At 32.7% G+C, this 72,089-nt stretch overlaps 1 protein-coding gene across 1 annotated transcript; it reads right to left on the bottom strand.

The window, feature by feature from the left end:
• Positions 1-495: 495 nt before the first annotated feature.
• LOC133326826 (neuropeptide CCHamide-2 receptor) lies at positions 496-46,453 on the bottom strand. Its single transcript, XM_061535430.1, has 7 exons — positions 46,026-46,453; positions 42,475-42,694; positions 42,170-42,342; positions 38,787-38,980; positions 38,152-38,272; positions 35,813-36,232; positions 496-565 (listed from the first exon to the last, which is right to left on the bottom strand). The coding sequence occupies exons 1-7, from the start codon at positions 46,451-46,453 to the stop codon at positions 496-498; spliced, it is 1,626 nt and encodes a 541-aa protein (XP_061391414.1).
• Positions 46,454-72,089: the final 25,636 nt, after the last annotated feature.

Genomic DNA, 72,089 nt, shown 5'->3' on the forward strand with positions numbered 1-72,089 from the left:
GAAAATGAAAAACAAGTGAAAAGTTTTAAACTTATTTGTGTATTGCTAACAACAAATGAGATTTTAATGTTTTTTTTTTTTCACCAAACCGAGCGACCGACCACACAGCCATTCGTTGCAACTTTGTCTGGTGTTTCTGGTGGTTTTCTCTTTTTGGGGGCAAATGAGTAAAAAAAATGCTGTTTTGGAATTAAATTTTCTTTCCAGTGACCTTTTTTAATGAATATGTTTAAAATTAAATCACTCTTTTTTTAATTTTTAAAGCGAGCACATGTTTATTGAATTTTGTCTTAACTTATTTCAGGATAATCCATCAATGTTACTAAGAACAAAATAAAAACAAACAGTTTGTTTGATGTCCTGTTGCCTTTGTTGATTTATTAGCCTGCGTCATTATTTTTGGCCAATAAACTTGGCCACTGTTGGCCCTCTGCTGAGCTATTTTCTTCTGTTGGATTTTGTTTTTTTTTTTGCATTTATCAATTTAGAAAATAATTAAAATGAATTAACACCACCACCGAACAGAAGTTCATTACCCGGACTTGTGATCTCTGCATCTATTGCCCTGGCGGGACAAGTGATGTTATATTAATTTATTAAAGTCATTAAATTTAATTTTCTTTTAGATTTTGTTCTTATTTTTTTTTGGCCAACAAAAAGAGAGAAATGTTATTTTTATGGTTGCCTAGAGACTTTCTTCAAAATCTCCGTTTGAATCGGTGTATAATAACACAAAAAATCCTAAGCCGTTTGTCTTAGCTGACAATGAATTTTGTTCTTGTTGTTGTTTTTGGTATTTCATTGTGTCTGTGTAGGTGTTTTATTTTTGTTTTCTTTTTTTGTTAAGAGATTACACGATTATTATTATTATTACATTGACCATGACATTTTTATGATGTCTACCTTTAGGGGATATTGTGGTCGTAAGAGATAATGTTATTTTAATACCCTACAGAAACCCTTCTAGGCATAGAATCAAATACTTCAACTTTTTTAAAGAAAAATTATTCATTTGTCAAATATTCAACAGTACCATAATAGTTGATAACAAATATTTTTGTATATGTCCGTTCATAAGCTTGATTTAAAAAAAAAATATTTTTTCAAAGTTTCATCAGGTTCCGGGCCATTTGGGGATTGAACAACACAAGGTGAAGGGTATAAAAACATCGTCCAAGACGAGTTTAACGACATTTTCCATGTTTAAAAATATTGATTGAAGGACTGTCAGATCCTCGATTTAAAATGAAAAATAAAACATTTATTTATAGCGATTAATTGAAAATATTTTCGGAGTATCTCTAAAGCTGTAATGTTGGATATTTAAATATTTTCCTAGGTCTTTGCAGGTCTTCTATGAAGAGGAGACTTGAAGATATTTTATAGATAAAGATAAAAAACTTTCGTCATGACTTCTACAGAAAGTAGAGGTCCTCCATTGATTTCAAACATATATTCCACTAATTTTTAGAACTGAGATTCTGGAATTTTAAATGTTTTGGAATGTCTCCTATAGATATAGGAACTTTTGCAGGTTTTCTATTGATAGGAGAGGTCTGCAGGTCTTCTATGTTTCGAAGACTCCGTCTCCGTCTTTATAACTTCTCAGGAAAGTAGGCCGTGCTCAAAAGAAGGACTTCATAGACCTCCGTTAAAGAGAATCAAGGTTTTCACTTCAACCGAGACCCTTCTATGGAGAAAATACATTTATAAGCCTTACATGATCGTTATTTATTTTATATTTCCCTGAATAGAAGACCACCTACAGATTTTCTATGGTTAGAAGACATTTTGATTATGGATGGCCTATCCTTTATCTTTTTTTCTATATATTGAAGTCATGTAGGGTATGGAATAAAGCTGAAATAAATTGTTCGCCTTGTGCGTATAACTATTGGCGTTAATCATACGTCACCTGATATCATTGGTCTTAATACTTCGTCTATCGATACATGAACGTTTTTAAAAAAATACATGTAGAAGATTTTTTATAGAAGATCTTCTATGGAAAGAAAACAGATCTTTATTGATTTTCCTAACAGAAGACCTTCTATAGACCATACTTTTCTCCCTTTCTGACATCGGCACGCATTTCATGCGCTTTAACTTTTAGATTAGCTTTTCCAAATCCATACTACAAGTCTTCTGTGGAAAGACCTACATTCTATTACCTACCTACCTGCCTTCTATTAAGTTTCTACAAGTCTTCTATAGGCAGAATACTTTCATGGGTCGTAACCGGCCTTTATACTTCGTCTACATCTACAGATAGACCTTATATTGGTATTACACAAACATATACGATTTTTCGTTCTAGGAGATGATTTACTTTATTTAAAACATTCTGCACCACATATTGACCTCCTAAAAACGAAACACCCTCAGGTTTATTTAAAAGGTAGAATATATTTCTTTAAGTCGTACGAGGTCGGGAATAATGTTGAAATAATAATTTTCGACTTCTACGTATAACTACTGTCATTAATAATACGTCATATAGTATCATTGTCGACGTATAACTACTGTCATTAATCATACGTCATATAGTATCATTGTTGACGTATGACGTACTGGCGAATAATTTGTTCACCTTGTGAGTATAACTAATGGCGTTCATCATACGTCACCCAGAATCAGTGGCCTCAATACAACATCAACTATCGATATATGAACTTCTATATGTCTTCGATGGAAACAACATCTCCTATACGTCATTTATATATCTTTGGCAATGTATGTTCTCCTATATATAAGATCTATTATAGACGTCACATTTTTCATTCTCAAACTCAATAAAAAATCTTATTATCCCATCTATGCCTGCACGGGCAGCTTCTCAGTGGAATTACTTTTTCCTGGAAACATTTGTCTGGACTTGAACAATTTCATATTTCGTGGAAAAGCTGTATTAAAGTTCAGCCTCCTCACATATGGAAAATAATATAAAAGAAAAAATAGAACTTTTCCTAGAAAGCTATGTGGCCAAGGAGGGTATTCATCGACAAAAAAATGTTCGAGGGACTTAATTTCCAAAAATAAAATACTAACTTCGTTTGAAGTACCCAATTTAAAAATGAATATAAGACAGCTGTTTCTTCTTAGTAGCTAATAAACAATGGCAGGTAATGATTATGAAATAGGCATATTCTTCTTTCAGTTTAAACATTTTTATTTAATTCATGTCCTTGTTTTTTATGTCCTTTGGTGGCCATAACCCACCCCTCGTAGCCAATGTAATTCAATATCTTCTGTGACAATTTATAAATTTATGGCCTAAAGGCAACACTTTTTACAACATAAATTTCAATGACAACGCTCGTAATGGCGGTGCTGTAATAAAACATAACCTCTTTCTTTGGTGGTAATGAAAACGGATACTTATTGCTTGGCTAATGATCCTCTCGGCCACTTAAGTTTCGCCACTGATGAACTAAATTCTAAGACCAATGGCCAACAGAGAAAAAGTGTTGCTGCTCATCATCATCATCATCAGTTTTAGTTATTTAAAATATGGGGGAGTGTAATTTTAGATGAAAGACCATTCATTTAGTTTAGGGAGAAAAGGCGGGGAGGGAAGAAATATTGTAATTTTTCCAATTTTGTTCTTCCAAAACCCCTAATTGGCCCAAAATGTCTTAAGAGCCCGCTCCTTGAGGAAAGAAAGAAATAACCATTGGTCTAACTGAAACTTGTAATTGGTGGTAAGACGAGTAACCACTTTCCGTAACCTTCCTCGCCCACCCCTTATTTTCACTTTCTTATCAGTGGCAATTTGTGTTGTTGTCTTTCATTTCCCTTTAACATTTTTGTTCCGATGCCAATTACACCTTGAAGTTTTGGGTTTTTCTCTCGGTGTTTTGTGAATTTTAATGAATGCCACAACAATTTGGTTTGCAGTTGGTTCTGTTGTTATTTTTTGGGGGGGTGGAACAAATAACTTTATTTTTTGCTGCTAGTAACAAAAATTCCTTGAGCTGAGAATGAGCATTTAAATGGCTTTTTAACATGAACTCACGAACTTTTTTCAGAAAAAAATAATCCAAATAAAAATGGAAAACAAATTCCTCGCTATTCAAATCGATTCCAGTAATCGTGTGCAATTGGATAAGGGGAGGACAGTGTGGCTCTCGTGTATCTCGTCTATTGATATGGCGAATGATAGGTTTGCCAAAAATGAGTTTAAAATTGTTTTACACAACTATCCTGAATTTGTTTATAATGGAAAATCAATGAAAATATTTTAAAATAATTAAATTTCAGGTGGGATGAATGAGGAGGAAAATAAAAACGTTTGGTTAGAAAATGGAATTTTAAATAATTTGGCAGCTATAAGACAATCCAAAGATCTTTTAAAGGAAGAAGTTTTTTTTAAATGTAAATATTTTTTTAGAGAAGAGTACTTCACCAATGATACTAGGTGACGTATGATTAACGTCAGTAGTTATATGCACAAGGCGAACGACTTATTTCAGCTTTATTCCAGACCCTATACGACTTCAATATATAGAAAATGCGATAAAGTATAGGCCTTATAAAAGAAAAATGTCATAGAAGATTCATTTAGAGTAGACTCACAGAAGACTTGCCGGGGGGGAAATTACCAAAGAAATACATCCTACCTATCAAAAAATCCTGATAGAGGGTGTTTCGTCTATAGGAAGCCCATATGAAATGACCATCTGCCGTAGATCGGTATAAAGATGTTCTTAATATAGGTAATCTTTTTCAAGATCGACTCGAGAACCTCTTTCAGTGGAGTCGAACTTTTTATACCCTAAGCCACAAGCGACCAAGTCTATTGGGATCTGCAATAAATCAGAAAAAAATTGTTTGCATATGCGTATGACGGTAATCATACGCCACCTAGGTTGCTTGGCCATGAACTTATCACGACACTTTTCTCGGGTATCATTGAGGTTTTGTTTACTTTGAGGTTTTTCTATGTGTCTTCTCTAAACAAATCTCCCTCGACATTCTATTTTCCATATATTAAAGACCTCGTTCTATCGATTGTATGTAAATATCCGTCTTTTATATACAAAATACCTCTTTTCTCTATATCCTATCGGTTCTATGGACAAAACACCCTCTATCAGGCTGGAATAAAGCAGAAATAAATTTATCGCCTAATGCGTATAACTAATGACGCTAATCATACGTCACATATGTTGCTTGTATCATGTCATTTTTCTTTGAGGTTTTTTAATGAGACTTCTCTCAAAAATCTCCTTCGACGTTCTATTTTCGATATATTAAAGACCTCGTTCTATCGATTGTAGGTAAATATCAATCTTATAACAATCTTTAGATATATAAAAATCGAACAACATTTTGTAATGATCCAGCTTATAGTCTTCCACAAACAGAAGACCTTCTATATGTCTACGTATTTTATAGAAGGCCTTCTTTCGATCTTTTATCGATTATTGGTCTGGATTTTTTTTTGTACATTTTCAATTAATCTTCTATTTTTTAATATAGAAAATACTTTTTTATACAAACTTATGTTAAACACAACTTTTTATAGAAAAAAATTACTTTAAACAGGAAAAAATTCAATCTCTGGACCAGAAATAAATCAATCATAATTTCAACCCGAGTGCGTATAAGTACCGACACAAAGCATACGCAACCAGTTTTGAATGATAGTGAAATAATATACAAGTTGCTGGCTATTATGCCATTTTATAATGTCTCAGATTGGTCTATTGTTTTTAGAGACGTTAGTTTCTACTTGTCCAAAGTCTTTAAAAACGAAATAAATAATTTCGAAGTGTTGTGGTGTCTGCAATAATCATACGCCCCATACGGTCCATGGTTATGAATTTATCTACATTTTCTACCATTTTTTATCTCTCACTGTTTTCGTTTTGCGAATAAATGGTCGCCCTTGGCTTTCAAATGACAGAAATGGAAACTATTCTATATATTTTCTTCTGGTTCTACATTATATAGCGTTGGCTTCCTCATTCGCTTTTATCCCCTCGAACAAGTCTTAAATCCCATTTTGCGTTATTTAAAGCCCTCCTTACACCACATGCAATTCATTCGCGTGAAAATATTCACATGAATTGATAAAGGCATTCAAATATTTCGTCGTATTACAAAACAATCGCGTAAATATTACTGTCAAAAGGGCCATACGACCAAAAAAAGAATGAAAGAAAACATATGTAACATGATGGGCGTTCACGTGTGAGTGTGTGTGAAAAGAAAACCACAATAAAAGGAAACTACAGAAACTAAGCAACTGCCTTTTAAAGAACCGTTAAGATAAACAAGCTGTACACGCAAAAAAAGAAAAAAATGTTTTCAAAAAATGTAGCACCAGAATTTGGGAAGCTATGAAAATAAACTTTACACAACATTCCTTGTTTTGGTAAGAGGGTGTGAAGGTGTGTGTGTGCTTTTCACCCACATATGGCTACACAAAGGCAGGCTATCGATTTCACATTTGTAAATTCGTTGAAAAATTGTAAAAATACCATATACGGATTTTTTCGTAGCCTCTGATGGAGTATTTAAGATGGGATGATGGTAAGAAATTGAGTATGGATTTTTTTCCTAAACATACTTCCCTTGAGATTTAAGTTTCTTTAATAATGTAATTCTTTTTGAGCTATTTCTTCAAATAAATATTTCTGTAATTTTTCGACATTTCAAAAATGGATTTTTATGGACAAAAAACTGAAACGTGTTGTCTTTTCGGTCGCTCAATACAGAATGGCGTCCTTTCTTTATTTCATCATCCATTGTTCTTAAATCTAGTATACATAAGCGGTTATTTAAATGATCGTAAGTATTTGGTATTCTCTACAAACTAGTTCGGTTATTATTCACAATAGCTGGGTTCCTTATTCTATTCTACTACAACTCGGCCAACCTGACAATAGTGACCGCCCCGGTCACTTGGGGTTAAATTACTTATACTAGGGATTAATATATTTGATATGAGTATGTTAAAACTTAAACTACTTAGGCTAATATATATATACACTATGTACAATGTGGGTCAGAGCAGCTCTGGGTGCTTTCATCCGGTTCATCCGTCTTCCACAATCTTATGTTACAAGCTTCGATCACTCCATCATAAGGAATTTGGGTGATCTGACAATTTTCGATGTCTTTGACTACGTATCTATCATTTGGTAGCACCTTGGTTATGACATAAGGACCCTTAAATTTTGGCAAAAGCTTTTTGTTAACTCCTATGGTTGTGTCTACATTCTTTATTACTACGAAATCTCCTATTTTGAATGAGCTGACTCTATAACCCTTTTCCATGGACTTTTGCTCGTTATACTTTTGTGTCTTTGTAATAACAGCCTCTGCTTTCTCTCTTATTTCCTCAATACCCCCCAGACATGAAATTACTTCATGATCATTGAAATCTGTTGCGTATGATATGTGTCCATACTTATACGCACCCGGTAAAATTCATGTTTGATTTATTTCATATGTACAGATTGGATTTTTTATTGTTTTTTTTTTTATAAAAATGTGTTTTCTAAATATTTTTTATGAAAAATTATTTTAAATATTAAAAACATCAATCTCTGGACCAAAAATAAATCATATACGAGTTTAACCGGGCGCGTATAAGTACCGACACATATCATACGCCACCAGGTTTCAATGAACATGAAATAATTTCATGTCTGCTGCATATTCGGTCATTTTCTAAAGACTCAGTTCTTTTTTCATAAAAAAATCATATTTAAATATACGGAGAATTGGTTCTTATAGTTTTTAGGGGGTATTTCAAGTTCTAAAGTCTTTAAATATGAATCTTGTGGAGTCTGGAAAAAATAAAAGAAAACATAATTCTATTGGTCATGAACTTATCCTAGAGATCTAAAGATCTTACCATTTTTCTCATGACCCACTTAGTTATTGTATTCTGCCAGTTTATACGGTCTTAATTTTTGTTCAATAAAATGCTTATTTAAATACACTCAGAATTCGAATTTTATGGTAATTATTTAAAGTTTTATCTACTACTTCTCAAAATTCTTAAAATTTTATTTGAGAAAAAATTATTAGGCAACTAATGATCCGATTTCTGGATCAGAAATAAATCGATGATAATTTTAACCCATGGGCGTATAAGTACCAACACAAATCATACGCAACCAGGTTTCAATGATCGTGTAATAATTTCCATGTTGCTGCATATTCTACCATATTATAATGCATCCGTTTTTTTTATTCATAAAAATGAATTCATTTATATAGTAAGTTTTTTGAAGGGTTAATTTCAACACAGAGGTCTGGTAGGTTCTGGAATAAATCAGAAATAAATTGTTCGCCTAGTGCGTATAACTACTGTCGTCAATCATACGCCACCTATGTTCATTGGTCATAAACACATCTTACAATTTTTATCATGTCTCACTAAAAAAAATCATATCTTGCGATTTTTTCATAGCTTATTTAATAATTGTTTGTAAAGATACCCTTTTTTCAGATTTTAGTGTCTCGATCTTCCTTAATTATGTCAATAATCCTCAAACGTTTTTCTAATGAAAGTCAATGTCATATGTTATCCATTCTCTATAGCTCTCTCGTCTTCTACCTTTCATTCTACACATGGTCTTTGATATTTTGGCTTTCTAGCTGTTAGCCTGCCATGGCTTTTATCCTTCTTGTTTTCGAGTCAATTTCCATTACGATTTATTCACTTGTTAAACAAATTTGACAAAAGAGATATTTTGCTACCACGCTTTTCCCCCATTTGCGTTAAACTCAAGCAGACACGTACGCTACACAAACATTCGGCTAGAAGAGCTCTTCTAGGTTAGTTAAGGTTTTTCGGATTTCCCTGGTGAGTGAGTGCGGAACTGGTTTAGGGAAAAAATTCGTTCATTTTGTGTTTTTTTGTTTTCGAAAAATTGACATAGGACAAATAGTGAAAAACCAATCACCTTTGCAAATACACGCAGTTTACACTCACACACGAACACATGAGCTCTCGCTCTCTCACTATGGCATATTCAATTTTGGTAGCTTGCTGTGTGTTTTAGAGGATTTCCAAGTCAATATACCGGTACCGAAAAATGAATGAATAAATGTCATTGACAAATTCTCTGGGATTAACGGAAAACGTACGAACTTTTCTTTTACACAAACACACACTCACACACATACATTGACATGCACGCATTTTGCGCCATAGTCTATTGTCATGTAGGAAGAGAGTTATTTAATATGTTGTTTACAGTAGATCTGTATGTAAATTATATATATTTACTTTGTCTACTCTCAGACAAAGTAGAAGGTGCGACGGAGGTTGGTTGGATGTTATTTTGTTGTGGGAAAGAAAACATGAATTTATTTCCAATTTAAATTAGGCTTCATTCATATATCATTCCCTTCCCCCCTCCAAGATGCTCTCTCATTTTGTCAAGGAAAAAAGAAAACAGTGGAAAAAACAAATATGACAAATTTGGAAAATACCTTCACATGAAGAGGGTTACAAATACGCAGACATATGCAGTGCAATTAGGAGGTTTTCTTCAAACATAAAGGGAATTCGAATAGAAGAACAAATTTAGGGATAATATTTTGACTACCTTTTTATAGAAGAATTTTTTTTTATTTTGAAAATGATGATATTTTATGTTAAATAATATACGTATTCTGTATGAAATATTTAATTTATAGGAAACGATCATTGAAACCTGGTGGCGTATTATATGTGTCGTTACTTATACGCACATGGTTAAGCTTATTTTTAAATTTCAGAGACTCGAGTTTCTCATATTTAAATTCCTACCTACATGTCATACCATTTATCTAATATATTAGGTGTTTCTTATACATAAGAATATTGCTTTAAATTTCTAAATTTTAACAGTCCTCAATAAATCTCTAATTGTAATTGGGATTAAGATTACCGTGTGTGTATTCGTAATGACACTAATCATACACCACCTAGATACATTGGTTGGAAATAATATCATTAATACTACATATTCAACCATTTTCTCATTCATCTCTGCAAAATTGTTTCCTATACCTAAAATCTATAGAATGCATATTTTTTTAACGATATAAACAAATTTCTTTAACTATGAAAAATACAATCTCTGGACAGGAAATAAATCAAAATTAAATTTCTCCCGGGTGCGTATAACTACCGACACATATCATACGCAACCTGGTTTCAATGATCATGAAATAATTTCATGTTTGCTACATATTAAGCCATTTGTTCATGTTTCAATTGTGGGAGAATTCGTTCCGAATGTATTTATCTCTATTTCTGAAAAGACTTTATATGCAAGAAAAAAATTCAATTTCCAGGTATTGTGGGTTCTGGAATAATGCTGAAAAAATTGTTCGCCTAGTGTGACTTCTGACGTGAGGTGCGTATAAGTAATGGCGCTAATCATACACCACTAATGTTCCATGGAATAATAATATAAGAAGAAAATGCAATTCACAGAATCATAAGAGGTATTCTAATAGACATTATCTACTACACCAAAAGAGGCGTCATCATATACAACATAATTTGGCATTTTCAGTATATTCTTCTTAAATAAGAGAAAGAATAAACTAGGAGGTCATCTTATAACAGACCAATAGGCCTTTTTACAAAAGACCAGAAGCTTTTCTTACAGAATACCAGAACATGTTTTATGGAAGGCTAGAATTACTTTCTATAAATGCAAATAAAGTGTTTTCTGGTCTTCTGTAAGACCATAAGGACTTCTTATGTATGACAATAATTTCTCATAGAAGACCAGTATGTTTTTCTATAGAGGACTAGCAAGTGCTTTCGAAGAACATGAAACAAATTTCTCAAAGAAGACCAGGAAGTCATCTCTTTGGGGGCCAAGATTTATTTACATATAATAGACATTTTCGGTAATTTTCTCATGTCTCAGTTGTTCGATCCAATAGATTTTTAAGGGTTTATTTCTAATACTCAAAAGACTTAAAATACAAAAATATTAGGTTCTAAGCCTTGTGGCTTCTGTAATACAACTGAAATAAATTGTTCACCGAGTGCGTATGAGTATTGAAATTAATCATACGCGCCCTAGGTCCATTGGTCTTGAACTTTTCTAAAGTTCCTATCATCTTCTCATGCCTAACTGAATAAATGTTTCCTACAGAAATAAAATAAAGACATCAGTGAAATGTGAAACAGTTTTTCGTCCAAAGAAATACTATTTTTGTAATATTTTTTTAAGTATTATCTCTAGTTTTCAATGGTCTTTAAATTCGTAACAACAAATGTAGAATTCTTTTAGTGTCTGGAATAGTGAAGAAATAAAATTCTTACTTGGTGCGTATAATTACTGACGTTAATCATACACCACCGAGGTTTATTTGTCCTGAAATTATTTACAGATCATATAGACCACCTTTCCTATATTACATTTTGAATGTTTCGTTTATACGTCTCAAAAATCTTTAAAAATGTTCACTTGGTGCGTATAACTACTGACGTTAATCATACGCCACCTAGGTTCCGTGCTCATGAACTTATCAACAGATCCTGTAATTTTCGCGAGCCTATCTGAAAAATAATTTTCAAAAACCAAAAAAATCTCTCATAGGGACTGCAATAAAGCATCTCCGGTTGCGTATGAGTAATGATATTAATCATACGCCACATAGGCTCATTAAATGATTTCAAGTTTACTAAATGTCCTACAATTTTTATGGAAACAATTATGTATATAATATTTTATGTAATTTCTTACAATATTTATTTGTAAATTTTCCTTTTTTCCAAAATTTCCCCCACTGTTCCCCTATTGTAAACATTTAAAAAGAGGCAAAAGAATTTAGAAACATCTTGTAAGTAAATTATGCCTAACTGCCAGATGTGTGTGTGTGTTTGAACAGAGATATGTCTTTTCGATATTATGTTCTTATTTGTCAGGCAAAGTGTGTTGCCCTCCGCCCACACCCTCTCTCTCAAAAATATAATATGTCAGGTGAAGAGGCTTAGTTATTTACCTATTTCTTGACTCGACTTAAAAATTATTTAAATAAGACAACAACTTTTGCAGAGCATTGATTTATAGAATATTTACCCGACATAGCAAAGAACAAAAAGGTATGAATATTTGCTGCCCTCTTCATATGATAAGGATCCCCTCAAGAAGAAATGACAAAAATCCCCAAACGAATCAGGTGAATTTATATTCATAATAAATATTAAATTAAATAGAAAATCTGAACAAAACTTAATTATACAAATTTATGTGAAGTATAAGTTTTTAATATTTTTCTCTCTCGATTAAATTTATTTTTATTGGCTAAGGACGTTTAGAAGAAATTATTGTTATTACTGTCCTTATGTCCAATAATCTGATTAGTAAAAATTTTGTTTCATCTACACACACACACACAAACCACAAAGCAACAACACGAGCCGGAACAACAACATGGAAATAAAAATAAATTACAAATTAGATTTCGGTTACACATCATTGAAATTAGGCTGCTCAGCATGTACGAGGACATCATAAAAAAGGCAGCAAGGATCACAAATCATTGCACACAATAAAAAGAACAACAGCAGCAGCATCGGTAGAGACCTGTTTGTCTTAGATCCTGGCCAGAGATAGTTTTGTTCTTCCTAGCCAATATTCCTAAAGGTAGTACTGATGCTGTTGTTGTTCTTGTTATTTCAGATTTCTTCTGCCTGACTTGAATATTAAATAGAATTATCCTTTTGACATGGCCACAAATCCTTGGAGTGATAATGAGATTAACTTCTTTTGTAAACAAAACAAGCCAAAGATAACTTTTGTTTGAGATTTATTTTGATTTTAATTTGATTTATTCTGATTTTTTTGTTTTGGACAAAACATGAAGTTGTAGGAAGTATTTTTGTTCCGGGGAAGAGAGAGATAGAGAGAGAGAAAAGGAAGTAATTACCATGGTAATGGTGTGAGGATTTGTAAAGCAGGAAGAGTGAGATTAATAATTAATTAAGTATTGTATTCTATGAAGAAGGTGTAATTTTCAAGAGGAATTTGGTTGCATATGGCTTGGGATAGTAACCTTGGGAATACCAGAAATCTTCTCACGCGGCAATGAGATGGAAAACTAAGAAGGTATTCGCTTTCACTGAAAGTATTTACAAAGAATTTCAATAGTTGTTCCTTTAGAAGAGGGAATGAGAAGGAAAATACATTCTGCGGACCAAAAATTAAGCAAAAATATTTATTTCCGGGTGCGTAGAAGTACCAACAATAATCATTCGCACCATATATATGAAATGCGTATAACTCTCCATATATATCATTGAACATGAAAAATAATTACTAGTGCAAGAGGCAACTCACAGAATTAAATTAGAAACCAAAAGGTCTTAAGGACTTTTTAAACCATTGGAACGGATTTTTAAAAAAATCCAATATAAGTCTCGAAGATACAGTCCTAAAGCAAAAAAGCAATTGATCACCAGGTGCGTATAAGTAATGGCACTAATCATACGACACCTAGATTCTTTGACCATGAAGCTCACAGAATCGCAAGAAGTTTAGAAATGGAATATGCAACTCACAGAATCCCAAGAGGGCTAATTATTAGAAACCAAAGGGAATTATCTTCTCGTAGAAGAACAAAAGGAATTTCCAGAAATTTGCATAAGACCACAAGATCTTCTCAGGCATACCCCACATGGATTTATTTACAGAATCCCAAAATAGTTTCTATTAGAAACCAAAACAGGCATTATATCAAAAAAGAAATTGATCACCGGGTCCGTAGAAGTAATGACACTAATCATTATCATGAATCTCACAGAATAGAAGAGGAATATGAAACATACAGGATCTCAAAAAGGGCTTATCATTATACACCAAAGCGAATTATCTTCTTGTAGAAGAACAAAAGGAATTTCTTGAAATAAGCAAAAGGCCGTAACTTCTTCTCATGGATGCCCATGTATATCTGTCTCTTAGAATATCAAGAGCCATTATTCTCAGTGGAACATCCGAATTTCTTCCCAGATTCAATGAGGTATTTTTTAATGTTATTTAAAGGCGAAATAATAAAACCTCTAAGTCTCACAGGGATTACAATAAGCAAAAATAAATTGATCACCAGGTGCGTATAAGTAATGGCACTAATCATTCGCCACTTGAGAACATTGACCATAGAGTAAATAGAAGAGGATGTTACACTTATAGAATCTCAAAATGTCTTCGTATTAGAAAATAAAAGGAGTTATCTATACCTATACAAGAATAAAAGGACATTTTAGAGAAAATCGGAAAGTCGTGAAGTTTTTTCATGAAGGAGCCAGAAGGTATTGTTTTTAGAATACAGGTGGCCTTGTTCTGAAATAAGCAGTACAGGACATTCTTTCAAGTCAGGATGTCTCTTTCAAGGTTCTTTGTATGCGAAAAAATCAAAACTCTATGTCTCACAGAGACTGCAATAAAGCCAAAAATAAATTGATCACTGGGTGTGTATAAGTTACGACACTAATCATACGCCACCTAGGTTCATTGGGCATGGAATAATTAACATGGGACAATGCAACTCGCTGATTCGCAGGAAGGCTTTTCATTAGATAGATATCTATAGCAAATATCTTATTATGGAAGAAAAAGGGGCATTTCTGAAGAAAATCAAAAGGTTAACTATTCTCGTGAAAGGCAGGATGTATTATTTTTAAATTACCAGAAGACTATGTCTAATAGAAGGTCTTCCCAGGAGATCTTGTTCAACATTCATTAAATTCGAACAAATTAAATCTCTAGTTAGGTATCCCTAGGGTTTGCAATAAAGCAACAATACTTTGATCACACGTGCGTATAAGTCATGACACTAATAATTTTATTGTGAATTGAATAATTAGAAGAGGAAGATACAGCTCACAGAAACCTAAGAGAGTTTCTTATTAGGAATTAACCTCCTTTAGAAGAACAGAAGGAATTTCTTGAGAAAAGCAAGGCAGGCGATCTTGCTCCTAGACAACAGAGTTCTGGTGGTATTTTTCATTGGCGTGCAGAGTGTCTTCTAGAAAACTAGTTCATCGTCTCAAAGAAGGCAAGTTGTTTCTCATTAAAGAAGATAAAGAACAAATTATTAGGTCTTCTTATAAAAGACCAGTAGATCTTTTCACAGAAGAATCAGAAGATCACATAAAATGGCCTTTTTTATAAGGCTAGAGATTCTTTTTCTCTAGAACACCAGTTGGTCTTCACATAGAGTACCGATGATCTTTGAAAACCGTGCTTATAGAAGACCTCATACAATACCAAGAGCATGTCGTTGAGCACCAGGATGTATTTTTATAGGGTCTCTACATATAAGAGATCTGAAGGTATTTTCATAGAAAATGATATCCTATTGAATTCCATAAAATGCCTATTAATTATTTTGAAAAAAATTAAGAAGATACTCGTTTGGTAGAGAGTACACGTTCCCTTTGTCCCTCTTATTCAGGATCAAAGCAAATCACTCTCGTTACTTTCCTTTTTATGGATGAGTGTTTCCTTTATGACAATAGAATGGCATTCTTGTCCATTGCTATAAAAATCATTTTTGCCTTCTGTATCCAAAGATTTCTGATATTTGGTCTGATGTACTTCATTTTTATTTCTCATGATAAAGATATGTAATTTTAACAGAGATTGTATTCATAATTGGTCTCATTAGCATGAAAAATTGGACTCTTCACTGGAAATTAAGACCATTCAACAATAATAACAACAACAGCAACTATTTTTATGGGTCTTAAAAGCCTTTCGGTAGGAATTAACAGAGTAATGTATGTATATATGTTTGTAATGTACAAAGAAAGCTATAGACAGACACATGTAGGTCATGCATTTTCACTTCGTATATGTGCGTGTGCATGTGTGTCTGCATCCTCTGTAAATCCTCTTTAAAGCGATTTATGGTTAACCTGCATTGCCAGTACATAAATTAAAATCGACAAAAAAGAAATAGCAGTAATCACTTTAATCTATGTCCGGATGATATTTCAACCAGGCTATGTAGAGGCTGGCGGTAGTGACCTGCACTGCAATAAAGTCGAATGCGAGTCATCGAAATCACGGGATTTCCACTTGAATGCTTAACATGTGGTGGGAATGCTCTATGAACGAACGAAATCGAAATGGAATGAATTCACAGCGGAATTAAATCGGAATTCAATAAAGAATTTTAAAGTGAATTGTAAACAATGACAGCCACTTTTGGAGGGAGAAGAAAATGTTTTGATTAAATATGTGAAAAAAAAAACATTTTTATGGCCCTGTGAAATCTCATGGTTCACATTTTCACTACTTTTTTTTTTAAATAAATGAAACACCAATAAACATGTTCGCCTATAATCCTTGACATTTGCTGTTTGGTTTCCCATCTCCCCATAAAATGCATCCCATTTCATTTCTGCCACTAAATCGAAAATGACAGTTAAGTCCAATTGAACAACAATTCGGCTGTTTGGAAGTCAATCAGAGTTTTACTACCTTCCACATTTTGTTCGAATTTGCGTAAAAACCAAAAAATCGTTACGATTCGTTTGATGTTAACGACATGACGATGACTATCAGGCGAATGATGATAGAGGGGATAAGCAGTAGTTGTTGACCGCAGTGATTTGTGGTTAGGGTGAATCGGAAACATTTTACTGAGAGAGAAAGAAATTAGTGATCTTTGAAAACGTTCTTGGTCCATAAATAGCATGTTGCCATAAATTGAGATTTTTTTAGAAAATATATAGACCATTACTCAATCATTGGACTTTACAAAAACAAATTTCTAAAGATCAAAGGGACTGCAATGAAGCAAAAAGAAGTTGATCACCGGGTGCGTATAAGTAATGACACCAATCATACGTCAGCTAGTTTCATGGACCATAGTATAGTTGGGAGATGAATATACAGCTCAGAGAATCTCAAAAAGGCTTCACAATAGGAAGTGAGAACAGTAGGAATTTCTAGAGAAAAACAAGTCCTCTTAGAATACCATGCAAATCTCATTGAACGAAGTGATTTTTAGTTAGGGTACATCGAAAGTATTTTTATCAGTGAACTGTAAGACCGTTTGTTCATCTAAATTCATCGTGGCATCGGCTGAGATTTATTTTTTTCATTTGATTCATTAATAAATCAAAAAGAAAGTCTTTACCGGGTGCGTATAAGTAATGACGCAAATCATACGCCACCTAGTTTCATTGGCCATAGAAGTAGAAGAAGAAAAGTCAACTCACAGAATCTCAGGAAGGTTTCACAATTTAAAGCAAAAGGAAGGTGTCTCATAAGAAACCAACATGAATTGCTTTCTGATAGAAAAGCTGTAGGAGATTGTAGTGGAAAGCAAGCCAGGAGGCGTTGGTTGCTTTTAGAATGCCAGGAGATTTTATAGATCGCAGTTAGGGTGGATGGAAACATTTTTATCTTATTATCAGAATTATGGCTAATGACGAAATATACACTATGCTGCGTCTAAAAATTTATATGCGATATTTTGACCGTCCTCATGTTTCTCTGGACCAAATCCGTTTAAGTCAATTTGCATTATTCAAATACTGAATGTTGTCTAATTTTTTTAGGGTATCCCCCATATACCGGCATATCCCAATATTCGGTATTTTGGGCACATTTTTCAAATAAATTGCCTGTAAATTGTTATTTTGAGTTTTCACAGGCCATCAAATCTTTGTGCCAGAAACTATTAATATTGGTCTAAGTTTCAGGATCTTTGACACATTTTTCAACGGCATTGTCGCAAATTTCATATTTTTATATTCGCTCTCATTCACCTAGTTGTAAGACAGGGATGGCTATAGTTTCAGAATTCGCTAGTGATCTTCGTCATTTTCATTAGTTTTTTGTTATGGATATTCTCGCAAGAAGCCATTTTTAATAAGTTCTTTACAATTTATTTTTCAAAGCACCGGGTGCGTATAAGTAATGTCACTAATCATACGCCACATAGTTTCATTGGTCATTAATGATTTAAAAGGGAAAGAAGAAAACCACAGGCTCTTAAGAAGACTACGTATTACAAAAACTAAACAAAATGGTAATATTTTAAAATCTCTTCCATTCCACCCTTTTATTTACATTTAAATATAGCTTTTTAATCCTTTACTTATTTCGCATAGTTAATTTCAACAATTCGTTATTTACTGTGAAAGGCTAATAACTTTCGGGGGGCAATTTTTAAGCTTTTGTTTTCCCAAAAAAAAAAATCAATCGATGTGATTTTAAAATGAAATTGTTGTTGTTGTTGATGATGACTTTTCCCATTTTGACTCTCTGCGGCCATTAAAATATTCAAATATCAACAGGATTTTTTTAATGCCACTTGAAAATCCACGATAATCCCATTAAATGAGGCAACATTGTTGCCACTTTTATTATGGCATATTTATTATGCCACTGATGATGATGATGGCAATGATATCAAATATAAATAAAAATACAACAATAACAACAGCAGCACTAATTAAATCATTGCAAAAATTACACAGAAAAATTCTTTGTTTAATTTAAAAAATTATATACAATTAAATTCTGAGATTTTTTTCACTCAGATTTGAAAATATTTTACAAAGCAAAGCAGAGCTGAATTATTTCTCATTTTAATTAAAATAGAAATTTAGAGAATTTTTCTGTGACTGCTGATGTTTCTTTTTTCTTGTTTTGCTGTTGTCATCATCATCATCATGAAAAATACGCTTCATATTATTGTGTGTGTGTTGCAGACAGGACATATTATATATGTCACCATGTGTGTGTGCGTGATGTTTGCATCACACCCTGTTTATTATCTACCAGGATATTTCATATCAAGGAAATTAAAGCATATCGTATTTATTTTCTTTCTTTTGTCTCTGTTCGCGTGTGTGTGTGTGCGTCTCGTTATAATAAAGTCCTCATCCAGGAACAAAGGAAGTGAGAATCATAATAAAAATGTTCCAAAAGGGCCCAATAAACTGCCTCATTTTATATTATCATCAACTGAGATTTGTGTGGGCGTGTGATGGAGTGTGAGTGTGTATATGTGTCTGCGTGATTATTTACTTACCTTAATAGTATAGACCTGTACACATACAGGTACAGGATAAGAATCACACAAAATCCCAGTCATATCTCCTCGATGAGTATGTGGTCTGTGCTGTTGGCTTTTTACGAGATGAATGAATGACGAACGTTTGTTAGTGGGGATTTACTAAGGTGGCGGACAGAGTAGAATGTGTGTCTGTGGGCTTTTGTGTGTGACAGTATTTGTTAAACACACATATAGGTGTTTGTTTTATTGAGTTGTGTGTGTTTGTCAAGGCGTTAGAATTATCATCAATGTCATTAGTTGAACAGCTCCATTTGTTTATGTTTTCGATTTTTTATTCCTTTTTTATTTATTATCATAGGGGACAATTTGTCCTCGATGTGTCAAACATTAGTTTTGCGGAACAGATTGTTTTTTGTTGTTGTTGGGGTCGCTGTTGGGGAATGGGATTTACACATAACACGTAGAGAGAATAGTCTATGGAATGCTATAATTAAGAGTTAGTATATGGATTTTTGTTATTAAGAGGAGTTTTAATGACACTTCTTAATTTCTGACTTCATTTTTTTTTTTTTGGGAAAGGGCTTTTCAATATAGAGGGATTTTTTGCAAATTCACTGCTTCCTGATAAATTTACTTTATGTAGAATTTATATGGAAATTAATATAACCTCTTCTAGGGATACTATCATATTATTTAAGGTTATTGAGCTTCTTTGGGATAAGTGATATCCCAAATGTCAATGTGGAAAATATTTATGTCCGGCCGGGCCGAACATGCTGTACCTAGCATAACGTACAGCATTAAAAATTAATTAATCATTCCAGACGTAATTCAGTGTTCTATGTCAAATTTCGTGAAAATCGTAGGATATATAGGGACTTTGGAGCTCCATTAACATACAATCGGGCGAAAATATGTATATGGGAGCTATATATAAATCTGAACTGATTTTCATAAAACTTAACGCACATCACACTAGACTTAAGTAAGTAATCTATGCCATATTTCGTGCAAATCTAATGGTATATAGGGACTTTGGTATACCATTTACATTAGGTCGGACGAAAATGTATATTTTGATATGACTCAAAATCTGCACCGATGTCCTCTTATTTCAATAGGATTCGTCTTTGGGCTAAATAAATGAGTTGTACCAAATTTCATAAAAATCGGATTATAAATGCGACCTGTACAATTTAATATTAACAGACGGATTTGGTACCATATATGACTATAAAAGACCAAATTACAGGGCATTCGGTTGAAAAACGCATTCAAGAACCCCAAAATACCAAACATTCGGGGTTACCGTTATATGGGGGCTACCTGAAGAAGTCGAACTATATTTGAAATTTTTAATGGAGATATTTGGTACCCAATAAGAAGGAAAAGAGCCAAATTACAGGGAATTCCGCTGAAAAACGGCACTCAAAAACACCAAAATACCGAAAATTGGGGGGTACCCTTATATGAGACTACCAGAAAAAGTGGACCTATATTTATAATCCTTAGCAGAGAAATTTTGTACTCTATAAGAACCCAATATACCCAATTTCAGTGAATTTGATTGTAACACGCGCTCAAGAACCCCAAAATATCGAAAATTAGGGCGTAACCTTATATAGGGGGCTACCAGAAAAATTACACCTTTATTTATAATTTTTAGTGGAGATATTTGGTATCCTATAAGAACTCAATGTACCAAATTTCAACGAATTTAGTTAAAAACGGCACTCAAGAACCCTGAAATACCGAAAATTGGGGGTACCCTATATACCTATATTTATATTTTTAGTAGAGAAATTTGGTACCTCAAATGAACCCAAAACACCAAATTTCAGCAAAATTGCCTAAAAATACAACTCTATACACAATTTTGGCGATCTATCTCAATTCATTTAGAGGGTGGAGTGATAGCGAACTGTTAGAATAAAGCATTCTCCAGAGATTATTAGTTTAATCGGAAAAAATAATTTTCTTTAATATTTGTATTCCCAGGACTATATTTTGAGCTCTTTAGTACCACACACTCAATATCCATCTTGTTCAAAAATTTTTTGTAACTCATTTTTCCTTTTTAAGCAATCACAAAGTTCAAGTGTTTATTAGCCCTCTAGGGTACTTACACTCTATTTTACACTATAATCGGTCTCCCACACACACACACCAACACATATGTATTTCAATTCCACGAATCCGCTAACCAATAATCATGATTTATTTCTAATTAGTTTCCATTGAAAAACGAATCAGTAAATTACGTTCTTAGCATTTAAAATCCAAATAACATCGATCCAATTATTTTTGACAGTGGCATCCGTTAAAATTATAAAAATTAGTTTGGTAATAAAACAGCTTTTGTTGTTGTTTTTACAACATTTGGCCCCCCCTCTACAGCAACATCAGTATCATCATCATTATATAATTACTCTATCTATCTAGACATAAAATAGCAATTTTTGCAATTAAATAGTTTTTGGTGTTGTGAAATTGTAAAATGATAGGTGGAGAGCTGGGGAGTGGGGTTAAGGGTGAGAGAGAGGGAGAGTGAACACTGAAGGGAGCAAAAGTTCCAAAAATGCGCTTTTATATGCCTTATCTATAATTTATGATAAAAACACACGTTCAGCCACCACACACACACACACACTCATGCTTAAATGACACGTATGTGTAAAGCAGGAGTATTGAAACTGTGTGAGTCTATGTAAACGTGGCCTGAATGCCAAACTCACACACACACAAACTCTCACTCACTCAGTCTTTGATGTTGCTGCTGTTAGTTGGCATTTGGGGAATTTTTCTGAAATATTTAGTTGAAAAGTTACAGCTATCAAAGATGAATGAATTTGAATTTGGTAATTCCTATTAAAGATCAAAATTTAAAATGTTGCAGAATTTTATTTGAAATTTAAAAAATGTCCCCCCAAATTTTGAAGTGTGCTTCAACACATGGTGGCTTGTTTTAATGGAATGCCGCCAAAAAAATTGTAATTTAATTTCCATTATTTACAGCATGGCGATTTCCCTAAGACATCATCAGCGATATTATTTCAATTTTGCGATGATTTATGCGGTAATTCTGTCCCGCCCTAAGGATAAATCTACTGCAAAAAAGTAGCCAAAAAATAAATGTAGACTCTCATATGAGCGAGGGGAACAAAATTTCCAAACCAAACAACCAAAAGTGACAGGAACAACAACCACACTCTCCACAATAAGCCTCATAAATATCCCGGTGTGTGTGAGTTTTTTCTTCTTCTTGACGGTATAAAGAATCACCGCTGAGCTTCTGAGGCAAAAAAGAATAAAATTACATTCATACCAGTTTTGATGGCATATCAAACCAAAAAAATTCATTAAAAACGGTGGGCATGAGGAGGAAATACAACCTGCCTGACTGCCTTCCTACCAGCCAGCCAACATCGCTGCCTAGAGCAATAGAACAATTTTAAATAAATCTATACCAAAAAAGAAAAAAAAAGAAATATTAAATGTTTTCCATATGAATTTGGCTAGGCGAATACAAAGCACCACAGTTGGGTCCGCAATCTCAATTTTGCGGTTGTTGATGACATCTTTGAGATTTCTTTATACAGTGGCATGTGGAGTTGGGATTTTTTGTGAATATATTTCATAACTGCCACACTGCTACTAACTGTTATGGCCATAAACTGAAAAACGTGTGTCTTCTTCTTTACATAAACATTTCCACTGGCAGGGAAACATTAAAGACGAACAATAACAACAACGACAAAAAAAAGTGATTATAAAAAATGTGATTACATATGTAGGAGAACAAAAGCTAAGATATGTGTAGGAACATATCTGAAGCACAGACACACACACAAATAGCTAAAAAAATTAGATTCGTTTATTATTACAAAAATACTTTAAGTCTTTTATAATTACAAAATAATTACATCTCTCCTCCACATAGATGCTCACAGAAATGCAATTTGCCCGACAAATTGTTGAAGCTATCTGCAAAAATAAAAACAAAAACAACAACACATCAAAACAAAGAAGAATTATACCAGCATCATAGAGAGAACAAGAAGAAGAATAACTTCGTTAGAATTATTATCAGCTTTGTCATGATTTCAAAGAAAAAAGTGGGGAAAAATTAGCAGCAAGGAGAATAATATTTCACAACGTCTTGTATCATATGCTATATCTCTTATGCAGAATTGTGTAGAATTAACTATTTTTTTGTAAAGATTAATATATATTATCGCAGCACATATTATCGTATGATAACGTGAACTAATATTTTCCTTATATCTTTTTTGTTGCAGAAGTGTCACTGAACCAGTAAATACATTATAAGCAGAAGAAGAGCCAAAAAAAGTTTTCTTTTTTATTGAAGGAAGGTGATATTGCTGCAGAGGGGCGAAATACTGTAAGTAGAAAAAATGATCACTCTAATTTGTATAACTTTATCGGATGTCACTGACAGTTATTGGTTCAATTTTTTGGGTTTAAAATGCTAAGAACGAAATTTATCGACTTGAAGGCAAACTAATTAAAAAAATACATTATTATCGGTAAAGTGCGGGGGAAAGGATTATAGGGCAGCATAAAGTGTAGGTACTCTAGAGTGCTACCGGAAAAAGTGGACCAATTTATATATTTTTTGATTGAATGAACCTAATGTGTCAATTCGGCAAATTCGGTTGAAAAACGCGTTCAAGAACCAAAAACCGAAAAATGGAGGGGGGGGGGGGTGGAGGTTACCCTTATATGGGGGCTACACGAAAAATGGGCTTATATTTATAATTTTGGGTGGATAGATTTGCTACCCAATAATAACTCAAAGTACTAAACTACAGACATTTAGTACCCAATAAGAACCAAATGTGCCTAATCTCAGCAAATTCGGTTGAAAAACGCGCTCAAGGACCCCAAAATACCAAAAATTGGGTGGTACCCCTTTATGGGAGCTATGCCTAAACGTGGACCGATGTAGCCCATCTTCGAACGTGACCTGCTTGCAGACAAAAGACAACTCTATGCAAAATTTTCTCGATCTATCTCAATCAGGGATGGTCCGTGTGACGAATTTTTTGGTTTTCGACTGTCAAAAAGGTGTAAACGTCGAAAACGTCATATACCTGTATAAAATGTAATAAACGTAGTAAATGTCATTTATATCAATATTATCAGCATATACAGTTATTTTCAAGAATATATATTATTTTTACATATATCTGACTATTCCTTACTAGAACTGATAAAAATTTCTAAATTTTTTTGAGAAGAAAATTTTGAAATTTTATATCGATTTGAGTAAAGCATGCGTAATTCCCAAATTGATTAATCGAAATAGCTATTTTGTCAAAAACCTAATGGATTTAGGTAGGTTTCCGACGTTTCTGACGTATGTATTATACGTCGGAAATGTATGTCATTTACGTCACTGTTTCTGACAGGCCATCTCTGATCTCAATTCGTTTAGAGGCTAGAGTGATTACAACAGACAGAGAGCCGGACATGGCTAAATCGTCATAGAAACATACTTTCAATTATCCATTTTCCATATATGTTTAAAATTGTAAGACTTTCATCGATATAAAAAATGATTTTCATGAACTAAGTGGAGCTTCAAAGATATGTGATATTCTAAGCTGGACTTTGTGGCCTTCCACTTCTTTGTAAAACATCAGTTGGCTCGCTTTTGAGCTGGGGCATCCTCATTCATTCTGACCACATGACTTAGCCACTATGTCAATGTCCGAGAATATATGGTACAACTCATGATTCATTCGACGGCGATATTCACCGTCGATGCAGATCGGCCCATAGATTTTTCGAATATTTTTTCTTTCAAACACTCCAAGAGCTGTCTCATCTGCTTTCCCATGTCACAGATCAATACGTCAGTATCAGCGCGTGGTAGAGTTTTTTTTTTTTTTTGTTTTTTTGGTCAGGCGAGAATCTTATCCATAATCAGCTTTAATTAGAATCTTAGACTATGTACTGTTCAAGATGCGTCCTGTTCGAGATACATACTACATCCTTGACTATGATCTAAAAAATCTATAAATTGTAATTCATTTCGAAAAATATTCCTTTGCAAATTTTGCTAAAAATGTAATTCTAAAAAATCTATTCATAAATAAGTTGGCCTATTGTTGTCAAAAAAATGTTTTTCTTGAAAAGGGGTTTTGTAGGTACAGTTTCCATTCAAAAAATATCGAAGAATGATCATTTCGAAAACAAAACAAATTCTATGATCGCTTCGCTAAAAAAATTGTGCCTCTAAAAACATTTTTAAGGATAATTCAGTTCTTAGTCCCTATATTTTTCGAACATGCCATTTAAAGAGTAATTATTAAAGCAGGATACTACTTTGAAGCCACGAAAAAGGATTCCAATCCCAAGAAAAGAAAAAATATAATTTTCCATCCACGCTCAGGCAATCTATATTATTTCGAATATTAAGTCTGGGTCTTAGGTACCATTTCATATATAAATAGTGCTTATGACCGTCCATTCATAGAAGGAATATTATATTAATCAGGATTAAAGAAATCTATTCTAAATATATTTTGATTTCAAGAGACATCGGTTTCCGCCTTAGTTAAATATCGACCTCAAAATGTGCTAAATAAAAGCTACATCCGAAGGTCTTCTTTAAAACTAAGTGCTTATAAATGTTCTCATTTACAAAAAATAATTTTAAAACCTCCTAAATAATAAAAAACAGTGGATTGATTCAGAGAAAAATTATGCCTACCATCTAAGTGGAAAAATATGTACATCCTTTTATAAGTAACACTTACCGCTGCGTATACGTTGTGACAGTAATCATACGCATAGATGGCTCAAATCAAAATGTGTAAAATACAAAAATTGTTTTTAAGATTTCACACTTACACAAAAATTATTTCAGAACTGCCTAAATTATAAAACAGGGAATTGATTCTGAAAAATCCTGTCTTGTAAGTGGAAAAAATATGTAAATCATTTTGTAGGTCACACTTACCATTGCGTATACATTGTGACAGTAATCATACGCATAGATGTCTTAAATCAAATGTGTTGAATACAAGCTACTTCTTTAAAATTAATTGTTCTTAAGATTTTCCACTTAAAAAAATAATAATTTAAAACTGCCTAAACTAGGAAACAGGGAATTGATTTAGAAAAACCCTGTCTTGTAAGTGGAAAAAAATATGTAAATCATTTTATAAGTAATACCTACCATTGCGTATACGTTGTGACAGTAATCATACGCATAGATGTCTCAAATGAAATAAAACATATTTTTTTTCATTTTTAAATTCCACGTGTAATGCGAAGTGAATGGAATTTCGAGAATATGAAAACTAGGTACAAGGTTACATACACAATTTCCAATTGCTATGGATATTTAATTACATTGTTGCGCGTGCACTCAATATTTTATTAGGAATCAGATTTTTTCATGTGTCAAGTATTATAATTTATTTCCTAAAATTGTATAATTAAAAATTTAATACAAATATTTAATTAAAAATATTACACAAACCTTGTAACAAAATATTACATTTCCGTTTCGAATTATACAAGTACTTTTGACTATCTAATGAGAGGATTTAATTACACGGCACTTCAACTATTTGTTTTGTTTCACAAGAAATATTTACCAATTAGTTCATTGGCTCTTATATTAAAAAATTAAAATATATTAAACAAAATCTATTACAAAATGTATCAGATTTCCAATCGAGGAGACCAGAGGTGTATGATTTTCATTTCCTCATATTCGATACCAGCAATGTTAACTAAATATTCCGCAAATGTTTTAAATTACAAAATAACGTTTCTATTTACACTTTCCCCGCCCAAATACCCAATGGCTTTTAATTTAATTGAAAAAATAATCAATATATATTTTTCGAAAGTCGAATAAGCCGCGAGGCTCAATTGCCAAGTGGATGCTTTCAATGAAAATTAACGTTTTTATTTACTGCTGCGAGCCTTCAGCAATGTTTGGCAAAATGTTTTCAATACTTTTGATAACATCAGCTATTCATAAATTTCGTTGTTTTTATTTGGCAAACACGACTGATTGTTGCTGTAGAAAAAGAAAATAAAATAAAAAATAATCTAAAATCAAAATATGAAACCAAACAAAGGTAAAACAATAGAAAATATTCCCTTTGGGGGCAAATAAACAACATTTTGCAGCAATCAAATAATGATAGCAATGTTTCAGCAAAACCTTGAATGGGAAACTTTTGCTGCAGGGGGTTATAAATCGCGAGATGATGATTGGGGATTAAAAATCGCGAGTCAATGATTGTAGAAGCATTGCAAATTGCTTATGAACTTCACATTTTAATAGCATTTTTTAAAATATTCTTTGTAAACTGTGGGGTATAACTCATGACAGTAATTATACGCCCTGATGGTAACACCGTTTCAATAACTCTATTACGGATACTTTTCGTACTGAGGATTGTAAAACGCGTGTTGATAATTGAAGGAGCATTACAAATTGCTTATGACCTTAACATTTTAATAGTATTTTCTAAATTTTATTTGAACACTGTAGCGTATAAGTTGTGACAGTAGTTATACGCCTTGATGCCGGGTAGCTAATATTTTTTGTCTTTCTTTATATTGTTGCTTTAGGAGATTTTAAAGTACATTGTGCGTTGAAAATAAGATCATATATACTTACATTTCCTATTTCAAGTAGTGGACCCTGTGCCGTATACTTTGTGGCAGCAGTCATACGCCCAGATGGCTAAAAGCAAATTAAGCCATTTGAACCTAAATAAAATTTTAAAAGGTTGTGCTTACCTTCAGTAATTTTTTAAACAATTGGTTGTGTCATTTGTAAGACTTCCAGCTTATAAGAACCCAAAACAACCCTAAATTAATGTCCTTAAAAAGCCCATTAGTTTCCATCCCTCCAAAAAAAGTCAAAATACCATTTTTTATTCTATAGCTTAACAATTAGTTTCTTTGTTGTTGATTTCCAATTTCTTGATGTTTTATTTTATTTGTATTAAATTTCAATAATTTATCGCTTTTCCAATTTACAAAAAAAAAAAAAAAACAATGCGCTAATGCTGCGTACCAAAAAAAATACACCCTTGGCAATTTGTGGGAGGTTTGGTTGTCATCTTATCGGCTTCATCTTCTTCTGCTACTGCTGCTTCTTCTTCTGCTAACACATAAAGTAATTATAAAAATTTATGGCGTATTGAGATCTCCCGTAGGCAATTGGCATGACGTGATGGTATCGTTAAAATGCAAAAACAAACTTTAGTCCTCAAGGAAGCAATTGAACATTAGCCGAACAAAGAAATGGACTTCGGTTGTTCGAGAGGCACGCGTGTGGAAATTGCTACCACACCTCCAACAAAAAAAACAAACAAAAACGAACACAATATTGTTGTAGTCAATGAATTTTCAATAACGTTGTCTATCCAAATGTTGAAATTTGAAGCTGTAAGGGAAACAAATTTTCAATGATATCGAATAAATAATTGTGAACAACAACAACAAAAAATGTGTTTGTCATTATCGCACACACACTTACACAAAATTTGTTATATATATAGTGGTGGGAAGTGGCATGAAATTAGTGACTTCCGTTAAAAATTAATACCTAAACACAGCAGGACGTAAATTTACATTTAATTGTTTTTGTTGTTGTTGGTTTTTTTGAGTGCAAAATAATATTGTTGTTGGTGCTGTAAATTGACAATTTAAGCCGTAGTGGATTATTTAATAGTGTGTAACAATAAAATTTGCTAAATAATAACAACGACTTAATTACTGCCACCTAATATATTTGAGTTTAAATAGGGTACACCATGGCGTATAAGTTGTGACAATAGTCATACGCCCAAGTGGTAGGCCTTTAATAATTTAAGTATAAAATCCACGCCTGTTTGTAGGCTATGAAGATTTAATTTTAAAAATCCACGCATTTCTGTAGGCCTTGAAAATGTTATTTTAAAATATACACGCCTTTCTGTAGGCCTTGAAACTTTAATTTTAAAAACTGTACGACATTCTGTAGGCCTTGAAACTTTAATTTTAGGCCTTGAAAATGTTATGTTAAAATATCCACGTCTATATTTAGGCCTTGAAGATTAAATTGAAAATTTAATTTTAAAAACTCCACGCCTATATGTAGGCCTAGAAAAGAAATAAAGGTAAAAAAGGCATATTGAGATTGATCTCTAACCTTCCTAAACTTCTTGGAATTCGTTGTTTTTTCCATTCAAATCTTCTAATGTACAATTAATGCTACACATTGAATGGAAAGAAGTTTTACTAAACCATTATTAGTATACTTAATTATCTTCGTTGCTTTTAAACCCTACTTATGGCCATCTAGGCGTATGACTATTGCCATCACATACACGGCATGGTGTTCCACATATAATAATGATTTTTAATTTTCATTTTCAATACGTTATTTTCAAAAATATATCCCAACTACTGTCCACATAAAATCCTGAATTTAAAATCTCTTTTCCAGGCCCTATTTAGGGTTTTTGGTTACAAAATATAAATATAATTAATTTTCTTTCTTCGATTTCCTCCTGAGAATATATTGGCTAATGGCTAACTAGGCGTATGACTATTGCTACTACTTATTCGATCTGGTGTTCCACATTTAATAACGACTTTTTGAATTTTCCTTTTCAATGTATTAATTTCAATATCCCATGGTTTAACACAATTATTCGAAGTAATATTATATGAATACTTCAGGATTTATTTTGGAATGAGGGACACCATGGCGCATACGATGTGACAATAATCATACGCTCATTTGGCCATTAATACAATGGGGACTTATTATTTACAACACTATTTTTCAACTTCTGTGCACCAAAAATCCCAAATAAAAAGTATATTTTCCGGAAGAATCCAAAACGCGTTTTTGGCTTCAAAGTGATTGAGTTTTGCAAAATATTATAAAAATAAATAATTTTCTTCCTTTGAATTCCTGTTAACATATATTTATGGCCATCTAGGCGTATGACTATTGTCACTACTTATACGACCTGCTGTTTCATATTTTAAACAAAATAAACATTATTATTTAAAAACATTTTGGTGTTCCTTTTTTTAAATTTTCAACATTATAACCATCAATTTCAATATTCCATATCTTCAACATAATTCTCTCAAGGATATGCCTGTCTCTAACGATATCAATATCAATCTTGATTTTCTTTTTTTAATGCAATCAACATCTTGAAAATCTGACACTTATACGACTGAATTGTGTTATGAGCAAATAAGGAGATTGGGAGAGATTTTAATTAGGCATAATTGTTAATTTAAGCAAACAATGATTGATGTCTGTGTGTGTGTGCCAGGAACACATGTACAAACATTCGCTCCCAACAGAATATGCCTTAATGTATGCCAGCAACATGTTGAACACACACACAGAAGATTGTCTAACATCCAGAAGGAAACGGATGTATGAGTTTTATGAATTTTTGCTGAATTGCAAAGTGGGCTAAATAACAAAATATTGAATACTATTTTTTTTGGGAAAATATTTTCCAAACTTTTTTTTTAAAATCAAAATGGTAAACTAAACACAAAGCTAAAATAATACAAAACTCCCTTTGAGGCAAACAGAAATTTTTTGAGCCAATCAATTAATGATAGCACCGATTAAAATAAAAAGAAAATTACAACAGGGGACAAGTATCATAAATTTCTTTATGAATTTCGTAAATTTCTTTTAATCATAATTTCTAAAAACACTATAACGTATACGTAGCGATAGTAGTTATACGCTTAGGCGATAGCACCGCTTCAACAAGCCTCGAACGGAAATTTTTGCTAATGAGTTTAAAAATTTGTCATTTTAAAACCCACATCATTTGAGAGTAAGTTGTGGAGGAGGTAAAAAACGGTTCTCTGTCTGACCCTGTTTTAAAAACACTTTCTAAAATATTTATGGAACACCATGGCGTATAAAAAAAAAATAGTATTTGGTTTTATATATATATATATATATAGCTTTGACTTTTTATATATTTATATATATTTATATTTTTGGTATTATTGTTTATTATAATAATATTAATTTAATATAAAAAACAAATATTCTGCCCGTGTGCGACCCACATTGTAAGCCTTCAATGATAATTTATTGTTTTATCCGATGCAAAAGGTCTCAGTTTTAAAGTGTGTTATCGTCATCACCATTGCAAATTTCATTGTATATGTCAAGTGTGCTATACATATCGTAATATGTATGTGTGTGCATATAAGCCGATGTAAGTATGACGATAAATGTAAAAATAACGTGTTTTTAATATTTATTAATTATGATTGATGTACAGTGGTTTCGAAGGGGGAACAATGATAGTTGTAGCACAAAAAATTCTTATGAATGTCTGTATGAATGTATTTTAAACACACTTTGCAAACTATTTTTTCTTGAACACCATGACGTATACATTATGATAGTAGTTATACGCCTAGGCGACCACACAGTTTCAATAAGTCTTGAGAGAAAACATTTGCTATAGATGATTGTAAATCGTGATCTATTAATTCAAGTAGCATAAATTTAGCTATGATTTGCACATTGTAAACTAAATTCTGTAAAATATTGTTTGGATACCCTGACGTATACGTTGTGAGAATAGTTATACGCCCATATGCCTGGTAGTTCTATTACAGCTATAGGACATTTTAAATTACTTTAAGCTTGAAATATTTTTTTTTACTTTAGTCATACGCCAAGATGGCTAAAAGCTGAATATATTGATATTTTAATATAATGCTTTATTTATTTGGAAGTATATCACAATTCATCATCTCAACTGGCTTTTAAAAAATCTGTATCTGTTTTAATTATTTTTATGAAACACTGTCGCCATATTTACCCCATTATTATCATGTAATGCCACTGAGTTGACATTCAGCACTTTACATGCGTAAGTACAAATGTATGACACACACGAACACACATATTCATAAATCACAATGTAAATATGTCAATAAATATTTAAAAAAAATAAGTGTTAAATATCTGTCTGTATTTATTTAATGTTCATATGTATATATTTTTTTTCCATTACAATGAATAACATTATCGACAGCAATTGTGAATGTCATCATCATCGCCGCCATCATTATCATCATTAACAACTCAATAAATTAAATTGACACTTGTGACAGAGACTACTACGACAATTTACAATGAAACTGTTTTTTTTTTCAACCACAAAAAGATTGAAATCGAACGAGTTAATATCAATTAAGGGAAAATTACACGTGCAGAAAGAAAAACAATGTCATCGAGAGGATATGACGAGACGAGTTGTCTTTATTACATACATTATTATGTGAAATTATGAAAATTCGGGGAAGTGATTTAATATCAGATTTTTTTAATTTACTGCAAAATAAGACTTTATATGTTTGTATGGGAACAATAGGGCGTATAAGTATTGTCACAACGTATACGCTATGTTGAATTTAAAAAAAATTTAAGAGCTGAGATTTTTTTATTCTCTAGCATAAAATTAGAGAAAACGATGAGACACACATTCGAAATCGATGCTAACATTGATTATGAATGGATATTATTGATATCAAGAGCCTTAAAAAATATATATTAGGTTGGGAAAAAAGAAATCCATTATTTTTATTTGAACTATAGGACTTTATTTAACATGCTTCGGAATGTCCGATTTGGGCCAAATATGCACCATTTTGTTGTATGATTATTATATTTTTTTGACAAATCTTGTATTTGCAATGATGATTATTGGCTTAGGTCACTATACACAGTTCTGCCATATCTTGTAACCATGCACAATTATTAGTAATAAATAATTTTTTATATGATTTTTTTCTCTCTATAACCATTTCAATATTGCCCTATAAAACAACCACATATGGGGTTAATCAATCAATAACACACAGAAAAACAATTTCGAATTTGTTATAATTGTGCGATTGTACGAATCGTTAGTTGTAATGATTTATGCTTACAATTTTCTGCATTTCTTCTGTTCAACACTCTCTCCCTCTCTCTCACTCATCCTCTTTTCCAACAGGTACTCAAGCACAATAGTTCCACTTTCCCCCTCACAGCCCGAAAATGACTAGGAAATACATTAAATCTCTTACCATATATAAACGACCATAGCCACAGAGGAGACTGTGCTATTCTAAATATGTATGAGTGTCTGATTGTGTGTGTTTTGTTTTCCTTTTGCTTGGCGAAATACGTGTGTGTGTCGTCTACGTTTTGTTTTATACAAGTGTTAATATGTGGCAGAGTGTTTGTAGAATTATATTCTCATTTCGGCGTCATCAATCATACGTCAAGGTGTGGGATCAACAGCAGAGAAATCACAACAGAGCAACAGCAGCAGTATGGTACGCATGCACACACAGACATGCATACAGACAGCTGGCTGTGTGTAACGGCATTTAGATTTGATTCTCATAACACAATATGACCTTCATTGTGAGTTAACACAAGAGAGAGTGAGAGGTATCACTATTACGTACATAATGGGTATATTTACAACGGAATTAGAGATGATACAGTTGAAGAGAGTGGGAAATGGAGTAGAATGTTTTAGAGGCGAGAGTGAAAGTATGGAAGAACGATTTTTGGTTGAGAGTGTTGTTGTTTTGTAAGGAGAATGATATTTTGAGCGGAATTGGAAGTGAGCAGAGAGGGAATTTGTGGATAATGTTTAGGCGCGAAAGTGCGTGTATGGGGGCTCGGTTTTTGTTGTTGTTTGTTGTTTTTAAGGAGAATGTTATTGTTTTGAATAAGTGGGAGATTGAGTGCTAAGAAGAATTGATTAATATTTTTGGTGAATGACATTTTAAATAATAGGAAGAATATGTATAAAGAAATATGGAAAATTGAGGGCATAATGGATGGAGACAGTGGACTTTTTGAACAGAGAATGGATTGGTTTGTTATGATGTTCCTTGATGGGTGATAAAGAGGATGGATTGATGAGAGAGTGAGTATTTGTAGAGAATGATATTTTAAATAGTTGGGAGATTGGTTGTATAGTTTTGAGAGCATGATTATAGTAAAATGGGTTTGAAGAGAATGGATAAATTTGTTTGGATATTCCCAGATTTCAAAGCTATTTTCGTTGATAGTGTTGTTTTTTGCAAGGCGAATATTATTGTTTTGTATATTTTTGGGAGAGTGGGTGATAAAGTATGGACTAATGAGAGAGTGAATATTTTTAGAGAATGGGAGAAGAAGTGTAAAGGAAAATAATTTGATTTGTGAGCATGATTATATAAAAATGGCTTTGGTTGAGAATGGACTTTTGATAATAATTTCCTTTGTTATGACGTTCGTCAATTTTAAAGTCATTTTCGTGGAACGCGTTGTTTTGTAAGTAAAATATTTTTACTTTGAATAATTGGGAGAGTGGCTGTTAGGGAGAATGGGTGCAGTTAAGAGAGGCAATACTTAGAGAATGATGTTTTTAAAGTTGTCAGAATCGAGTTGAATATGGAGATCTTTATTAGTTTCCTGGTTTTCAAAGACATTTTCGTTGAAAGTGTTATTTTGTAAGGAGAATGTGGTTGTTTTCGATAGCTGGAAAATGGAGTGTAAAGGAGAATGAGTGAACCTGAAAGTAGGTATTTTCACAATTCTTCCTAGATACCAATTTTATATAATTAAAGTAATTTTGCAATACAAATGAACCCGGTTAAAGCTTGAGATTTAAGAGAGTGTCCTTTTAAGGAGAATCAACCCCATTTATTTTGAATGCTGTTAATTGATACCAAAAACATTTTTCCAAATTTTTGTTTTCGTTTCTCTTTTTCATAGTTTTATTTATATTATCCTGTTTTAAATTAATTTTATACATTAATTTTGAGATACAAGACTAATATATAGTTAAAATATTACAGAATTATCTTAAAGATTTGATTCATTACACTTAAAATAGTTTTTAATTTACTTATAAAACAGATATATAATTATGTGTGTGTGTGTTTCATTTTTATATCGGTGTAAACATTGAATAATACATTAAATTTATCTTTACAATTAAATCAAAATTAAAACAACTTTTTACAACAAAGTCTTTGAGATACAATTTCTGTTTCTTTTACAAAAAATCAAAATACAGGAAATATGACAGGGACATGAAAACAGATAACACAAAAAAAATCACTATCATCTCACTTGGGGTGTCACAATATTTACACTTACAGCCTGGAAACAAAGGAGACATAAAGGAAACTTGACTTCCTTTATTTTCTTCCATTATTTCTGTTTTTTTTGTTTTTCATTACATTACTTTGGTTACTGTACAAAATTATCTAGAATTGGAATATTTGATGATATCCTCAATTAATTTTGTTTGTGTACACAAAAAATATACAAACAAATCTATATAAATACAAATACTTAAATATGTAATACTGTTTTGGTTAGCAAAAAGGAATGGAAATTGTTGATCTCCAGGGAATGTCCCCACAAGAAAATAACAAAAATAGATATCCAAACATTATTTGTGATAATGGAATTGTGATGATGGACACCATTCACTCAGTTGGTTTGCTTCTCTCTTTACCTCATTTATTTTTATTTTCGAAAACGCGGCTTCCTCTTCTGTACACTGTGTGATAACATTTAACCAACAATAACAACAACAACGACAGTTAGTGTTCGTTTCTGTGCCTGGGATGCCTTAATGATGTTGGACAAAGGACAAAAGTTCGGTTCGTTTCGTGTTTTTTGTTTAGTTGCTGGGGTTTTGAAATAGTTTAGAGTTCTGTGTCGGTCTGTAGGACCACAGTCATGGTGCCTCACCTTTTGTCACCGCTTAGTATCACTCCACTCTGGACCAAAGCTGTTGGTGGTGTTGCCGACAATCGTGCCTCAGCATTATTATGCTGATGATGATGCTGTAATTGTTGCTGCTGCTGATGGTGGTGATGCATTGATGTCTGTCGCCGATAGCTGTTGCTGGTTAGCCGCCCACCACCATTTGTGCCATTCACCGCACACGAATTCGAATTATTCAAATGTACTGAGGCCCGATTATAGTTGTTCGTGGAACGCATTGACATATTAACAATACTGGTGTCCATCATACCGGTGGCGGTGGAATGCTGACGTATGCGTGTTTGTCGTTTAACACACCAACAGCAGAGATATTGATTGAAATGGGCTCGAAATGCTCCAGATACACAATACAATGCCACGGGATTGACACAGGAATTGAGAAAGCTGTTTGGAAAAAGAAAATGTAGATACTTAATGTGAAAATGAACATGAATAGGGAGAGTTCAAAAAAAGAACAAAAGGTATTTATAATTTGGCACTGGACTACAAATAAGGAAAAACAAAATGTGAAAATGAATGAACCAGAAAATTAGCCTCATGAAGTCCGAAAACTAAATTTACTAACTTTTCAAACCCATAACCCTCAGAGATTCCAAAGAAACAGTGCTATTTCTGTCAGAGAATTTAATGGGATAAAATCTGGAGTCGCTGGTAAACTTATATAGGGAATGATTTTAAAACTTTAGGTTCTGGGAAAATTTTGCGTTCTGGAGAGGTTCGTGAAGGTCTTTAGTCTTTTTAGTTTTGATTAGTGGCTTGATATATCATTGTTGGCTGTAAGTTCCTTTAGTGTTCTAAATTTCTAGAAGGTCCCTTTGTAATGAAATGTCTTTATAGAGAGAGTTACTCCCTATATTGCGGAACCGAATCTGATCTTAAGTATTAATATAATCCTAGTTGCATTTTTCTTCAAACGAAGTGGTTATAAATGAAAGAAATAAAATTCCTCTTGGTTTAAAATATTTATATGGTCCCAAGTTTCGACATAAGTCCCCAATTTTCCACTTGCCTCCCATCATTTTCCAAGTGATGTGGTTATAATATGGCATTTCTTGAAATAAGAAATAAAAAACTTATTGGTATTTCGTAGGCCTTAATCGCTTAATCGTCAACTTCGTACAAAAGTATCAATATGGGTCCAAATTTCGACGTAAGGCCCTATGAAAGATACTCCTGGATTACGATTATATGAGGGGTCATAGCGTTATGTTCCAATGTTCCAACCTTAATAATTGTAATATGACATTTCCTTCAGTAAGAGGTTAAGATTGCTTCTCGCAAAACGTTTCAGCATAGGGCCAAGTTTTGTCGGAAACGGGCTATTTAAGGTATATTGAAAGTCATATAAGAGAGAAAAATACACCCTCGCCCAAGCTCCCAGTCGAATTTTCCATTTGATATAGGTCCACTGGTACTTATTGACATGATGTTTAGTATGAATATTTTGCCAAAGGAATCCTAAAGGAGAACTACAACCACTCGAACGGGCTATAATTTCGACCATTGGTTTCTCAGAAGGTAGAAGATCTCCTCTCGATTATATATAGGTACATTGGTTCTTAAAGGAGGACCACTTGATTTTCGATATTTTCAAGGTCCTCGACCCATTTTATCCTAAGATCCTAATTTTAACAATATATGGTTCCCACTCGAAATTTACTATAATTATTTTGGGTTCTTTTGAATAGAAGACATCCTCCGCAAAAATATCCAACATAGTATTAGGGTTGTCCGTATCCCTTATTAGAAATTTACTATAATAGAATGACGTTTTGAAAAAATTTCGAAATGTTGGTACCATCTGTTTTTTTCTCTAAGCCGAGCAAGCAGCTTTTTTACTTCTCTCATTTTCCATTTTAATTTTTTTAATACCCTTTTCCAGAAAAAAATCCTCCGCCAAAAAATACCTGTCGCTTGGTGTTCATTTGTAGCTCTGCTACGAAACTAATCATTAGCGTTGATTCCCCCAAAAAAAAAAAACTGCCTGTGTCCACTTGCCTCCCATCAGTAACAAATTTGATGTCGGGAAAAGCAGGCAGATTTCCAACAAAGGTGTGCTGGCCAATGAATACAAAAGTGTGTATGTGTATATGTGTGAGTGTGTGCTTGAAAGACATGGAATGGCCATGAATGATAACAAGCTACGATGGCCTTATTACGTTTATTTGACTGCTGAGGTTGTTTTTTTTTTTTTTTTTTTTGATACCTCCACGTTTTGGTTGAGAACGATTTAATAATGCTTAATTAACAACAACAAAAAGTCACAACAACAATAGGTAAATCAGAAATCGCAAAATACTTACTATGTGCAAAAGCCAATAATACGAATGGTATGCCAGAATTCATCGAAATCATCACGGCTAGTTGGATTCAAATGGAACCATAATTCAAACAAATGATAGGGAAAGAAACAAATAAAAAACACTGCAATTATGAAGAGAAGAAAAAGGAGATGAAGAGAAAGAGAAACATTTTTCTATTAAATGATATTATTTTGAGTTGCAACTAAGGCTAGACATCAATAACTATCGGTTTTTTCGGGTTTCTTTGGAAATCATCAACGACATCATCAAGAACAACATCCATATCACATTGTCCATGAAATAAATGGATGGACGAAACGGAATGGTCGTGATATGCCATCGACATCAAATCACGCTGTTTCTTCTCCTCTGAGCAGCCAGCAATGGCTGTCATTCACATGGCTGGTGGTAACACTTAATGTCAAGATTGGTGGTTTTTCTTTTTGGTCTCTTTGTCACAATGTTTGATGGCAGATAGATGGTTCAATGTCACACAAACACTAACACACATCCACCTACTCACAACAACAATCGCCATTATCATCGGCATCATTAACCATGCCGTCCTCCATATATATTCGTCTAGGGGAAAATCTACTCATATCAGTTCAGTTGCGGCTTCATCTTCAACTTACCCACCACAAATGCCACAACCATGCGGGCCACATAACGTCGTGCCCGAACTTGTGAACGACTTTGCATGCTCAATGTTTCGCCGGGCATTTCACGGGCACTGACATGCAAACGCTGCGCCATCATCAGATACAGAACTCCAATTATAAACAGTGGCAGGATGTAGTAGACAAAGGCCTTTGTCACCACCACATATCTGTAGGGAGGACAAGAGAAAAGGGAGGAGATCGAGTGAGAAATACACACACACATACAGTTGGTCACAAGAAATTGGCACAATGAGTATAAATAAAGCAACAATAGTAGAAATAACAGTTTTGTTGAAAATGAATCGGGAGGGGTAAAATAATGTGGGTAAATAGATTGGGATTGTATAGTTGCCAAGGTCAGTAATGGATTCTCTTGAAGCTTAACAGCACACCAATGAACTCTCAATACTTTCACAGAGAGAAGAGATTTAAAAAATAAAGCCAAAGAGTAATTTATTGGAGAACTCGTTTAACAATTTTAAATAATACTTATTTTCTATCGCTCCTTTATCGGGTTAATTATGGGACTCTCGTAAAATTTAAAAAGTATTCTATTAAAAAAGGAGGGAAAAATTACTGAATATGAGATCATATATAGGAGAGAATATAATTGCGGGTACAATGAAAGTATTTTTTTGGAATATACGACTCCAAAAGAAGTTCATATACGGGTGTAGAATGTTTTATTTTTATTAGAAGACCTCCAATATTATTTAGGAAAGTTTCTTCTTAATGTTCCGATATGGAATATGGAAGCTTCTATAATAAAATAAGTCTAACAAACCCTCTCTTATAGAATATACTATCAGTATCTGATATGACCATCAAAGAATGTATTCAACTAAATATAAAACCATGTTTACAGTATTATATAAAATGAAAGATCTCCTATATGACCATCATCAACCTATGTATATCATTTATACGTTTGTCTGTAACATAATACCTTTACGTTCCTGTATATTTTAAATATAAGTTATATTAGAGTGTACTATAAGTGATGACTTCTTATATGACATTTTTCTAGTATAAGACTTCATATGCGGCGTAGTGGCAATTTGTTACCCCTTATAATAGCTAAAAATACTCTTATACGATATTATACAGATTATAAATTTTGTAATATGATCCTGGAGGTAAACGTAAACCTCTCAGAAAGTCTTATATAGCATTTAATAGTTCTTATACTTCAATCTGTGACGTTTTATATGTCCTCTTAATAAAATATAAGAACTCTTATACGATATTGATAAAGTTTTAAAACTTTTGTATGGTTTCCGTTGAGACATTTCCGGTGAGACATACAACGAAATTTTGTAGTATTTTTGGAGTTAAACGTAAACCTCTCATAAAGTCTTATATTTCATTTAATAGTTCTATAACATGTAATGTGACGTTTTATACGGTCCCTTTATAAAATATAAGAATCTCTTATACTATTTTATTGGATTATTTTAATGGGTTTCTCTGAAACATTATTTCTCTTATACTATACAATATTAATTATTAGACTTCTAGAAATAAATTTTTAAATTCTTATAAAATCTTCCATTAAGTGTAATAACTTTTATACTGCATACGTATACTGTTTTCATGTTATAACACATTTAAATTTTCGGTGTGGATATGTTATACTATATAATATTAATTCTAAGACTTCAATGTGGTCTGGAAATAAAATGTTAAACTCTTAAATGTTATAACTCTTATACTGTCCCTTTATAAGATATAAGACTTTTTATACTATCTTCATCATGTTATATTACCTCTTGTGTGGCTTCTACAATATATAAAGCCTCTTATACTATTTTCTATATTATATTTTAACCCCTTATATAATACGCTAACTTATACTACGTTCTATAAGACATAATGTATATTATATGGTCTCTATATAAGATTAAAGATTTCGTGTACGCTTTTCTTTATGTTATAACACATTTTATATGGTTTTCTAGCGAAATAGTTCTTCTTATACTATACAATATTATTTATAAGACTTTAAAGGTGGACTCGAACAAAAACTAAAAAATATTATTAGTCTTATACAGTGTTGTATATGATATAATGCTAGTTACAAAACGGCGTACATTTTTACTATACTTTTGTAATTATAAAATATTTCTTATACTATATTTTTCAATTTATATTATTTCTTATATGGTCATCGGCAAAATATCATATAATATTGATTAAAAATGTTAAAGATAGTCTACAAACCTTCAAATCAAAATCTTTAATTGTTTTAGTAGTTATTTAAGAGTAATATTGTTTATAAAATGTATTACCTTATAATAACTCTTATACACTGTTATGTCAAATGTCGTACATTGCATGTGTAATATATAACACTCATTATGTAGAATTTTATTGAATAAACTGTCGCTTATATGACCATTGATTCAATAAACATACTCTTATACGGCCTTTTACTGAAAATAAGACTTCTTATACGATATTTTATTGAGTAGAAGACCTCAAATCTCGCTTGAAATACCATTTTAGAATCTTACAATTCTGTTTACTAAATATAAACCATCGTACTAGGCTTTCTATGGAACATAAAAACTCTTATACAGCTCTATAAAAACATAAGATATACTACGTGTCCTCTTAGAAGATAAAACCCATATTCTAATATATTGTGTGTAATAGAAGACTAGTTATAATATGATTTTTAGAAGTAGAAATAATGATTCACAACATTTCAAGACTTGGTGTTTCGTATAAGATTCTCCAAATTACAGAAGTCCTATTAAGTCGATATAAAATATGCAATATTGATACTGAATAAAATTCTACTCAGGTTTTAAGTCATCTTACATCGTCAAAATATAAATCTCTCCTAAAATATTCTCGGGAGTATAATAGTTATTTTTTTATGATTTGGAAATACCCACTCTTATATTGGTTTTAATTTGCTATGGTATCACACACATACCATAAACATTTTGGGGGGACAATTTTGTAGTGTAAAACAAATTGCGTGTTTTTTTCTTGTTCTTCATTTTGTTGTTGGTGTTGTTGTTATTATGTGTGTGGTTGTTGTTGTAGTGATTGTCTACAAAATGGTATTATATAAAAAAGAAAAATTACTATTTTTTCTACAGTAGTTAATAATAGAGCTCATATTTTTTTGTGGATTGTGTTGTGTGTTTTGATTTAAAAAGATAAGGCACGCCATGACCTCGCTTTAAAACTGAAGAAATGAAATATTTTTAATTAAAAAAATATATAACATAACTAATATTTTTAATTGGAAAATATGTTTTAGGGGAAAGATTTTTTTGAATTTTTGGGAATTTATTCAAAATAATTATTTAATATTTATTATTGTCATTATTTAAATTACTCACCTGGTATAGACCTCCAAATTGGGCCGTTCCTCACCGAATGGCGAACAGACAATTATTGTCAGATTCGTATTGATTTCGATGTACTGCAGGGTGGACATTACCAGTGAGGGTGTGGCAAAAATAATGGCCAATAGCCAAATCATTGTTGCCGTTATGACAGTCAATGGTTTTGTCTGCAATAATGGTCAAGGAGTTAGATAACAACGAAAATTTGCTGATGAGGGAGATGGGTTTTCATGACAACAATTCAAAGTGATGATAATGATGCCTACAGAGATTCATTCCCTCCCAGTGTTGTTACTTACCTGTAATTTACGCAATGGATTGACAATGGCACAATAACGTTCACCCGACAATGCCGTGAGGGTGAACACTGACACACCAATTGACACATCTTTGAAGAATTCCGTTATTTGACACATACTCTTGCCAAAGGTCCAACTGTCCTGGGTGTACACCAATATGGCCAATGGAACACAAACGATTATAACTAAGAGATCGGCCAAGGCCAGAGATAGAATGTAACTGAAAAGAAAATAAGATAAGAAGATTTTGATTTTAACATTGATAAAGGATTTTTATTCCTTACTAAAAGGACTTTTTTATTATTATTTTTTTTAAGATCGGAAGTTGAAACTTTGTTCTACACTGAAGAGAGAATTTGGGAAATCAATTCACAGCAGTAAAATAGAAACATAAATGCTTTTGCAATTTACTTTTCCATAAATAAATACTAAAATTCATACGTCACCCGCAACATAAAAATAAATATTTACTCCATACTTCTAAATACTTATATTCATATTAGAAATATAAGTTTATCTATTTCATTTTTTTTTTAAATAAAATGTAAATATTCCCTCTCAAGTAGGAATATATTTTTTGTGTGTGCACACTTAACCGGAAATTGATATTCAATCAGAAAATTTATTTGCAAAAATACTTGAGAATTTCTTTCTTGTATTCATTCTTGGTATTTTACCAAAAATAAACACACACGCCACTTGAAATTGTGTGTTTTTTCTCTAACCACACACAGAAAAATCCCTAAAGGGAAATATTTTATTTTCTTGAATAGAAAATAATAATAAATGGGGATAGGAAAAAGGAAACGGAAAATTGGAGAAAAAAAATTAAATTTTTTCCAATTGGAATATCCTCTACACAGTTGGTCTTTGGCTGGTTGGTTTGTGATTTTTTTTCCTGTTGTTGTAAGCAAAAATAACTTGTATGGCAAGTTTATGATAGATTATCAGTTTCCGTTTTCCGTTTCGAGGGAAAGAATGGTCATTCGATGAGTTATTTTATATTCTGTAGCCAGAGGGAGCAGTTTTTTTGTGGAAGAGGGGACATTGTTCTGAGCCAAGGGTACATGTAACAGAAATAAATTGAATATAGTTTTTATATAAATTGCCAATATTACCCTGTTTGAAATATGTGTTACAATAGGGTAAACGGTGAGGGGTGTATTTTTGGTTTCGTAGAAGGAAAAAATACATCGGAGCTATATCTAAATCTCCACGAATTTATATGTGAGAGCTATATCAAAATATCAAACGATTTCCACAAAAATTAACACACGTCCATCTATTTGATACACTATGCTAAATTTCGTTCCGATAAACCGTGGGACTTCGGTGCACTATTTGCCTTAAATCGAACGAAAATATATTTGGGACATTTATCTTATTCTGAAAAAATCTCGGCAAAACTTCATATATGTTAATCTACACATAATCTGTTAGGCTGTGAAAAAAATGCGTAAATTGACCTCAAATTGGGGAGTTATATCTAAATCGGAATCGATTTTCATCAATTTTCATAGGGGTTGTCCTTGGGCCAAATAAATAAGCATTGCCAAATTTCATCTCATTCCAACCATAAATACGACCTTTGTAAACAAAGTACAAAGGACGCATTTATGATCCGATAATAGGACAATATTTTGAAGGTATATCTGTATATCCTAGCACATACTAAGTGAGAATGATAAATAGATACATCAGTTTTTCATTTATCTCACTTTGGCCATAGGCATCTATTAAGAATGAAAGCTCTTAAAAACCCTAATCACAGTAAGAATTACTGATATTATCCAGTTTCAATATCAATAATCGCCATGTGAGCGTATGATTGACAACAACATGTATACGCCTCAAAGGCCTAGTCTATAACAAGACATATATGCACCTATGTATGTCCTTTATAAATGATTACAATTAATTTTACAAATTCGAAAGTATATTGACTAGGAATAAAAATAGTGTATACTGAAGAAATCCGACAATAAGCCGTTCATTATTTGTCTACACTATGTAGCACCTCAGAATGTATGTGAAAACTAGATATTTCTTCAGTTTTGAATTTATCTCACTTTGACCATAGATGCCTATTGAGAAAAAATACTGCTTAAATCCCGATTAACAAGAAAACCATTGACCGTATGATTGACAACAACACGTATACGTCCCAAAGGCATAATTTATTATGGGTCGTATATGTACTTATGTGAGTTCTTTATAAATAATTTCAAGTAAAATTACAAGTGAGACAGTGTATGGACTAGGAAATAGATGATTAAAGAAATTCGACACTAACTCTTTCATTATTTGTCAACACATTGTTGGCATGTCTATCCAGCTCCACAGATTATATGTGTGAGAGATATTTATATACTTTTTCAGAATTGAATTTATCTCACTTTGGCCATAGATGCCATAGAAAATAAAAACTATTGAAATTCCTATTTACAGTAAGGATTACGAAAATAATGCAGCTAATACACAAACTACCCATGTGAGCGTATGATTGACAACAACATGCATACGACCCAGAGGCCTACTTTATTGGGAGGCGTATATGTTGTATGTGTTTTAAGGAATACAAAAACCACAAAAGATTATTCTTTGTTCTGGGAAAACATGAACAGAAAAATGCAGACATTACTTTATTCATGGGGAGTTCAACTGTAAATTGAATTCTTACTTCTGAAGCAACTCAATGTTCTTTCCTAAATTATCTCCCATTGGCCATAGATGTCCATTGAAAATAAAAGCTATTTTAATTCCGATTTACATAAAGAATTGGGGAACTAATGCAATTACTACACAAGAATATCCATTTGAGCGTATGATCGACAACAGCATGTATACGTCCAATAGGCCCACTTTATTGGGAGGCGTAAATGTACTTATGTGAGAGCAAAAAAAAAACCGAATACTATTCTTTGTTATGGAATACGGTGAAAATACATTTTCCTATTCATCATACTTGCACAGTGGAGTAATATGAAAATGATAAGTTTGATGATGCCAAAATCAGAAAAAGGGAGGTAAAATACCGGTAGAATAATTTTTTCAGTGGACCTTAGAAAATGGGTACATTTTCTACGGTCCACTTGTTGTTTTCTAATAAAAGAATAGACGTGTAGGAAGTGCTCGTTTTCTTTGAGTATTATTTTTTGTTGCGACAAGATAAGACATTTTTGTGGGATATTTGTTTTTTTTTTTTTTAAATTGGAACTACTTCCAAGTATTTAAGTGGTTTAAGTTTAAATTTATTAATTTTTATTTGCAGGAGAAGTCGGCAGTAATTTCTAAAGACAATGATTTCGAAGGGGATTTTTTTTAATTTAAGGATCATAGGGGCGTACGACTTATGACAACACGTACACGCCATAAATGCCTTCACAATTACTTGAGGAATTAAGTTCAAATATTCTTTAAAAAATAATAATTGAAACTACATTTGTAATTCTATTCTGCCTTATATTTTACCTCTCTTCTAAATATAACTTCGGCGAGAAAAAATCAATATTTTTTTGCATAAAAGAAACAAAATCGAATTTAATACTTACGTATTTGGAATGTTACGCATTGAACGATGGCGAAAGAATATTATCACTAATGTACCATTACCCAAAACACCAACAATAAAGATGAGCGTGAAGAGTATGGCAACGACAATCGTTTCGGGACGTTGTATCGATGGTACAAAACTATTGGCAGAATCATTTGCCGCCGCATCATTGCCCAGCAAGGCAATGCGGGTAACATTATCTGCCAGGGAGGTGGTGGATGATGAGGATAGGGAGGCAATATTACGACTGACACCAGCACCACCACTACTACTGCCGATTGACGTTGTTGTTGTTGTTGCTGAGACAGCGCCAAGAGCTATGGCAGCTGCGGCTGTGGGTGAAATGGCATCCATGGCTGACAAAGAAGAAGACATCATATAGGCCGGTAACGGGTTGCCAACATCAATAAAACTTAACGGAAACATGTTGTCTAACTGTTTGGAGAGATGGTGTTGTTGTTGGTTGTTTTGCCCTGGTGGTTTGGTATATAAGCTAACGTACGTAATACATTTAACATTAGCCGCTGCCGCTGCCACCACCACCTTCCGCAGGAAGTAATAATGCTTTTCTTCACCGAAAAAAGGAAAACAGCAACAGGATGAGTCAATTTTTTTCTTCCTAAATGTTTTGAATGATTATTGACTGTTAAGAGTTATGTTCCTGGAAGTTGCCCTCGCCTTTTTCTTCTTTGGCTGCTGTTGTTCTTGAGTTGCTTTTTTCTCGTAATGTAGAGCAGATTTTATGGCATGGATAAATGTCTTTTGTGGGATTTTTCCAACATTATTTGTTTGTATTTTTTCTTCTTCTTCTTCTGCTTGCGTCGGTCTGCCTTTCGTTAGTTCGGGCGTTGTTTTATTTTTTTCGGTTCTTGGGACTGATTTATTTTCATATCCTGTTTTATTGGCAAACGTGCCTATGCAAGAGTTGGATTTGTTGTTCTATTTGCCATGGCAACATTTTCCCGTAGCTGTAGCTTTTCTGTTCTCCTCAATGCTCGGCTCTAATGTGTTGTGGTTTTATTCCATTGATGATGGTTTTATGTCGACACCAGAAGGCAAGTTGGCACAACAATCTCTGGGTTTGGTTGACGGTTTATTTTTGTAACTAGAAGAAGAAGAAGAATAAGAAAAAAACAGACATAGCAGAATTGAATTGAATTTGAAAAGAAAAGAATGAGTAACGGAAGGATAATGATTTTCTTCGTTATAAATAATTTCAATTAATTTGATAAGACACAAGTACGACAGTGTTTATGGACTGGGAATAAAATAAAAAAAAAAGATAAATGGGATGATGACTGGATAACCGACAATAAATCTTCCATTTGTAGGCATGTTTGTATGTTTTGGCATATATTATATAAGTGATGGATATTTAGTTCTTTAGTTTTTAATTTATCTCACTTTGGCTATAGGTGCCCATTGAAAATAAAAGCTATTTAAATTTCGATTTACAGTATGCATTACAATGTCCATATAAATAACGACCATGTGAGCGTATGATTGACATCAACATGTATACGTGCTATAGGCCTGATTTACTGTGAGACATTTAATTTTAATTAATTTGGTAAGACAAAAATACGACTGTTTATTTACTAGGTAACAAAGATAAATGGTGTGATGGCAGGAAATCTGACAATAACTCTATCATTATTTGACTACAGTTGGTGGGTCTATCTGGGTAACTGTACATATATAAAAGTGAGAAATTTTTTTAGATACTTGTTCAGGTTTTAACTTATCTCAATGTGGCCATAGATGTCGATTAAAAATAAAATTATATAAATTCCGATTTAAGTTACAGAAATAATGCAGCTACAATATTAAAAATGCCATGTGAGCGTATGATTGACAACAACATGTATACGTCTCATGGACCTAGTTTATTAAAGGCATATATGAACTTATGTGTGTTTTTTATAAAAAAACATCGATTTTTTTTCTAAATTATCTCACGTGGTCCATACATGCACTTTAAAAATAAAAGCTATTTAAATTCAAATAGAATTACGGAAACAATGCCGTTTTTGTATAAAAATAGCCATGTGAGCGTATTATTAACAACAAAATGTATACGTTCTATAGGTCTAGTTTATTATAATTTCAATTAAATTGATAAGGCAGTGTATATGGACTGGGAAAAAAGAGACAAGCCGGATGATGGCTGGAAATCCAACAATAACTTTTGAATTATTTGCTTACATTTTGTAGGTTTGTCTGTGTAGCTCCACAGATTATGAGAGAAAATTAATTTTTAGATACTAGTAAAGATTGTAACATATCTCACTTTGTCCATAGATGCCCATTGGAAATAAAAGGTATTTAAATTACGATTTACATGAAAAAATTGCGGAATAAACGCAATTTTCTTTTAAAACATCCATGTGAGCGAATGATTGACAGCAACATGTATACGCCCTAGAGGCCTATTTTAATATGAGGTATATATGTACTTATATAAGTTATTTATATAAACCGGCAATTAATTTTAAAAGACTAGTACGATAATATATGGACTAGGTATAAAAAATATCAGATCTGAACATATTATGGGTTTACAGTTTGTAGGCATGTCTCAATATTTTCTATGGAAGATGAATATTTTGTTCTCGAGTTGTTAACTTATCTCACTTTGACCATAGCTGTACTTTGAAAAAATAAGCTATTTAAATTTCGATTTACAATAAGTATTACCATAATAATGCAGTTTCCATAGTTGAACAAAAAATAACCATGGGAGCGTATGGTTGGCAACAGCACGTATACGTACTACAGGCCTACTTTACTGTGAGGCATATATGTTCATATGTATGCATAAAGAATGAAAAAAAAACACAACGACTATTCTTTGTTATGGGAAACTATAATAAGAAATCATACAGACATTATTCTATTCATCATAGAGTGGACTATATGTATATTACTCGGTTTGGGATTCATTAAGTAAAATATCTTTTTTCCTTAAAAAGGGATTTCAATTTGTCTAGTTTTCACTGTATGGCTGTGGAATTTTCATCTTAGCTCAAAGTCTTCAGTACAAAATTCCAATAACAACATCCCTGATCTCATCTTTATCCCCTCCATTATTGATATTCTTATTTCCATTATACTCCTTTCTTATGTAGTATAATCATCCTCATATATCCTACAGCATATTATAGACATTTGTATGTCAAATTGTTCTATATATGTATGCATATAAAACAAGCTACATTTCTGTGGTTTTAGTTTTGTATCTCTTTCTTAACATTTAAAGCCATCGCAAGTTAACAGACATGGCAAACTATTCGTTAGCTAAAGCTATGCTTAGTTTATTATTTCTTGTAGCTCTGCAGGAAGATAGAAGACATTTTTGTGGCATATTTGCGTTTGTGTTTCTTCTTGGAAAATGGATAATTACACCCCAGTATTTGATGTGGATTTGAGAAAGTAAATATTTTTATTTGCAAGAAATGTCGGCAGTAATATATAAAGACAATGATTTTGTAGGGGATTTTTGCTTTTATTAAAAGATCTTTGGGGCGTATGACTGATAACAACATGTATACGCCATAAAGGCACTCACAATTGTGAGGGATATATTAAAGAATGATAGTAGCTACAGGAAGAAACAAATAATAGAAAAAGGAATATATTAATGTTAATATTTCTAAAAACAATATTATCAAAAAATATAACACTCAAAAATTTGATGCGGTTTAGTGAATAAATATGTGTTATTTGCTAGAAATTCGGCATTGACATTGAAAATAAACAATTACTTCCAAGCATTTGATGCGACTTAGAATTTCTAATGACAATGATGTTGTAGGATGTTTTCGCTTTTATCAACAGGTTATGGGCGCGTATGACTAATGACAACATGTATACGCCTTTAATTCCTTCACAATAATGTGGGAACATTTTTAAATGTGGTTTACATTTTATTGCAAATTACTTACAAATGTTTATACTTTATTCAGTCTATTGGTGCAAATTTTGGAAAAAGATGAATTTTCTTTTCATGTTTTCAAATTTTCACATTAAATTTAACTTCTCAAAACCAAAGAAATCTAAATATATCATACTAGCAATTAAAAGAATACCTTTAGTATATTTTGTCTTTAAAACAGTATTCATTTTTCTAAATGCCCAAACACTTTACAATGGCTACATAAAATAGGCTGCTTTGTCTCATTTATGTACTGTGCGGATTTCCTGTAATTCTTTTTCCGTTTGGCTTTTGTTTTTATTTATGCAATGGGCAATTCAAGGTATTATTTCTTGTTGTTTGTTGTGTAGACTTTAAGAATTTTTGTTGCTATTGTTGAAAAGCTAACAAAAGACAACAAAAGTCGGCAAATTTTTGCTGTTTTGTCGGATGTGGGACAAAGAATGAAGACTGAATGATGAGGTTGTTTAGGTAATTTTCTAAGTTCTTAAAGTGTAAAAAATATAAATGTTTATGGGGCAGAAAATAAGGGGACATTTTCTAGAGAATTGATTTTGAGATTAAAAGGGTTCATATTTATAAAAAAGGAAATATTCTGCTCTTAAAAAAAACCTGAAATAGGAAAGTCCTAAGGCATCTTCTATAAATTTCGAAGATTTTCTTCTTTCAATGCCAGCAGAAAAAAATTATATTTTCTAATAAAAAATAAACTAAGTGATCCATGTTTAGAAGAGAAGCTGCATGAGCGCAAAACGTATTCGTCGTGAGCTAAAATCAGAATTTTCAATTAAATAGTAAACTGATATTTATAAAAATAAATATCTTAGTTTTTTGGTCCTGCCCACCGAAATAAAATAAGATAAACCTACCGTATCTTAATTTATTTCGGTTAGGTATTCTCATAGAAGAGCAAACCAGTTTTATTCATTGTAGAATATTAACAGCTTTCATAGAAGACCTAATAATCTTTTTCTAAAATATGGTCACAGTTCTATGATTCTGAAAAAGTTATTTTTTTTTTTTCAAAAAAATCCTCAATCATGAAAATTCGGAATACAACCGACATGCTCAGAATTTTTTCTGTCCGTATAACTAGCTCTTCTGGTACTAGAAGACAAACATATTAATTACAAATTTGCCTTTCCGAACACACCCAACTGTCTACCACAAAAACAAAGAAATTTGTTGTTTTATTTTTTCTTTATTTATATTTTTAGACATAAATAAATTGCTGTGTACGTATCTATGCAGTCAGATATTAATTTTAAATTATTGTCTACAAAATATGAAAAATGAAAACAATAAACCAAAAATATACACAAAAATGTGAACATATAAAAATATATTTCACAATCAGTGGCGTAGTTAACATTTCTATGGGATGTGAGAATGCATTCTCACACGGAAGATTCTTTTTAAAATCCTCTATAGAAAATATGAATTCAGATTTCAGTTTGTAAATGAGACTTTGAGATGAGATTATATAATATTAAGATCGGGTTATTCGGTAGAATGTTGCTGCTGTAGGCCAAGAGATGGAGGTCGTCTTCTTTATAGCAAAGCCAAAGATCGAAGGAATAGAAGGGTATATATGAAAAAATAACTATGGGAGCGTATGATTGACAACAGCACGTATAAGTCTTATAGGCCTACCTCTGTTTAGAAGAGTTTGATATTTTCTTTACAGATGAGCTCAAAGTATTATTTATAGAATAGATTAACGTCATTATAGAATATCTGAAGATCTTCTTTATGTAAAAAATAAATGTTTTTAGAAGACCATTTTTTTATTTTTCTTCTTCCTAATAGAAACCAAGGGTTTCTTGAAGACGAAGGCCAGGGAATGTTTTATAGAAAATTTGCACCAGGCAGTTTACTATAATTGGACTGAACTGTCGGAGGTTTCTTTAAACATATCCAGGGAGATGACTATAGGAGAGCAGAATGTCTGTAGGCCTTTTATGAACTATATACTAAAGTCAAGGGTCTTCAATAGGCTAACTCAAACCAATGATTCTTCATAGAAATGCTGAAAGCCAATGAGATAAAATCAAGGAAATCCTATACTTCAGCGAGCTGAAGGCCAGCGACGCCAGAGAGCTCGGTATAAATGATCTGAAGGCCCATGTATAGAAGGGCATATATGAAAAAAATAACTATGGGAACGTATGATTGATAACAGCAAGTATACGTCCTATAGACCTACTTTACTGTGAGGTTATCATTATTTATAGATAGATCATTCTTTATAGATGAGCTCAAAGTGTTATTTTTAGAATAGATCAACGTCTTCTTTATAGAATTTCTCAAGGTATTATTTATGTAAAAGTTAAATTTTTTAGAAGACCTGATTTTTTTATATCTTTTCTTCCTATGAGAGGTTTTTTTAAAGACAAAGGTCAGGGAATCTACTATAGGTAGGTTTCTAGGTACGGAGGTTTCTTTAAACAGATCCAAGGAGACGACTATAGGAGAGCTGAATGTATGTAGGTCTTTTATGAACTATATACTAAAGTCAAGGGTCTTCAATAGGCGAACTCAAACCACTGATTTTTCATTGAATTTTAAATTTAGGAATTGAATGCAAAAAGTATATTCTGTATATGACCTGAAGTCTAGGGAGTTTTACATCGACGAGCTGAATGTTAGATTGTCTTCATAGACCATGCATCTTCATAGATGAGATGAGGATTAGGAAGTCTTATACTTCAGGCGTGCTAAAGGCCAGGGGTCTTTTATAAACAAGCTGAAGGCTGGGAGTCTTCTATAAAAGCCAGAGAGTATTTTATAGACTAGGGCTGGGAGCGCTATATGAACCAGCTGACTGTCAGGGAATATCTTCTATAGTCAAGATATAGTCAACCAGGGAGCTTCTTAAACGATCTGAAGAATGCGATCCAACCTGGCATTTGTATTTTTTCTTGATTTTTTTTCTTGTGTAGCATCAGTTTTCTATATTTTTTGCAAACATATTATCACAAATTGAATTCTTGGCCCCTTCCAAAAGTTGCATTATTGGTCCCTTCCCCTTGAAAAATTTCACCCACGCCTCTTTCTTAGCTATTTAACAAAATATGAAAACTAAGCAAAATTATTTTGTGAATGATTACACATGTATCTACATATGTAAGCACGCCTGAGTGCACACACAAATCGTTTGTAAAATAGAAACCAAAATTATTTGCATGCAAAAAATACAGGCTGGCCGGCTTTTTTTTTTTTGTTATTTTATCTGAAATTGGCCAACTAATTAGTTTGAGTATTTTTGGCTTTTTGCTGAAATAGCTGCAAAATTCTTTTGATGCCATCAGAAAAAAATATTAAACAAATAAATGAAAACAAAACAGAAAATTTTCACATAAATCAAAATAAATTTTTGGCCAAGTGAAATAATATTTTGAAATGAACAATTAATGGGTGAAAAAAACTTATAAGGAATTTTTTTCTTTATTTTCATTCTTAATGGGAAATTATGAAAATATACAATAGTATTAAGATAGAGATTTTGTATATAAAGACATTTGTTATAACTATGGTAACCAAAAGTCTCGAAAAGTTCTGTGTTCTATTTGATATCGCTTATAGTGATCGCGATTGTAGGCTATGGTAGTAATATGCCCTGAAACCATTTTTTTAAATATTTTTTTTTAACATTTTGCATTCCATGAAGTAATTAAAAATTAAAACTGTTTTTAAATCCAGGGACCAACGTATTAATTAACCCTATTTAAAATTTCTCCCACACCACCCTAATACTCATTTCCAAAGAAAATTCTTTTATTAGCACTTTAGAACAAGTTTTTTTTCGTTTGTCTGTCTGTCAGCCAATATATCATTGCCTAGTCTTGTGAAAAAAAATTGTTGCTTCCATTTAAAATACGTGCGTATATTGGTGTGTGTGGTAGTGTTATTTGATTTGCCTGACTTTTTAGCTTGCTTATTTATTTGTTTGTTTTGTGTTCCCCAAAAAAAAAAAAAAAAACAAGACCGACAGACAGCCCAGCCGGCCGACAGAACGTTTAACTGATCAAGCCCATAGCCGCATCCAAAACAATCAAATAAAATCACAGATATTATTATGAACATTTGTTTAGTTTTGTTTTGATGTTGTGGTTATAGTTGTTGTTGTTGCTAGCTTTTGTATGTGTGTGTGTGCGCGGTTGCCATTGTGGCTGTTGCAGATTTTCACGTTCATGGCTAACGGGTGATGATGATATTTGTTGGAGTTAAACAAAATAAATAAATAAAAGGCACAGTGAGAGAATTTCCGGAAAAGAAAAGATTAAAAGTATTCTCATAGGAAAGAAGAAAAAAACAGAATGACTTCTTAATAGATGATCTGGCGATTCAACAGAATTTCATCGTTAAGGAATACTAAGTGATGGAGCTCGTCTTCTTTATCGAAAAGCTAAATGATTTAATCCTCGTAAAGCAAGAGCTATATGTCTCTTTATATGAATTCAAGATCTAAATTTTTATATGAACTCGAGGCCTTCGTCATAGGGGAGCACAAGATATTATTTACATAAATGATCAAGAACCCAGATTTAATATTTTTGAAGAGCTCAAGGTCTACTTTTTAGAAGATATCGAACTCAAAGTCTAATTTATAAAATATAAGAGATAGCACTATTCCATAAAGAAGATTGAATGTATGAATGTCTTCTTTATAGAAGACCTGAATAATTTTCTTCCTAAGAGAGTTCAAGGAAATCTATATACAGCAAAGTTGAAGCAGGAAATCTTCTATAGAAATTCTAAAGGGCCAGGGTTTTTATTAAACAGGTCCAAGTAGATCTCTATAAGAGAGCTGAGTAAATGTAGATCTTTTATGGACAATCAAAAGTCAAAAAGTCTTTAATGGTCAAGTCCAAGCCAAGTATTCTTCATAGACGAGCTGAACGCCATATTATTTGCAAAGCAGGAACTGAATGTCACAACATATTCTGTAGAAGGCCAGGGATTTTTCTACAGACGAACTAAAGCCTCGGCAGTATTCATGGGCCAAGAAGTTTTCATAGACAATCTGAAAACCAAAATTCTTCTAGATGAAATGCATGCCAGGGAGTCTTAGGTAGATGAGATGAAAACTAGGGAGATTTTTTTAGGTGAGAAGTTTTCCATACATAAGCTAAAGGCCAGAGAGTCTTCTATGGATGTACTGTATACCAGGGTGAGGAGTTGAAAGCTAACATATGTTTTGTAGATGAGCTGAAGGCTAATCTAATATTGAGAAACTGAAAATAAGATATTCTTGTTTAGAAGAGCTGACGACCAGGGAGTCTGAGGTAGCATATCTTAGCTTCAGATGGTCTGATGCTGGGTGTCTTCTATGGAAGAACTGAAGACCAGTGAGTCTTTGATAGATGAAATAAAGGCCAGTGGGTTTTCTATATACGATCTACAGCTGGTGATACTCATATACGAACTGGCAATTCTCATGGACGATTTGAAAGCCAGGGAGTCTTCTGCAGAAGAACTGAACAAGGGATGCTCTATAGGGTTTATACTGTAGCCGAACTGAAAACCAATGATTTTTCTGAATGAAGGAAGTCTTCTTTAAAGGTTAGAGGTCTTCTGTTTTCTATAGACGATCCAAAGGTAGACGATCTGAAGACCAGTGGCTTTTGTATAGACTAGCTGGAAGTCAGGTGATATTCTATAGACGAATTGAAGGCCAACGAATCTTCACAGTCACGTTGAATGCTAGTCTTCACAGAAGATTAGGGGTCTTTTGAATATGAGCTGAATCGGAGAGTCGTCTATAGCGAGCAAAAAAAAACATGAAGCATACAGAAGATTTTAAGTCACAAGCTACAGGCCAAGGGCTCTTTCAGATACTCTGAGGATGTTCTGTAGTTTAGACGATTCAGGGAATCTACTCTGGACGATCTAATCGTCAGGGTATATTTGTGGTAGTGTTCAAGTTCAGTGAGTCTTCTATTCATAAGATGAAAGGCAGGGGGTATTCGTAGAAGTGATGGGGACCGGGGGGTCTTGTATAGAAGAATTGAAGTTTAGAGGGTCTTTATTTAATATTATTTGATAGGATGGAGGATGGGACATTTATAAGAAGACAATAGAAATCTCCTTCAGGCAAGCTGGAGCTGTGAGTCTTTGTTGAGAATCTTGGGGAGTGAATTTTATTTTCCCTTACAAAGGTAGAAAACCTTTTTAAAGTGGATATTTTATTTAGAATTTCTGGAGTGTTTTCTGATTGCTTCTTCTTTCAATTCGACAACCTTAAGACCTAATATTGAGAAGAGTTTTCTCTTTCTTACCCAAATTAATACGCCTAAAGCTATTGTATAAAAAGCCATTAAGCTCTCTTATATGACACCATAGTACTATCCATTCCGATAATTGCCTACCCCTTTTGACATAATAAAGATAAATGCCCACTGTATTGGCCGTTGGCGCTTTCTGATTCACCCCGTGAATTGAATAAAATTGAAAACAAACAAAAGGCTGGAATCAAACAAACAATAACGCCAACAACAGCAACAACAACAAAGCTAGCGAAAGTGTTCAAGTAAATTAGAAGATAAAAATTCCCATAACAATAAAAACAAAACCAAACAACAACACCAACAACAAAATCTGCCCACAACACCAATAATGTGGAATGGAGTTTAGTTGCTTGGCAAACAATAGCCGTGGTTGCGGTTGATCTCTGTGGTGCTTGGTTCCTTTCTCTCTTCATGTCGTTGTTGTGGTTGTCGGCGGTGGTAAATAAAAATTTCAATTTATTTCAGTATTATTTTTTTCATCACTCTGCGAAACTGGGTCGTTCCGGCGAGCATGTGATGAGGCAGCTCTGGAGCAGGTGTTGGCTGCAATTTTCGCCAAAAAACGAAAAACAACGAAAGTAACAACAACCCCACCATCCGTAGCGGAAAGAGAAACATATGAGTCTCGTAGGAATTTTAAACTTTTATTGAAAATACTTATGGTACATAAACGAACATACGCGAACACACACATATACATTCACATGCATACAAATACACTTTAATGTTCCCAGATGTTGCGTATTGTAAGTGCTGCCAAAAAGTTTCAAGTTAACACCAAAAAAAAAAACAATAACAACAATTGCCATGCTATTATTAACGTGCTTATGTTAATGTTCGGGTAATACAAACCCCCCAAACCGGGTCATCCAAACAGGCAATGGGTGGAACTCCAAACACAACACACCATACCGCACCTAACTCATCGAAACAGGCCATCCATGTCTCTTTGGGGTAATTTATAAAATATTGACACAAATTTGTTTGAAATTTTGTGGTTAACCACATCCACATATACACACACGCATATCGTCCTCCATCCCTGCAATTTCCTCCAGCATATCAGGAAACCATAAAACGTGTGTGTACATTTCCCTGGTGAAATGTTAAAGTTGGCCAAAACTTTTCATTTAAAGTCGAAAATAATAATGTAATTTGAGAAAGATTAATGATAGCGATTACTGCCTCCCTTAATGTCTTATTTTTGAAACCAAAAACGACGAAGGAGGAAATCGAATAGGCAACTTAAGGTTTATGAAATATAATAAAGAATTTTTGAAGAAAGTACAGAATTTTTTCGTATTGTTAATAAAAATAAAAATGGGGAGTCGTTTATGGATGACGAAGTTTTTTTTTCAGTTAGATTAGCTGAAGAATATGACCTTGAGGTGATATAGGCCATCTTCTATGGACAAACTGCAATAGTTCTACAAAAAACGCTGAACAATTGAAGACTCACTTTAATAGAAGTGCTGAATTGAAAGTCATCTATAGAGGTGTAGGAATTGTTCAATATATGATCTGAAGCCCAGGGAGTCGTTATAGACAAATTTAGACTAGGGAGTATTGTAAAGACGGTCTACAGACGTGCTGACGCCCAGGGATTCTTTTATAGCTGGAAACCCCTGAGGGGCAGGTATTCTTCTATAGACCATTTGTAGGTCGAGATTATTCTATAGACAAGGCTCCCTGTCCTTCTATAAGGGGAGTCTTCTATAAAATATCTGAATTGCAGAGAGATTGTCATACACGAGCTGAAGGCTAGAGAGTTTTATAGAAAGGTTGAAACTCAGGAGTATTGTAAACACAAGCTAAGTTACGGATTATTTAATATACTAGAGCTGACGATGAGAGTGTCTTCTACAGATGTACCAAAGTCCAGGAATTCTTCTATAGACGAGGTGAAACACCGAAGCCTTCTATAGAAGTGATGAACGCCACATAGTCGCCATAGACGAGCTGAGGGCTAGGGAGTTTTCCATGGAAAAGCCGAACACCAGGAGTCTTCTATACACGTAATGAATGCCACATCGTCGTTATAGACGATCTGAGGACCAGGGAATAGTTCATAGACGTACTGAAGACTCCGAAATCATCTATAGACGTGGTGGAGACCACAATGTCGTCTATAAACGTGCCGAAGGCATTGAAGTATTTTTTAAAAGAGACGAAAGGCAGATGATTACAGGAATTAAGTTTTGGAGAGAAAGAGAGAGTTTTAACGTATCCTCAATATTTTTTTATTCTGAAAAATTCTTTTGAGGTTCTGAAAACCCTTTTTATAAAAAAAATTGGAATTTTCTATGAATTTCTTCTCCTGAAAATTTGTTCTGTATAAACATTCCTCGTCTAGCAATTTTCCCTACTGAATAATGATAAGAAATATTTTCCTAAAAAAAATCTCACCTGAGAAGTATTTTTCCATAAAAAGATTATTTATATTGAAAAAACTCTGTTCTTGAGCAATTTTTTGTATAGAAAAACATCATCAGTTGTTTTTTCTATAGAAAATCTATTCCTCTCTCTCTCTCTCTCTTCAAAAATTCTCTCACGATTCTTTCTATAGAAAAATCTCTCATAAGGTTTTGACTACAATTTTTTTCCATAGACAAATCTATCCTCCGGTCCTGTGCCGAGTTTTTTCTATAGAAGAAATCTATCCTAACGTCTTGAGATGGATTTTTTACAATAGAGAAATACGGAGCATTTTTAGAGAAAAAAACTATCCTCACTTCCGTACCGATTTTTTTTATGGAAAAATGTATACTAAATTTTGTTTTTACTAAAAAAAGTCACATTTCATGACTATTTTTTATACACAACAATCTATCCATAATATTTTTTTGATTTATTATTTAGCTCTTTAAATTTATATATTTATATAATATCCAATTGTTACATTTTAGAAAATATTTTATATTTCAGCTATACCAATTTTCTATGCAATAACATTCCCCTTATTTATAAGTGTAATATGTATAAATACTTCATAAATATTTCCTTCTTGATCCTTGTTGATTCCATGTTAAAATTTTCAAATCTTAAGCCTTTGGATACACTTCACCTTCTTACCTGGTTAAATATTTGATGTCTGCTTCCAGCTATTTCATAAAGTATTCTATTGACATGACGCTTGACTTGAGAATTTATTTTATTCAAGAGTATGAATGTGTGTGTGTGTGTTTGTCTTTCACTCTCTTGCTCATTCTCTCACTCTCCTTTGTTGGGAAATTAAACCGGAAATCACTGAAAATAACTAAAATCCTGTAGTGGCTAAACTGACACAAAAACTATAAAAGGTGATGTGGCTGACGAGGATGTTGGAGATGTCGGTGATGATGATGATGGTGATGATTTAAATGAGGATGAATGAAATGACGAACGAAGATTTGAGACACTCAAGTGGCAAATAAACTCATTTCCTCCGAGAGGTTTTGTGTTTATTAATGTTAAGCATTTATATTTATTTAATTCTGAAGAGGAGGGTATAAATTCTAAAAGCATTATGGCAAGAATATTTCTGGAGAAATTTATGGAAAATTCTGTAGCAAAAATAATTTCAATTATTTCAATAAGAATTTATGTTTTTAATGACTAGGTGTTCAGTTATAAGATATTTAGTTATTTGGTTTATGGTAGTTCTATTTCTGGTAGTTATTTGGTGTAGTCATTTCAAATATTCTCAAAGTTCCAAATGGTAAACATTTATTTAATATTATTTTTTTCTTTTACTTCGCCAAACTTTATGATATCCTAGCGGCAATAAAAATCCTTCCAAAGCATAACTCAACGAAACAAAAACCATAAGGCAGCGTTTAAAGTTTATGAAAATATCCTTTAGCCATAATAATACCAATCAACTTTTAAGGGAAGGATAAAGAAACGAGGGAAATATTTGACAATTTTATAGCCGCACTTCGGAAAAAGAAAAATGATTTTGATAAACAAAATTTTCTCGACAAAATCATAGACCAAAGTTAATTGAAGCAACCAACCAGCCACAAACTGCTGGCCATTGGCAATGATTGTTTCATTGGCCTCTAAGCATCGACATCATCGTCTTTGTTGTTTAATTCTTTAAACGCCTTGTGACATTGGCGCAAGAAAACTTGTGCTGCAAAAATATTTCTACTATGGCCCAACTTTTGTTTTATTACTTTAATAAATAATCAGAAAGTTTTACGGCTCTTGATACTGTTGGCGCATATTTTCCATAATTTGTCATTAACATTTTTGCAGAAATAAATCAGATTTGAAATCAACCATAAAACAATTAGAATGTTTTTCTTGTGGCTGTTGTTGTTGTTGTTTTTCGTGCGACATTTATGTTTATGGCGGAAAATAATGCGTAGAAATTGGAAATAGGTACTTTGCGAAAGATGAACGAAGAAAATCTTAGGAGAGGTCTCAGACAGCCATCAGGTCATTTTACTAAATATCGGAAGGGGGACTGAAAAAAATCTTAAATCTGTTTCAAAAGGCAAGAAAATTTTATGTTCTCTTAGTAAATGTTTCAGAAGGCCAATAAGTTTTCTGAACTTAGAGAAGAAAGTATCACAGTTTCATTTCTATAAGGAATTTCTTGCCCTCCAAAAATCTTCTTATTGCATAGTGTTAGTATGAAGTAAATACGAAATAGGTATTTATATTAGAGGCCTCCAGGGTGTGGACAAATTTTTATCATATTGATGCAGTACCCATGTGAAAGTATTTCCAATTTATATCTTAAATTTAAAGTATTTTAATATTTGTTTTCATAGAAATGAGCATTTCTACCTTGAAAACATATGACTTCTCTCATTTATATTTATTATCACTTTTCGCAGAATATAATTTCTCTATCAAGGTCTTAGATTATTTTCTCTGTTTTTTTTTTTGTGTAATAAATTATGAATAGTTTTGAATTCAAATAAACTATTTATGTTTATGTATGCCATCGAAATATTTTTCCTTTGCATTCCCACAATTAATTCACACGTTTCGTCTTATCATCAATTCAGATTAAATATATTTGATATTTAATTATTATTCCATTCTGTTTTTTCCATCGACGATAATTAAATTAAATCCAAAAGCAAAGATTTCGTTGGAAAAGCTAATGTCATGTATAATTTTATGGCACTCGTGCCATATACACGCTCACACACACACACACATCAACAAATATCAATAGCGCCATAAAATATGGGGAATACGAAGAAGAAAAGAGGAGGGATATAGGGGGGAAACCCATATCATAATATTGAAATTATCTACAAACTCCTCCCCGCTCACTTCCTGTGATATCCATCCATCCATACCTGACCCAGACACGTGTATTGTGCCATCATTAATGCTCCAGATTGATGTGAGCTGATTGAGCGCCAAACGATTAATGTGTGTTTTATAACTCTTTTTTTCGTACTCATTCGCCCCCCTTCTTCGGGATGATTTGAGACAGAACATCCTAGGTAAATTTGGCAAATATTTAACGAACGTTGTTGTCGTTGTTTTGAACATATTCAGCAGCATGTAGATTAATTTTTCAATTTAATTAACGTCTCAATTGTCGTAATTAAGACAATTGTAGCAAAATCATCATTGTATGTTTGTATAGATGTTGCTGCTGATTTGAATATATATTTTTTTGGGGATTATAAAGGATTTGAATGGCTTTTGGTGATGTAACTGTTTCTTTTTGGCTTTCCAAAAAAGTATAGGTATTTCTATAGGCCTTTTAGATGAATGTATATACTTATATGTTAAAAGTCATTTCATGTTCTAATTTGTGTTTTGAAATCTTTGTTAGGTTAGATGTAATGGGGTTCCACGTGATTTACAGCATCACATATGGCATGACAATTATTTGTGGTTTACTTTATATTTTCAGATTATTTCAGCCTGCAGTCCTCGGAAAAAACATTGGAAAGGGTGGCCGAACATACTTTTGGGCGAATATAAATTAGGAAGCTACACGAGGCGTTACCAGGTAAATTTTAACATAAATTGTTCGGATTTTTTTTTATTTCTCATTTAAATGTGGAAAATTAGATTTTTTGTAGGAAGAGTACATGTTGAATATTCTGAGAGCGAAAATAGCTGTATTGATATAAAAAAAACATTGAGGAGTATATTAAGGGGTCTGAATGACAAATTCGTCAAAGTTTTGAGTTATAATGTGATTATGCTTATACCCTACACCATGAGGCGGAGTGTATATAAAATATGTCATTCCGTTTGTAACACCTTGAAATATCCACCGGAGACCCCACAAAGTTCTATGTCGATTTACGCATGTACACCTGTCTGTCCGTCTGTTGAAATCACGATGGAAATCGCAATATTTAAAATATAGTTCTGAAATTTGCACAGATATTGCTCGTACCCCTAGGGTGTTTGGTATTGCAAATGGCATATATCTGTTCAAATTTTTGCTTAGCCCCCATATTCAGTATTTTGGGGACAAGTTTTTCAACCAAAATTTCAGCCAAACCAAACACATCATTCCTTGCCAAAAATTGACCCAAGTTTCAGGGTATCCTCCATATAACGGTACTGCCCAATATTCTTTATTTTGGGAATTTTGGACATGTTTTCCAACCGAATTGGCTGTAAAAATTTGTAATATTGACCCAAGTTTCGGGGTATCCCACTTATAACGGTACCCCACATTTTTAGGGTATTGTACGGATTTTGGACACTTTTCCCACAAAATTGGCTATAATTTTGTATTTTGGATTCTCATTGTATAGAAAATCTCCGTACCAAAAATTTTCAATATTAAGCCAAGTTTCAGGGTAGCCACCATATAACGGTAACCCCCAATGTTCTGTATTTTAGGGATTTTAGACAGGTTTTCCAACCGAATTGGCTGTAATTTGATGTGTTGGGTTCTTATTGGAAATCATTTCTCCGAACTAAACATTTTTAATATTGGCCCAAGTTTCGGGGTATCCCACTTAAAACTGTACCCATATATTCGGTATTCTAGGGATTTCGGACACGTTTTTCCACCGAGTTGGCAGATCAAAATTCCTCAGTAATCTCAAGAATTTCTAAGCCCTCTGAGGATTCTGTTTTCTATAGAAAAAAATTCCTCAGGCCTCTTTTTGCTATAGAAAAAATTCCTAATTTAACAAAGCCTCAAATCATATATAAATAAAATATGAATGAATAACTACAGATCGAAATTCCTCAGTAATCTCAGGAATTCCTCAGATAATCTTTTTGCTATGGAAAAAAATTCCTCAGGCCTATGAGGAAACTTTTCTATAGAAAAAAATTCTCAGATGACATATCTTCAGTCAAATCGTATGAGGAAAGATTTTGTAAGCCATATCCTCCTTTTATCTGCAGTCCCGAATTTCTAGAACCATTAATTCAGTAACACAAGATGCAATTTTTTTGACATCCAAATATTCTACATAAGATTTTAGATAGGGTCCCCGAAGACAAGAAATCGATATTCGTATGTTTCCGTCCATTTCCACTTTTACCGATCCCTCCTTAATTGCTATTAATAATGCATCACAAATTCCCTGTGTATAAAAAATCCCCTCAAAAATACTCACACTAATTCACATCCTCCATTTTTTGTATTATATTCATTAATTTGTAACCCCAAAACCACCCCAACAATTTTGCCCCTTGACCTTCAATTATTTGCACATATCTCATCATTGCCTTTTGGGAATACCCACAAATGATTTTCTCTTTCTCAATTGTTCAACTATTTATTACACTCAATTTAATTCATGGATTGGTGTCCTTGGAAAAAGAATGTCTCCCACATGGTGTCTTCTTAAAATGTAATTTATATCCAGTTACACTTCCTTACCCCGCACTTTGAATGGAGTCCCCAAGGTCTCGAAGGTGTTATTATTATTTGATTATTATGGACGTTTAGAAAATCATTCAAATGTAAAGACCTCAAATTTGGTTTCCTTTTTTTATTTATATGGGCGTTTGAATAAGTTTTTTTTCTTCTACACAAATCCAAAGGACTAGGACAAGAATGGAAGAAGAAAAAAAAATGAAAATTTATTTATTAGTTGTAGGCATTTTCTTTTTCCTTCTTTTGGACATGTCATTACGTGACCTATTCCAAAAAAACGAAGATACTACAATACTAACGCTCACTAATACATATATAAGTGAGATAACTTATAATATGCCAATACCCAAGGGTATCCCCATCCCCGGGTGCGGCGAAAATTCATTTGTCATGGCCATTAATAATTTTTGTTGAAAGTTTTGTAAAAGATGTCAAGTTTCGTTGCATGTCCTCTTCTTTTGGTTTTGCCTGTTGTTGTCGTTGACAATATACAGGATAATATTTGACTAACTAAATAATAGAAATATCCTTAAGCCTGTCATCTACAATGCGGTCGAAGAAAAAAGAAGAAACTGTCAAAAAAATTAATAATTCTTTGGTGACGTGGCATTTTCTCTTACTATTTCGTGCATTCTCTCTATAGTTGGATATTGCTCTATTTTTTTTTTTTTGGTTTTACAGGATTATTTAAATGTTTAGCAATTTATTATGATTTAAATTTAATCTTTTAACAAAGCCTTAAAACCATATACCATTTATAAAAAACCTAAGTCAACTGAGGACTCTTTTTTTATAGAAAAAATCCTCCGGCCTCTGAGGACTTTTTCTGTAGAAAAAAGAGTCGTCAGAGGTACTGAGGAATTTTTTTCTATAAAAAAGAGTCCTCAGAGGCCTGAGGATTTTTTCTATAGAAACAAGCTATAGGAAAAATCCTCAGACCTCTGAGGTCTCTTTTTTCTATAGAAAAAAGTCCTAAACTCACTGAGGAGACTTTTTTCCACAGAAAAAAAATTCCTCAGTAGCTCTGAGGATTCTTTTTTTCTATAGAAAAATTTCATCAGTACCACTGAAGACTCTTTTTTCTATAGAAAAAAAATTCCTCAGTCCCACTGAGGACTCTTTTTTCTATAGAAAAAATTCCTCAGTACCTCTGAGGACTCTTTTTTCTATAGAAAAAAAATCCTCAGTACCTCTGAGGACTATTTTTTCTATAGAAAAAAATTCCTCAGTCCCACTGAGAACTCTTTTTTCACTGAGGACTCTTTTTTCTATAGAAAAAAAATCCTCAGTCCCACTGAGGACTCTTTTTTCTATAGAAAAAAATTCCTCAGACCCACTGAGGACTCTTTTTTCTATAGAAAAAAAATTCCTCAGTCCCACTGAGGACTCTTTTTTCTATAGAAAAAAAATCCTCAGTCCCACTGAGGACTCTTTTTTCTATAGAAAATAATTCCTCAGTCCCACTGAGGACTCTTTTTTCTATAGAAAAAAATTCCTCTATAGAAAAAATTTTCTATAGAAAAAATCCTCAGTCCCACTGAGGACCCTTTTTTCTATAGAAAAAAATTCTCAGTACCTGTTAGGACTCTTTTTTCTATAGAAAAAAAATCCTCAGTAACTCTGAGGACTCTTTTTTCTATAGAAAAAATTCCTCACTACATCTGAGGACTCTTTTTTCTATAGAAAAAAATCCTCAGTACGTCTGAGGACTCTTTTTTCTATAGAAACAAATTCCTCAGTACCTCTGAGGACTCCTTTTTTCTATAGAAAAAATCCTCAGTACCTCTGAGGACTCTTGTTTTCTATAGATTTTTCTTAAGAAAAATAAATTTTCTCAGCCCCTCCAAGGAATCTTTTTTCGTCTAAAGACTCTTTCTTGTAAAGACAAAATCTTCAACCAATTTTTTAAAATCCTCCTAGCTTAAACTTCTATTACTTTCCAACAAAATCATTGTCACCTTTGTTAGGTAATTTCAGTATAAATTGATTTGATCACATCCTTTTTATTTTACCCCCACCCCTGCCCTGTATTTTGTCAAACACAATAAGGATAATAAATTGCTGTAATAAAAATGACCTTCATTGAGATTTGTGAATTGAATGTGACTGGTGTCTGACACGTTTTTTTATTCGCACTCTCTCTCTCTCTTTCTCTCTGGGCGACAAATTACCTAAAATGGAATTTTAGAAATTGGAATTAAAGGAAAAATCGACATTAATAATTGTTTTTTTGTTGCTACAATATTTATTCAAGATAATTACTTTTTTTCGAATAGAACAACAACAAATCAACAAAAAAATCACAGATTTATTGCCTTTGCTTTCAGTTAAGAGTTAATGTTTTGAAATAGATTAATGATTATTGCCGCCAGAAAACAAATAAATGAGGGGGTGGGGCAGGTGGAATTGATGAAACAAATGTTATTCAAGGAGTAAAAATCACACGCAAACATACACAAAATCAATCAGAAATAGAATCGAATAATGCCATTTTAATTAAAAAAGACTGATTGATTTTTATGCATTTCCAGAATATTTATGTTGTTTTGGCAATAAAAAAAGAATTATTTCCCATTGTTTTATTCCCAATTGGGAGTGAATATATTTTTAGCATTGTCGTTCAATCTTTATGACACTTGTTTATGCCTATTGTCATATCAATATTAACTATCCAAATGGCTATTAAATATTTATGCCATATAATGGAAGGATGGGAGTTAGGCAGGGTTAGAGGGTATCAAATACATTAGTTTATCAAAATATTCAATTATGCTGCTCATAAATATTGAAATATGGCCACATTTGTTGTTGACATATGTCATCTCGTTTATATTTTGGACATCAACATCATCGTCATCACACATATCATCATCATCGTTATGGGGATTGAGTTTGCCATATCCATGCTCATCCTGAGGAATAATAACTACAACATTTGGCCCCTATGACAACAGCTTGTTTTACAAAAGCGCCAAAACGAAATTAAATTCAAATCATATTCCAACACCCATAATCGACGGCACGCATAACATCACACATTTATATGACCCCCCCTCTCCCCATTATATCTTTATGTCTTTATTGTGGCGGAAACTCAATTATTGTTGTCGGTCTTTTGGAATGGGAATGGAATGGGTTTTCATGAAGCAAAAATGTATGTCAATAGTTTTGTAATCAAAATGGAACAAATCTAAATATAAAAAAGTATCTATTCAAATTTTTAGAAGTTATGAAAATAGAAAAGTTTTTTCTAGAAGTCGATTAGGGCGATACCCTGCATAGAAAAAAATCCTCAATGGGCTGAAAATTTTTTTCCTATTGAAAAATCACTGGTGGGTCCAATGAGTTTTTTTCTATTGAAAAAACAGAGTCCTCAAGAGTCCTCAGAGTCTGGCGATTTTTTTTAAAGAAAAAAGTGTCCTCAGAGTACTGAGGAATTATTTCTATAAAAAGAGAGTCCTCAGAGTATAGAGGATTTTTTTCTATAGAAAACAGAGCTCTTAGTTGGCTGTGGATTTTTCGATAGAAAAAAGAGTCCTCAGTAGGCTGTGGATTTCTTCGATAGAAAAAAGAATCCTCAGGGGGCTGAGGATTTTTTCTATAGAAAAAAGAGTCCTCAGTGGGCTGAGGATTTTTTCTATAGAAAAAAGAGTCCTCTGTAGGCTGAGGATTTTTTTTATAGTAAAAAAGAGTCATCAGAGGGCTGAGGAATTTTTTTCTATAGAAAAAAGAGTCCTCTGTAGGCTGAGGATTTTTTTCTATAGAAAAAAGAGTCCTCATTGGGCTGAGGATTTTTTTCTATAGAAAAAAGAGTCCTCATTGGGCTGAGGATTTTTTTCTATAGTCCATAATGGCCTGTTTTTTTTTTGCTACAGAAAAAAAGACTGCTCAGTTGCCTGAAGATTTTTTCTATAGAAAAAAGTTCTCAGTGGCTGAAATATTTTTTTCTCTAGAGAAAAGAGTCTTCAGTTGGCTGAGGATGATTCATTTTTATTTAGAAAAAATTTCTCAGCCTTCAGAGGAATATTTTTTCTATAGAAAAAATACTTCGTCCTCTGAGGACTTCTCTCCTTTCTACGTTTGATAAATCCCTTGTCCTACCATTGACACCATTGTCCCTTTTTCAATTTCATTGCCTTTCATTTGAATGTATTTCACTCTCAAAGTTAACAACTCGTTAGCATTTCATTCACTCGAAACTTTTTTTATGCGACCCCCTCCTTTATCCTCTCAGTCAGTATTCATTTCAGTATTCATTGGCTAGGGGGGAGTGGATAAATAAACAAAATATGATTTATTTCGTAAAACACCACTCAACCACAAAACAAATATGCAAATGTCCAAGCGCTTTTCAGCGAGATACCACTGAAATGATAGCATTTTAAACCCTCCGCTGACCCTTCACCCAACAAAAAATGAGAATGAAAATATATTCAGCAACAAACTTTCTAATCACTGAAAGGATTCAGGATCTAAAACCAAAAAAAAAATAAAATTCTAAAACAAAAAAAAAAAATTCAATTTGATAACAAAAGAATCTGTTTTTGTTTTTGAAAAGTAATAAATTACAAAATAATTAATTATGAAAAAGAAAATAATGAATCTGTTTTGTTTTGGATAATTATTTAATTAGAAAATAATAATTAATAATAATTAATTATTGGACATTAATATTGTTTATAGTACCTTTTTCAAATATTTCTTAAATCAAAATCTTAATTTTTAAAGGATTTTTTTTTAATCAATATTTTTATAAATATATGTTTAATAAAAAAACTGTGCAATTTTAATACGGATGTGAGGACTAAGTTCAATATATTTTATATAGAAAGTATACATTTTATTTTTAGCATATATTCAAAAAAAAAAAAAAAAACGAAGAAGCTTCCATTTTATATAAAAAATCCTCAACCCTCTAAGAATTCCTTTTTCTATAAAACATATGTATCAGTCAACTAAAGACTATTTTTTTATATAGAAAAAATAATCTTCAAATTCTCAGCCCTCTGTGGATTTTTTCCATAGACAAAAATTCCGCAGCCAACAGAAAACTCATTTTTTCTATAGAAAAAATATTCCTCTGCCCTCTAAGGTATCTTCTTTCTATAGAAAAAGATTCCACAGCCCACTAAGGTTTCCTTTTACAATGAAAAAGGATTCCTTTATCTATAGAAAAAGATTCATGAGCCCTCTGAGAATTCCTTTTTCTATAGAAAAAAAACTTCAGCCATCTGAGGATTCTTTATTCTATAGAAAAAAATATTCAGCCCTCTGAGCACTCCTTTTTCTATAGAAAAATTTCATCAGCCTTCTGAGAATTCCTTTTTTTATAGACAAAATACCCAGAGCTTATTTTTCTATAGAAAAAATCTTTTTTTCTAAAGAAAAAAGTTCCTCAGCCCTCTGAGGATTCCTTGTTTAATGGAAAACAAAATCCTCAACTCTCTAAGTATTCCTTTTTCCTCTTTTCTATAGAAAAAGATCTTTGCCCTCTGAGAATTCCTTTTACTATAGAAAATGATCCTCATCCATCTCTATAGAAAAAATCACTAAATATAAAAATCCTCAGCCGTATATAGAAAAAAATTCTCAGCCCTCTGAGGATTCCTTTTCTATAGAAAAAATCTTAGAAAAAAATCGTTAACCTCTGATGATTCCTTTTTCTATAAAAAATTTTCCTCAGCCGTATTAGGATTCCTTTTCTTTAGAAAAAATCCCCAGCACTATGAGGATTCCTTTCTCTATAGAAAAAAAAAACTACTCAGCTTGTAAGGATTCCATTTTCAATAGAAAAAAATCCTCGGTCCTCTTTTGAATTCCTTTTAATTTTTGATGATTTATTCTATATTCTCAATATAAAGGACCCAATTTTGGGTACTCATTGGGTAGGAAATCTGTCTACAAAAACTTATCAATATTGGTAAACTTTTTAGGGTATCCCAAATAAGACAGGACCAAAAATTATCAATATCGATCCAAGTTCCGGAGTAGTCCTCTGTTACCGGTACCCTTCACGTTTTTAACCGAATTGACTCCCATTAGATATTCTGGGTTCTCATTCTTGATTTCTCATAAAGATCACCGTTTTGGTATAGCCCCCATAGAATTTTTGATATATTTTGGTTTCTTTTAATTAAATTCGCTTTTGAGTTGTTTGGTATATTGAGTTCACATTCTGTAGCCATTCCATCTACCAAAAATTATAAATATAAGTCGATTTTTGGATATAGTCCCCACATAAAAATCCAGACTCTTTACAGGATTTTTCATGTCGTAGTCGCATTCTCCGACCAATATATATATATATATATATATTTTAACAATACGAAGTGATATCCCGAGACAACTTCTTCACAGAACATTTCCAATATAAGCCTTGTTATTATATGTTTGTATTCTAGTTGCCCCTAGCACCCCTTTTACCAGCACCACAATTAAAGTGTAAAATAAATTTATGTATAATTAAATTATATAAAAAAACAAATTAGTTTTTTACGAGTATTTTTTCGCGGTAGTTGTTTACCAGTTGTTCTTCCGGCGTAATGAAATCCAGTTTACATTTGTTTTTTTGTTGTTGTTTTGTATTAACTTTTTTATAGAGCGCATAATTAGTGGCAAAGGCGCACACTAACAGCAACACATTAACACGTACACAAGTACATATGTATATGTGCAAACATGCACGCAAGCTTGAGTACTGCTTTTGTAGTTGTTGCTGTTGTGGTAAAAAATATATGTTTTTAATTTATTTTGCGTTTTATTTATTTTATTATTATTTTTGTTCGTAGAACACTTTAACATCATAGACACAGGCTAACGCCAAAGCCCTGCGGCGTCATCAACAGCAATAACATCATGAAGGCTACTTTTTAGCAGAGCCAGTTGCCTAGTTTTTTTGTTTGTTTGCCAGTTGTTGTAATTATGAAATCATTGTCTTTGAAATGCTTTTTTGATTTACTGGCGCCATGAAGTGTTGAGCTCTCCATTTTCATTGCCATTAAAAAAATTTGACTACGCGCTTTAGTGGTTTCGTCAGAAAACGTTTTTTTTCATTATTTTTTTTGGTGGCTATCATTTTTCGCTGTGGCTGAGAAATGCCGCTTCTTCTTCGAATATTAAACCGCTTAAAATTGTCAGTTCAGGCTATTAACATTGTCTTTGTATAATAATGACCGACGCAGAAAATATGCAAAAAATCCGAAAGAGAACTCCCATAACCCCAAAAGAGAAGAAGAGGAGTGTGTAATTTTAATGGCCATTATGATATGTCGTTACTGGGACGAAAGGACATTTTAAGACCAAATAATACTTTTATGGGTATTAAATTTTATTTATTTATTATTTTTTTATTGTAATCCTGCCCCTTTAACAGATTTTTTGTTTACTAATGTTCTGTCGTCATTTTTGTTTGGGTTTTTTGCGTTTTATTTTTTCGTTTCATTGAAATAGAAAAAAAAGAAGATCTCTGTTCTAAATCCCAATCTAGCCGTAGGACTTTTTGACTCTGTGTGTGTGTCAGTGACAGTGCCAAGCAAAGCAAAGCAAAAGTGCTTAGCAAATTGGGACAGCTGTTACAACATGGATAAGAGGACAAAGCAACAAATTGGCGGAACTAACAGGGCTCCGAAGGGACGCAACGTAAACAATTTTTAAATGAATGTAAACAAACAAATAATAAATAGACAAAAAATAATAATAATTGCAATAGGCAAATAATAAATAAATAATTTTTTGGCAGGAAGTTGAAGTTTATTTAAATAAATATAAAAATATGCGTTTTATTTAGGAAATGTTCAATTCAGCCTGGTTGAATAAGGTTTCCCATAGGAAATCTTAAATTCAGCCTGGCTGAATAAGTTTTCCTATAGGTAAACTTCAATTCAGCCACGTTGAATAAGGTTTCCCATAGGTAAACTTCAATTCAGCCTGGCTGAATAAGGTTTCCGTTAGGTAAACATCAATTCAGACTGGCTGAATAAGGTTTCCGTTAGGTAAACATCAATTCAGCCTGGTTGAATTAGGCTT

Source organism: Musca vetustissima, unplaced genomic scaffold (genome assembly GCF_032173495.1).
Source record: "Musca vetustissima isolate MV318-11 ecotype Yass unplaced genomic scaffold, APGP_CSIRO_Mvet_v1 utg4449, whole genome shotgun sequence".
Classification (NCBI taxonomy): domain Eukaryota; kingdom Metazoa; phylum Arthropoda; class Insecta; order Diptera; family Muscidae; genus Musca; species Musca vetustissima.

What these genes read in the sequence shown, in the direction of transcription:
- LOC133326826 (XM_061535430.1), bottom strand. Translation starts at nt 46,453, where the DNA reads ATGTTTCCGTTAAGTTTTATTGATGTTGGCAACCCGTTACCGGCCTAT. An exon ending in ATCCATTGCGTAAATTACAG is followed by an intron (nt 42,343 to 42,474) that starts GTAAGTAACAAC and finishes CCATTATTGCAG; the next exon opens with ACAAAACCATTGACTGTCAT. An exon ending in AATTTGGAGGTCTATACCAG is followed by an intron (nt 38,981 to 42,169) that starts GTGAGTAATTTA and finishes TCCTCCCTACAG; the next exon opens with ATATGTGGTGGTGACAAAGG.